Below are 72,089 nucleotides of genomic sequence, written 5' to 3' on the forward strand. Positions count from 1 at the left end.
ATGGCAAAATATTATCACAGTATATAGATATGATTAAACCGGAGTTTTCAACGAAGAGACCAAAACACGGCATTCTTCACAACATTGAGACAACTGGACCACCTCTTTATGTTAAGGCTTGTCGGCTTTCCCCAGAAAAACTGAAAATCGCCAAACGAAAAATTGATTGAAATGGAAAGACTAGGTAGCATTCGACGTTGCAATAGTACTTGGGCTTCCCCATTACACATGGTGCCGAAAGCTAATGGCAAGTGGAGACCCTGTGATGATTTTCGAAGACTCAATAACTTCCCAGTTCCAAATCAATATTCTCTTCCGAACATAAAGAATTTTACCACCCACTTGGGGAATTGCTCCATATTTTCTATAGTTGATCTAGCCAAAGGTGATCATCACATTCCAGTAAACTTTGATAATATACTCAAAAACAGACATCATTACTGTCGTGTATTTTAATTAAATGACTGGTAAATCTAAAGCCGTGTTTACCTAATGTACTAATGCAATACTTTTAGTAGTCTACCTTTTATTCTTTTACCTTTTTGCGTATGTACCCGTTTGTGAAATTAATTGTAATACACCAGAATTACCTTTTTGGACTTTTTGAATTCTTAAGAATGCTTTTTGGTCTAAATAATTCGGCACAGGCATTCCAAAGACTCAAGAATTGTGTTTTAAATATTCTGGATTTTGTGTTTGTTTATCTGGACGACAATTTAATTTCAAGTTCGTCTAAGGAGCAACATTTAAAACATTTGACAAAAAATTTTGAAAGACTACATGACTACGAATTGGCCGTTTATCTGACAGAAACGCGACTACATGTGCACGAACATTGTGTTTACACTGAATATCACGATTCGGCGCTCCAGTAGAAATAACTTCTGACAGAATCCCACAATTCACTTCTCATCTCTTGCAACAAGTATTTCTATCTCTAGGCTATAAAATAACCACACTACGCCATATAATCCACATTTTATAATTATTTCGCTAAATTATAATTTGAATCGTAATACTTAATTTTTATATACAGCACGGAAATGTTATATTTTATATTTTAATGTTATAAATTTTAAGGTCATATACATTACCCATAAAATTAAGTAATAGTTGGATTCACATTTTATAGGTAGTAAGGTTTATGTCCTTTCATTTGTAAGACAGATTTTGACATTCAATATTTCACTAGTTTCCATAATATTAATGAAAAAAGGTGTTTCTTTTTTATATGTTCTGTAATTAATGAAATTGAGTTGCAATTATTAAGTATAAGTAAACATTACATTATTACATTTACTCCATCTGACCTAGGAATTCTCTTTGAAGTCCATATACATAAATTATATTTCCTTCATAGAGGAACGACCAAGGAGCCATTCTGAGCAAATTGAGCTAAGAGATTAATTTCTCTCAAGCGGGTTGTCCATTAAGTTATGGCGTTCCGTATATATATATATATGTATAAAAATTGGTTGTTTAGGGCCCCAACTAGGCAATGTCAGCAATGATGACGCTATGTGAGAAATCTCCGTTTTTTCTAGGTCTTTATTTTTAGCATTCATTTAATTACATGAAAATAAACAAAAAATAATTTAAAACATAATCATTCAAAAATGACATTGGTAGACAGCCATATAAAAACAAAACAAGCTCCAAAGTTAGAGCAGGAAAAATTTATTACAAAAATACACTATAAAATAATCTCAAGGAAAACACCTCTAAATACTTATTAAAACACAAATATAATGTCTTGAAATAGATGCTATTCCATAAGTGTGAATTTTCCCTTGCATTCTCATAGTACATATATAACACATACTTGATTATTACTTAAAAAACATTGATTTTCCCATGGCCTGTGCCATAAGAAAGGTTATAAAAGAACCCTTATGGAGTTTACATTCAAAAGTATTCTCTAGCAAAATCTTACCTCTCAAATATACGTCATTTAAAATAAAAAATTCCTCGAAAAAATGGTCTATGGTTTTTATTTTTCTGCATAAAAGACAGTCCATCTCTTGTCTCTGTTTTCTATATATGCACCATTTCTCTGCAGAGGTCAACAAAGAATTTCTAAAAGTATTACCACGTCTAAAAATGTCCTTTTTGATTCTCCACCTCTTTAAATATTCCTTAAAAGGATCCTAAGTTGGAATTTGGGAGAAATTTTTATGTAATGGCACTGACATCATTGAAATCCTCTTTCTTAAGGGGAATATTGGGGGATTTAAAAAAAAATTTCCATGGAAGATAGAGCAATAATAGCTTGGTGCAATTTGATTAGTAAGAGTTGGGGACATTGCAGCAATGCCCAACCCTTTACTCTTCACATCCAGCGGATGAATACATTCCATTACTGGCATTTTCCACTCCAAATATTTTTCAAAGTTTTTGATAACTTCTTTCTAACCTTCACAAAATGAATTTATTTTTGATGAATATATACTTAGTTTCTTCAAAAAAAATTGCCAGTACAGCACAAAGATCTGTAAAAGTACGAGCAAATGCTCTATATACTTTAATATAATAAATTAAAATCAATGAATAAGTCCAGAGCTTAACTTAAGAGAGTACTAGACTTTTAAGAAAGTTACAAAGAATGAATCGAAAAGTGAGAAAATTTGATGATAACCCAATAATTTGTTTACAAATTATAGTTATTTGAATTTAGCAACTATAATTGCAACTTCATATAACGGCAATCCACCATTTCAAAGAGAGGATCCTGTCCAAAGGAAATTTGAACCCACCTCTCCTTGAGTAACCAAGAACAACAAAACAAGATGACATATCCTGAAAATGATGTATTTAAAATACTCCTTTTTAGATTTTTGACAACTTAAACCCAAACGCAATTTATATAAAAGCTACTGATTTGTATAATCTCTAAATATATTAAATCAATCATTAACAGATGTAGGTTTGTTTTGCTTCATTTTGGCGTGTCTGACTCAAACCAACAGGTAAATTTAACAAATGTAAAAATATTGACATTGTCTTTTGTCTCCTATTTGAGAGAAAAAAAAACAAATAAAGTTGAAGAAGGTATTTTTATAACTAAAACCATGTCACAAATTGGTATCACATGCATGTTAAGATGTAAAGTGACAAAAATACATTAATTGTACTTTAAATTTGTTTTTGAAAAGTTACAACTCATCATATGTAGATCTAAAAAGCATACCATAAAGGATAGGTTATAAAACTTTTTTCATAATGCCCCAGATGACTTAAAGAATGACAAGCACAGGCCAGATAATTATTTGGTTTGAATTTATGTGTATCTGAAGTCTAATAAAAAAACCTTTATTTTCTAATTCCGAATTCAATTTTCATTCGATTACCGAATTTTATTTGACTATCTTGCTACACATGTCTACCACGTATACATTGTTAGTTTATTTTTTTTACAAATAACAAGGTTAGACACCTTTTGGTGGGCTTTACAATTTTCTACAATTGAAAAAAAATGGAAAGAAAAATAAATTTAAGGGAAATTCTGTAAAAGCTCTTGAAAGATTTTTCAAAAAAAATAACTATTTTATCAAAATGCAAACTTTTATTTTTTAACATGAGCTCGAACACCGTCAATAGAGTGGATAAAAGGGTAACTGTAGGTCATAGTTGGGTAACTCCTGTTTTATGGAAAGGATGTAGATCCAAATATATTGAAAGCTGTTGAATTTTTTACCACAGGTGTATATTTCAATTGTATGAAGAACCACGAAAACATATATACCACACACTAAAAAAACGAATAACAGATCGATCAAAAAAACAAGGGAATAAATTGTAACAGGCGGCGTTTGAATCCTACAAGAATTATACTTTAATATTGTTGACGAAATTACAACTTTATTCCTTCATTCTTATGTCCTGGATATATTGAGCCACACTTATATCTTTTAAATTCACTTTGGAGTTTAAATTTATTCAAATGTATTCGCATATTTCAAGAAATCATATAAATTTTTGTTGCTTTCATCAAGTATGAAGTAACTCTTCAAAGAAATATGAGAAAGTGATTTAAAATCATGGAACACAAATGTATACAAAATAATTATTTATATTCAAAGTAACTTTCCTACGGATTCTGTATCATTATTATAAGCTTATGTATCAGCATCAATCCCCTTAGTAACTAATAGATTTGTAGGAGCCATACATATATAGGAGTAGTAGGGAGTAGTAACTGTCCGTTTATCTGTTATAATATGCATGTATTCATATAAAAAAAAGTTATTAGTAACGAAACATGAAAAACTGTTGAAAGAAACGAAGTTATTTTATTGCGTGCTTAGAAATAACACGTAGAGTAAGTATCATAGAAATAGTAAGAGAGGGAGAGAAGAGAGAAGATATTCTACAGAAAGAGAAGGTTCGCTATTTTTCTTGCTATTTTTCTGAAGCAATTGAAGGTCACTCACTGTATATGTATATACTTTTTTTTTATCTTCCTATTCTTATAGTTATATAGATATAACATATATAATAATATTACCAAGGCCGGCAGGATGAAGCTGGTAAAAAAAGACGTCGTCTTTATTTTCTACCGTTGCGCCCTCTGTACCTATCATTCATATTGTATAAATATGTTGTGTACAAGTTGCAATTTCCTCGTTTTCAAATGCATTATTGAATTACAACATGAGGAACTCTAATGCCCACGTATTAATTGATACTATCATATCATTATAATATAATAATATTACGCATTTATTATTTATTTATGAATAATATAACTATTGATGAAAATCGTGTGTATTTTGGGCATCTAAAAAAATCAACATGGTAACCCTGACAATTAGAGAATATTATGAAGGAGAGCAGATTAGCTACTATGACGTTTCATAGTGACAAGGGAGACGGAGGGAACGAAATATATAAAGACATTGTCAAAAATTACTCCAGTATCTATCCTCAATTCTACTCCAAGTCCAACAAGGCCTTGCAATTATAACTCTACAACAAATCCTCAAGGTATCTTTCCTTTGTTTAAGTGCACACACGAATGTTCACTCAGTTTTTAAATTTAATTAAATGGTATAGAAAAGGAAGTTTACTTCAGCAGAGGAAAGAAAATGCATTCTTCAGATTACCAATTCCAAAAAAACAGTGGAGAACAAACCAGATTTTCATCACTAAAAATATAGCTCTGGGCATTTAAACTTTATAATGAGCAAAAAAATACTAATATTTTAATAATTTGTAATAAAATAGTCTAAAATTAGACAACTAATATATTGATAATCAATGGAATATTTAATTATAGCATTATCCTCAACCCAGATACTGTCAATCCTTCCTATAAAATTATTTATCTTATTTTTTGTTTGCAAATTGTACAATTCGGTTTTACAAGTTGCAACTTGTACTCAAGATATGTATATATATAATATGTAAAAGAATATATATATTATACAGGGTCTGCAGAAAGTTCTGTCAGATGTTTATCAAAGTACTAATGATATAATTAATAACATAATTTGCTTATAATTATGTGATTTAACTTCTATTCGAAATCGTCACCCTTAGCCTTGACCACAATCCAAATTCTCTCTGGAAAGCACTTGCGTGCCGCAAGCACAATATCCACGGAGATGGAGTCCCAGGCAGCCACCAGTTCGGCCTTCAAGTCGTCCAAATTTTTGCTGAGGCTCTGCTCTCAAGAATAGACCACATGGAATTATCCATGACGTTTAGGTCGGGCCGGAGGGGGCCGACTGTCTTGTCTTTGAAGCCCCTCAAATTTACCTCGCACCATCGCTGCGTCCTCTGAATGTGTGGGAGCAGACACAATCCCGTCGCAAGGTCTATGGGTCATCCTGGAAGTGCTATTGCGTCCAGCGACTAAAATCTTACTCCAGGAGGGTGCTGATGTACCCCTTGGTGTTGATCTTCACCCTGGCCAGCCCAAAAACCAAGGAGGACTAACCTGTATTAGTCAAGGCCGCCCAAACCATCACAGACTGTGTCTTCCGTACTCTGTTGACTCCATGGTCAACCTGCTCACCATTTTTGGCTATTATATGATCATTTTGGAGGTTAAAAGCCTGTTCCACAGTGATAATCTTATCATCACTGTCCCAAAATGTTGGTAGTCGTGCCAGTTCTCGGTTTCTGAAGAATGACATTCGTTCTGTCAAGTCTTTTAGCCTTGACCTTGCTTGACAGGAGCTGTTGTCTTTTCCATTTGTAGGGATACATCTCAAGGTCTGTCATTGTTGTTGCACCCATAATAAAATCCTTGGCCATCTTGTTGAGGTTCCTCCAGGGATGTCTTACAATCCTTGCCTTGACGACTCTGTGAGTCCTATTTCACTTTGCTCTACCTGATCTGGGCCTGTCCTTGATAGAATGAGTCTCCTCGTTCGTCTCAATGATTCTCTTGATAAGCATGTGGTTGACCTTCAGGCTCTTCAAGTTTTTCAAAATGGCTGGTTGAGATTTACCTTCATGTACTCCTTGATTATAACCTCTCTTTTTGTTGCCATTACGGTTAACAGAACTCTTAGTTTTGATCTATTTTCAACCCAACTAGAATTTAAACAAAATATCCTGCAACCTTATTTATAATTATATTATATGAAGTTAATCTAAAGGAATTTCCATGGAGCCTGTATATATGTATACATATCAACTATATACATCAGGGGTAGGCCACCTTTGAGACATGGAGTGCCAACTTCAACATTTCTAATCAATGAGTGTGTCACTATCAACAATAAAGGTAAAAAAACACGTACAAACTGCGGGAATAGTTTTATTTTGTACGTGCCAATGAATATGCCTATACCTCCCATAAGTGGCACGCGTGCCATAGGTTGACGATCCCTGATATACATAATACAAATCAAATAATATTCATCCTTAAACACAGTATTACTTCGCTAACCCACGAATACCCTTATTTTGTTGTCAGCTGTCGATTCCCTCCTTTCGTCATGGCTATTTCATAATATATTCTTGTTGATAAATAAACCAAATAATAAGTTATAATTTACACTCATGCTCCGTTTCCAATAGAACAGGAATACATATCTTGGTGATCCTTCATCGTATATCTAATATTTATATAGCTTTTTGATTATATATTTGAAGAAGTTTTGGATTTCATATTGAAATACAAATTTCGAGTTTCACTTTTAATAGAACATACCAAAAAGCAATGCTATAATTCAGAGTAGAATAAAATACTATGTAGATTTTAATAGTACGAAATAGATATATATATATATGATTTATTTTAAAAATGGTGGAGAAATAACATGACGGGCGTAGTCTTGGAGGATATAAGAGATATATAGCGGTTGGTATTATTGACTCATTTGGCTAACTACGTTTTTTTCTGGCATTTTTCTGTTTGTTTTCGGATGAAAGGCTGCGTGATGCAATATAGGAAACGACATATACACTACTAAAAATGTCAACCTCTGGTATTTTAATTCTCAAAACAAAAACACCAATAAATATTGTATCGAATTCCCTTTTAAAAAATCCTAGGGGAAAAGCAATAACAATAGTCATTAAAAAATAATGTTTTATTATTATATATGTATATTATGAACAATTTTGGATTCCTTACATATTTGATGATGAAGGCTGTTCTATTATCCCTTCAGGAATAAGATAGTGCAACAACAATCCAAAAGGGTCTGTGTTGTCCAATGAATAATGATGATATAAAACAGTCTTATTTAAAAAATACAGTAATTGCACGAATGTCATTAAAAGTGAAAGTGAAATAAAATTGCATACTTGAAGGAAAAAGAAAAAAAATAAGGGAAGAGTGGAAAGAATAAGTTGTAGAAGGTTGTGTGACAAAAAATATATTTTTGTTGCGAAAATTAGATTTCTGTTTGTGTGTTAGTTTCAGTGTCCTTCCATCCTTTAGTAATCCCTGACGTTATTATTATTACGTAATATTTTCTAAAATTATTTATAAAACGTTAAATATTATATATTCTTTTGGAATAAATAAACTTGTAAAGTTCAGCCACCAATTTTTAATGAGAAGAAAATATGAAAACAATTCAGAAAATAATTATTTACCTATCATTTCTCTGAATCCCACTAAAAGTAACAAACTTGTTTAATAAATAATGTCACATAAAAACCTTTATAACAAATTAGTTATTAATAGTATAAGTTGATAAGATGAATCCCTAAAAAATCAATTTATACATATGAAATTTAAGTATTATAAAACCACTAAGTATATGAAAATATTGTAGTTATAATTCAAACCAATTGTAAATGTATGGTCTATCAAACTATTTCCTGTACGATATTTTGGAAGAAAAAAGAATCAGGTAGCTAAAATATGTAATAAAATTTGCAATTTGATTAATTTATTTGTCAAATAAATGAATGTATAAAAATTTAAATGATATATTAATCGTTTCTACAAATGGAAAAGAGCTATTCAGAAGTTTTCCTAAAAATAAATGGTATAGTGCAAGGTCAATATTAACCTTGGCATAGAGAAGATATTAACCCTACTCAAAACCTCTTGATTAATAGATTTAACCCATTTATGAAACCCTTGAGTTAACAAAAATGTTTGTGAAGGATTGATAATGACCTAATAATTGGGTGATACATATTTTTATGTGCAATTACTTGTCAATTTACAGGTTAATAATTTGAGTTATAATTAATAATTTAATTCAATATATATATATATCCAAATATGTGACAAACTATTTTGCCAGTTCAATAATTATTAAATACAATCTATTTGATTGGCAATACTGTCTAAATCAGGCTTGTGAACGGAACGCACAATTGAACAGCATTCCATGGAACTTGCGTTCAATGAACACAACGGTTTTTTTTTTTATGAGATTTTAGTTTTACCGTTCCGTTCCAATAAGTCATACTAATTTCAGAAGGGTGAAGTTGTGCACAGGATAACAATCCTAGAAATACAACTATGCAAATTCCGGGGAAATTTTTGAAATTGGAAAGGACCTCCTCCCTTCTCCGTTGCAGACGCCCCTGATATTAATATTCATGTAAACGTGAATTAGCCACTCTAAATCATTGCTGTGTTGTTTGCAAACGATTTGTTATTTTGAACGAATCTTTTCAGTGAATGTACTGAACCAAGGACTATTTCTTCTTCGTTAGTTTATAACGTAAGTTTCCCATATATATATTTCATAACTCAACCTCAATCAAATATTTATATACACTTTGACTTTTTTGTTGAGTTATTATGAAATATGAATGTTTTAAAAACAATTAATATGGAACGATATCTTCTTTTCGCGTGCGCTTTTTTTTACTAAAGTGCAAATGGATTTATCATTTATCATATTAATAAAGTAAATGCAGTAAATTGAAACTTTAACTGCTCATAAGTCATAACTTACCCTTTTAAACTACTAAAAATATAATTTTTTTATTGAAACCTTAACACATAATTTTAATTGAACTTAATTTTAATAAAGAAAAATATAATATGTACAATATACGAATGACATTGAAGAAAAAAAGGAACTAATTCACTAATTAATCTTTGAAACTTGTTTAATATTAGAAGAATTTTTGCAACCACTTTTCCCATTTTTATTTACTTCAGACAAAAAAAACATTGGACTTACCCTCCAGCTCTTGTATGTTTGGGTATCTCTTTGCAGTGACTGTCAAAATCGGTAGCAGTATGGACAATTCCCTGACAGCAGAATATAGCTGTGCTGACATCCCGCTTCACTGTACCTCCTAGACCGTCGACTTGTGAAAAAATCTTACAGAATGATCAACATTACACTTTCCCTTTGGTTGAGAAGCAATTATATTATGATTAAGCTTGTGAGCTAATTTCAATCCCTGGCCTAGCTCGATATAGTAAGTTTGGATCACATGCCCAAATTCGGCTTCAAGAATAACACCCTCTTTTTCAAAAGATGGACATGATAATTTTCGTCTGCTAGTAAAGTTCCTATAAATTTTTTTGAAGATATGTACCGAATGGAGTAAAATAAATACTCGTTCTGAATTGGAAAAATAATTCAGTATATATCTAGAAAACATTCAATTTCTTAGTTCATCTACATATAATATACTGTTTGTGGCATGCGCATCTGTAATGGTTGCAACGGGTTCTAGGCCAAATTTCGCAACTATTTCAAGAACGTTCATTTAATATTGTTTTCTATTGGAAGGTTTAATATTTGTGATGTATACCATAGCTACCATATCACTGTCTTTCCCGAAAAATTCAGTAGAGTATCTTCGTCCTTTCGCACTTACAGAGTAAAGGGGAAGTTGTTCTATAATAAAGCTGATATGATTTTTTGAATTAAAGTCTTGAAGATTTACTGCTCCATATAATATCTCAAGGGTATAAATTATGCTTGAAACTAGTTTGAGTGCAATATGTTTATTTTTTAAATATACTAAAATGTGATTAATATCAGAAGAACGGCTCATAATCTTTGAGCAACATATATGATTCACTTCATCAATAGGTATAGCAAGTCCTTTTGAAAAAATTGAGAAAGAGAAGCCATTATTCAGTTCTAAGCCAAACAAAATGTAAGGAACAAGATCCGGTGATAATAAGTCGAAAAACATGACGAAGTTTCCATTATTTACTAAATTAATGCCTAATTTTCTCCAGTTTTTTTTTTTTTTTTTTATAACAGTAAAAATTTTTATATCATCTTCTTGAAATAAAAATTCAATTTGAGAGTTAAGAATAAGTCTATCTGGCTCAAATCTAGAAGAATAACAATGCACTTTAAACTACTTAAAAATGTTAATACGCCTTTTCTAAATTAAAACCTTTTAGTAGCAATTGATAAAGTTGGTATCTTTTCAGAGAAAGTTTGTTTTCTCATGTTTTTTTCATGCTGTTTGGGATGGGGACAGTGACCCATTTCGAAGTGGTGTGTTTCTCCATTCGAGTAGCCACTCCTGAAAGGCTTCAGATTCTGTGTTCCCAGTTTTGAGGACCAGAGCCTTAATTGACTTAACGGCGAATTCTGCTAGTCCGTTAGATTGAGGGAAGTCTGGTGATGAAAGTCTATGTATGATGCCCCAGCGAGTAAGAAGTTTTGTGTTTCTGCTGCTCTGAATTGAAGTCTTTCGTTTGAGAAAATTCCTAATGGTCTACCGAAGGTGGTGATGTGGTGGAGGATGCTGCTGATGAGGGACTAAGTTGTTGGTGTTACAGAAATTTGTGGACGAGAAGGAAGTTGGAGTATCGATCTACTATTGCCAAATAGTGCTTCCCTCTGACTTAAAAAAAATCGGCTGCAATCTCCCGGAAAATATCTCTAGGGGTAAGGTCCGATTTCAGAAGTTTCTTGGGTAGACTTGATCGACGACTTTGGCTTCTTCACAAGCTTTGATGAGGTTGCATATATCTGCTGTAATTCCAGGCCAAAAAATAGGCTTGGCGGTATTGTTTTAGTGTCTTCTCTGTCCGTTGATGACTGGAGTGAAGTCGTTGGAGGATTTGACCTCGTTTCAATCGTGGTATGACGATTCTATCACCGAAGAAGATGCGATCGTTATCAATGATGAGATAGGTAAGAATCTTTGCGTATAGCTTTAGCACAGGATTGACATTTTGTTTATCAATTTTTTCTAAAATGTTGTCTTTTAAAAGGCAGAAGATGGGATCGTTCCGAAATGCTTGAGCAATTTCTTCCAAGATCGAATCATGTGCAATGCCCTCGAGGATGATAGGATCACACTCGATTTGAGTTATATCTGAGTTGTTAAGAGTGTCTAGGAGATTTGCTTTCATTGTGTGGATTGATCCATTCTTATTCTGGGTGAAGTCATTGTCCCCTTTTGTTGGGTTGTTATGGGCAATACGATTGTTCTTGCCTCTTTTCCAAACTGTTTTGAAGTCGTAAGGGGTCAAATAACACTTGAGCCTCTGAATTCTTGTATTGCCTACGGCGTCAAGTATTTTTTTGTTGATGATTGTGACGACAGGCTGGTGGTCTGTGATGAGCATAAATTCCGGTAGCCCAAAAAGTACACTATGGTATTTATGTAGTGCTCAGACAGCAGCGAGCAACTCTAGCTCAGCCTTGGATAGCGTGCCTCTGTCTCCGTGACGAAGCAGCTACCACACTCAATAAGTTTCCAGCCATCTTGTTCGTCTTTTATACCCTAGGCCGTTGAGCCTGCTTCCGTCTGTTTGAATCATGGTGTGCCGTTTAGGATCAAACGCCGTTATTATGAGTGGTGAAACTAATCACTTTCTCACCTCTTTGCAGGCACTGAGATTATCCTCTGTCTAGATGCATGGATTCTTGGGCTGAGGCGTGGGCGGAGGGCCATGAGTTTTGCTGAGACAAACAAAGGATTTGAAATAATTGAATTATGTCTCCTAAGAAAAGGCAAATACATGAAAGTGATATTCGAAAGACAGGAATCGCTAAAACATTTATTTGTCAACATTTTAACTCATTTTCAGAGTCGAGCGAGTTTTCAGAAATGGACACGTTCTTTAAGTCTTTGTAACATCCAGAAACTATAATGTAATGAAATCTTCAGAAAAGTTGAAAGAAATATGCGAATCAAGATATGAAATATCAAAATATTTTTTGATTTACTTTGTTGTTAAACGGATTTTCTTATGGATGTATAAAAAATTCAATACACTTTTGGATAAAAATATGATGTCAAGATCCTCAGACACATGTAATAAAAAGTTCCTTTGTTGTCTAACACTTTTGAGACTATATGTCCTTCTCCGTATACCTCAAACCTTCCTTTATCAAAGTGCCTCCAAAAAAATTCAAAATACCTCCGAGTTAAATGAACCCCAAGCTTCTCTTTCCCAAAGAGCCCCTATAACATTCATTGAAATATTTGTCTCACTTTCTTCACTCGAAAAGAAAAACACAGACTTAGAAGTTTTAGTATCAAAATATAAGGCAAAGTCCGAAAGGCTGGAACATTCCATTTATAAAGATTTTAATAAACCTACTTGTTTAACCCAACTTCATGTTCTAGCTGTACTAGCAAAGTTCTGATGGGAAAATGGATGAACAAATTTTATAAACTCATATGATAATCAATTGTACTGTGTTGATGCGATTCAAATAGTTAAAGAAGTTGTCGAAAAATTAAAAGAGATTCATCTATTAGATCCTACATTGAAATAATGATTTCTTTGGAGAACTATTAGTCATGGAGAGCATCTTTCGTAAACTTCAAAGAATTCAAATTAATTCTTCCTTCAATGATATGATGAAAGATTTTTTCCACAATAGTTGTTTTAGAAAGGCAATATAAAAAGTATTTTGAATTTGACATTATAACTTATCAGAAAGATTGAAGGAAGAAATTACGTCGGCAAGATACCACAACATGGACGCTGAAGAACTTATTGGTATGTGTTCAGCAATAAAAAATAAATCTTTAAGTGGTACTATGGACTATGGAATGTATATAAATATTTAATAGTTCTACAATAACTTAGTATTTACTTCTTTGTAAATGTTGGAAATGATTTGGTGAAGGAATCTTTTAAGTGAACTGATTCAAGTGATTCAGTTCACTAATGGGAATTTCAATTCGTCGCACTACTCTAAATAGCATATAATTATTATTTATGTGCCTTTTACGAAGTAATAATTTAATTTCTTTTGTTCTCAATGAAATACATTCTCACGCTCTTAATTTTTTTTCGAGATTACTTAACAGCCCAAAAAATAAGAAACATATATGCACATAATATTTTTCCTATGAATTTAAAGTACTTTACATTGAGTGGATATTTCAGTTAGATATTGTGTTTAAAGTTACTGGCTGCGATCAAAGTTAATAGTACTTCTATTAATGTTGGCTACTTTAAGTACAATTTGCGGTGCCTCCAAAGTATTAATCAGAATTAAAAATTGAAATTAACTATAATTTTTAAGAAAATGTATTACATGTTCAATTTAGAAAAAAAATATTCGAGTTTCCTTTTGGGTTGACGTGCTACAAATATGCAATTTTAGTAGATTAACTCAATACTTGTAACTAACTAGAGTTGATTATTAGTTATAAATAATAGATTTTAATAATTAATTATGACTTAATTCATCTATATCAACATATGGGATTAAGATGAGATCCATATGAATCAAAACAGTGATAGCTATTCCACTTCTTTGAAAATAAAATAATGTTAATTTTAGTCGGTTACTTGGGTTTTAACTTTAGCTTGATTAATTTTTTTTTATGATTCAGATATAGACAAAGCTTTGGTGCCCAAGAATTGTATAAAAGTGTTATCTTTTTTCTACATTCATCCTAATTTAGCAATTTCATTTGGAGTATCCCAAGGTTAATAAATAAAAGGTTAGACCGTCATGTAATCAGGCTTGATAGAATGTTTAATCTGATGTATTGTTCCAAAGACTCCTGTAAGCAGGACCGAAGCAGTAAGAATTCAAATACGCGTGCAACATGGGTTCATTGAAAAAACAACAACAATGCAACGTGTATGGTAAGATAATAAGTAATAACTATTAGTTACATTGTGGACTCTTATTGTGTTTTGTAATTCCAATCATGCCCACTAAGTGTTGTGCTCTAGGGTGTAGAACGGGCTGTGGAAACAAGCCAAAACAGTCTGGTGTTACGATCCATCTGTGGCCAAACAAAGAGAGAACCCCCTGGGCTTGATACCGCCTGGCTGGGTTTCATTCCAAAAGAAACAGATCTGAAGAAGACAGACTAGACACCATCCAAAAGTACAAAGCTGTGGTCCCTGCATTTCAACGTCTTCTGATTTCATCTCTGAGTCTAAAAGAAGTCATACCCTTGGCAAGACTCTAAAGAAGAGATAAGACAGCTGCTCACTATTGATGCGTATGCTTATAACTGTCCTTCTTTTACAGGTACTTCAAACCAGATGTAGTACCATCCCAATGGCCAAACTGCCCCAACTACCTCTCAACTCCTAAAGCGTCATCAATGTCAACTCAAGGTGCGACCACGTCACGTAGGGCTCAACAGTTCAACAAACTACAACAGCATGCTGCGTTTTACAAATCATCAATTGGAGCGCTTAAGTACTACTCTAAAGAAGACAACAGACTGGAGTTTAAAGACACATCCGAATTATCAGAGTTTGTCAGAACTATGTAGAATATCCTAAAAGACACCTGGAGTTGGCTACGAAAAGAGAGATGAGCTTCGTAAACCAATCTCTGAGAAGAACAAACTTGGCCTCTCTTTCTTGAGAGATTTTGTCGTCTTTCTCATCGAGTGGCAAAACAGTAAAGTACCTGGCCTCACTGTAGAAACCTTCCTAGCAACAAAGCAGACGTGCCTTGCCGTATCAGATCTGCCAGAGTATAATAAGTATCTTCTGCTATGTACTCCTCAGCATGTTCCAGTCTGATCCCATCGAAAGAAGGTTCGGCTGGTACAGCCAACTAAGTACAGGTATCTACTACATCAGCGTGAGACATATCCTGGAAGCAGAGAAAAAGATTCGTATTTTGAGTCTTGTCAAATTCTCAGGTAAATAAGATATTTGTTAATAGTAAGCTTCTTTATTTAGGTATTACTTATTTTACAGTATAATAATATCATTACAATATTTTACTTTGATAAATTTTCAGGTATGACTACTTCAGAAATTAAAGCTCTGCTGGATGAAGATCTGGTAAAAGTTGAGCTTATTTTGACTAACTGGCAACCAGATGACCTCCAGGAACTAACTTCCGAGGGAGAGAGTAATGCATTCTACTTTGTTGCCGGGTATATTGGTTTTCCTTTGAAGAAGACGATCAGCTGTACGGCATGCCAAGAGTTAATGGTCATCAGAGACAAACCTCCGGACTCAATAACCATCGATATCCCAAGCAATCAGCATGTAGTCCTGAAAGAGTTCATCAACATAATGAGCAGAAGGGGTTTGTCCACTCCATCCGACCTTCTCTACCTCTCCTGTCTTTATGCTCACTCCATGTTCTCTTACATCACAGCTACTCCTGAAGAGAAAGACAGTTTACTTGGCACCCCAAATCCTAAAGCTTTATTTGCTCCCACATTCATTGACAAGATGCAAGACAGTTTAAACTCTGACATTATCGCCGTTGTGGAAGTTAATTGCGAGGAAGTAAGCTTTTATTCAAAGAATTTCATTTGCTTTGTTTAATGTCATCGGTAAAAATTTAAGTGCTAAACTGAATGATGACATCCGATTTTTAATAGAAAAGAATATGGTAGCTAAGAATTCAGAAGCTAATAGAAAAAAAGCTAAATTTCAAACAAAATCTTCTGACTTGTAGACTTGGACCAACTTTGTAGTTTTTGATATTGCCTTTTCTTTTTTATTTGTTTTGAATGTTTATTTTGATTAAAGTACTAATAAAGTACCACTTCTATTAGAAATATATAGCCTCATTTTTATTATTTAGATGATTTTCCCTAGCAAAATACTTCTAGATACTCTTTATTTTGTAGCAAACCACTTTAAGAGAGACATTCCATATATGATAATTGATATACAATAAACAAAGACCCATATTGGAAATGTGTGAGTACAGTGTCCTGTCCTGCTAACAGGAGTCCTTGATTGTACCGACTGCTGAGCAAGACAAGCAGATTTTGACAAAACACACAACCTCTCATAGTTTACGACGTCACTATTCCTATTATTTTCAATTTTATGTATCGTAACGACACGCAACTACTCATCTACTATGACTAATGACTTCTATTAAAAAAAAAAAATCATCCACTGAAAGCCCAAGTGAGGAAAAAAAAAAGATTTTTCATCGTCCATCCCCTGCTCCTTCCTTGAAATTCTGAAGTTCTGAAGTTAACTCTGCTTCGTTTCCTACTCTAAGAAAAATATTTCATTAATAAGAGTCTTTCAGTTTCCTTGATGTATACGATGCAGAAATAAATTTTCTCATCCACAATTCCATTTATAAGATGGAGTTTGTGATGTATTATCTATATAACCTGCACCCTTGATTTCCTTATTAAATGTGTGCCTCTCTTGTCATTGCAAAACGAGTAGAAGATAATTCTAGACTCCTAAAGATAATGTGCCTCTCTTTTCTCGATAGTTTTTGCCTGTATTGCCAATGCATATTCTATTCTGCTAATAAGTATATTTATTTCTGTATAAAGATGTCTCATTTCATCTTTTATATGTATAGTGTTTCTCTTTGATTTTCATATTTTTGGGAGAAACTGCTCATTTAATACTTTTTTTTTTTTTTTTTTTTGAAAATTGCTTATTTTTCTAAGGCGATATGAAATTTATAAATAAAATTAGGGTTCTAGTTTTATTAGACAGCAGCTTTTGATGATATATTTTGAGTAAAAATTACATGATCAGGTAGGTCAGGGAGCCAGATTCCGACAATAGCTTATTAGAGTATGGAGAAATTTGGCACAAAATTGACTGTTCCTTTTGAATCTTGCCACAAAAAAAGGAATTATTTTGTGCCAAATAGGAGTCCTGATTCATGATGCATCCATTTATGCAAAAGGTTGGATGTCAGGATAATCTGTGATGGTTACCATGAAATTACTCTATTTAACAAGACTCCTGAACATCAAGCCAACTCTAAATTAGCTCCAACCACTAATGTCGACGTTGAAGTGTCTTTTTGTATTTTTAAAACTTGCAATAGGGATCAAAGGCAAAAATTAACAGAGGAAATTGTTTATTAAATCTTGATTTGTCGATATTATTTTTCATAATTTATCAATAAATTATGATAGATGTAAAAAACACTAATTACTTTAACCCGTATCCCTATAAAACTGTATTTTCTTTAAATAAAAATTAATCAATTTTTTTATATTTTGAGTGCTTATTTTTCAAAAATTAAGCGATCTTTATTTGCTCATTTCGGCAAAAATATTCGCTCAAAAATCCTAAGTCTAATTATTAGTTATTATACAAACTTGTAATTAAAAAGGTTGCTAGATATATATTATTTAATTTCCCATTAATTCAAACTTAAACAGTATTGAAATGGCCTGTTTAAAAATCAAGCAAATATAGAATTTAGATTAAATTTTAAAATTATTTTAATTTGATCGAATGATTTTTTTTAAGAAAAGAAATCCTCCCAAAAAAAATCCCCTCCTTTTTCCTTAATTTTTTTTCTTTAAGAGCGATAATTTATCCTAGTCCAAAGCAATTATAGTTTTATTTGAAGGGGGTTGCAGCTCCTCCATCCCACCTCTTGTGTATATACCTGCAAGCATACTAAAAAAAAGTCAAAAGTGAACATTGAAAAATATACAACACAGATATTTCTTGTTCCCAAAAACGGCGTTTACTAAGGATCCCCTGTAATTGATAAAATATATTTATATATTGTTTTTGTATAATTTGATTTAAGCACTGAATGACAATTCCTTAAGCAAAAAAGTATGGCATATTGTTAAAATTTCCATAAAGATGATCGTTACTCGAATTTAGTTTGCAATTTCTTTTCATTTAATTTTTCTATTTTAAAGTTTTTCTTGATATAATTCCAATGAAAGAAAAAATATATTTTACTAAATATGTGTGAAGTAAAATAGTATCACAAATCAAATAATGTAGCAAAAGATCTTAATATACTATAATAAATTAAGTATTTAATAATGAGTTATTTACTCATTGATATATTCAATTTTAATAGATTCATCATTCTGAAGTTGGATATGGTTAAATGCGTGTAATGCCCAGCAATTGCTTCTATGATAAGTTTTAAACTACATTTTTTACTTATTATGTATTTCATTTACCTCTCTAACTCAAAAATACCCTGTGTTTTTTTTATATTTTATTGGCTGTCTATTCCCTCTTCTCCCTTGATACGTCATGGTTGAAGGACCTAGGCAAAGAGTGGACACTCACGGCAAGGAAAGTAGGATTTAGTAGTTGTCAATTCTGTTTGGCTTAAAATTAGAAGCTGCTACATATTCCTCCAGGCACTCAGCCAGTTTGAACAGGCCGTCTCCCCCTAGTGAAAAGAGAAGATTAAGGGTAACTAACACGATATTTTAAAGGTCGGCGTTAGGAACATAGTCTTCCTTATTTTTAGATTGAATTGTTTAATTTTTCCTGAACCGTTTGTTTCCTAGAGTCTTTTAGTCAAGGCTACTTCATTATGTATAAAATAAACAAATTAATTAGTTATTATATACATATGCTCCGTTTCACAAATAATAGTAATACAATTTCTTGTTGATCCTTCATAGTATATATAATATACATATATAATGGCCTTTTGATTATTTATATGAAGAAATTTTGGCTATCATATAGAAATACAAATTTTTAATGCACTTTTGATAGAATATTACTAAGTAATATTACAATTCACAATAAAATAAAATACTATGTAGAATTCAATATTACGAAATATATATATATATATATATATATATGTAATTCATTTTAAAAATAACAAAGAAAAAATATGACACTGATAGTCTGGGATGACATAAGATATATATAGCAGTTGGTATTATTGACTTATTTGGTTAATTACCAAATGATTTCGGACCTTTTTTCTTTTCCTTTCGGAGTAAAGGTTGCGTGATACAATTAAGGTAACGAATGTTAATAAATATACTCTGTTTCCCTTACAATTTTATTGTTGCCTAATCTTGTTCTAATAAGGTTAAAAGAAATCCAGCTTCATCTGATATAAATAGAAGCATTTGATTGGAACTCTACAAAACCTCTTAAAGCGTCGTGATATAGATAGTTAAAGACTTTTTGAACGTCATGTATATATACATGTATTGAGAAAAATGAATGACGTTAGCAAAAAAGAATAATGAAAAATGCAAACTACTTTGAAATGCATTATCTCATTTAAGAGGCCGATTCATACCCACCAAGAATTCATAAATATTCGTACAAAACACTAGAACAACGAAATAATATTTTTATACTTTTCTAAGTTGCACAACTAAAAAATTAAATCAATTGCAACAAACTTGCATTTGTATATGCTTAATAATGCGTAAAATAATTACCCTAATTCAATGCAAGGAGTTGCATATTTTCTTTGCTATATAATTTTATTTCTCCCTTGAAATTATTATGTATTTGACAAAATATAAGTAGACGTTCTATGAAAATTAATTATATGTAGTTTATATTACCTCTCCAATTTCAAATTAACTCATTATGTTGCTGTAGTAAGATAATTCTCTCAAGAGAAGATAAAATTGTCCACTGAAATGATATTCGAATGGGTATGTAAATTCTATAGTGTTGCTGAAAGAAGTAAGTAGTTTTAACGATGGTATACCTTTGGTTTGAAACATTTAAATCTAAGTTATATAGTCATAGATTTGTATTAAATTTTTGACACTCAAAAATTTCCTTTTTCGAAGAGACTGTTCATATGCTAATCGATTGAATATATTTATATATATATATATATATAAAATCAATTAGGATCTTATTTATGTGCTTAATCACCTTTTAGTCACTCAGAGAGTACTAGAGTATTTCTTGAATTACTCAATATATAGATTTTTATAGTTTATAAAATTTCCTCGAGGATCTCCATTTTTTTTTTTTTATAAAAAAGTAAAACACGATTTAAAAAAAAATGAAATAGTTTAAAAAACACGATGTAATTGTCATAACAGTGAAAAAGATTGATTTAATTGATTGAAAATGCAACTTTTCATCTGTAGAAAAACACAGATTTATTTAATTATTTTGTATCAATTTTTAGATATATATAATTCTTTTGATTTACCCTTTTTGAAATCTACATATTCAATTATACAAACTTTGATGTTTGACTGTCTGTGGATAATTCATTTTCAATGACAGCTAGTGTAGCTAAGCCTTGGAGAACACCTTGATTTTTAAACTTCGACAAGATATAATTTATTAATTAACAAGGATGCCCTGCAAATGGTCAGAGTTGCAACAATTGCAACAAGAAGGGGCATTATGCTTCTATGTGCCGTAGCTCCAAAGTATATTTGTATACGAAACAAAGATAGTCAAACAGTCCTCAGAGTTTAGATGAACCAAGTTATGTGAGCTCAAGTCTATCACCCCCAACCTCTTCCCCATTAATTTAATTTCACAAGGATCTCTCAGAAACGTACTTCCAGACAGCAGTGCTTCAGCTAATCTCATCAGTGCACAGAATGCTGAACGTCTGGGATTCAATATGAAAACGGGCAAAAAGCCTGAAGGCCAACTCACAGCCGCAAATAATATCAGTATCGGCATCATCGGTGAGACGAAAGTCAAAATAAAGTATCATGACATAATGAACCCCAATAACTTTTCAAATATCCAGTGAATTCCGATGTATAATTAATTCTCAGTCTAGACACATGCATTAAACTGAAAATCATCCATGAATTTCCATGTCAAATAGAATCTGCAATAAAAACCAAATGCACCCCGTGCTAGAAGTCCTTCACATTAACGGAGACTCGTTCGAGTCTACCACTGCTACAACCACTTTGCATCACTCGGTAGTACCTGTTCACACGAATCAAAACCGGAAGTCGGAGAGGAAAGTATCTTCACCACTAAAGAATCCCTCTCATGGAATATTCCAACATCTTTGACGGAGACAAACATCTGAAGATCATGAATGGACCTCCAATGGTCATCCCCTTCAAACCCAGCGACACTCCTTTCAATGTTAAAGGTCCCAGTCCTATCCCTCTATCTCTTTGTGAACGGTTCAAGAAGATGTTGGATGAACTAGAATCCCAAGGCGTCATCTAGAACATTTATAATCCCAACGAATGGGTCGATAGAATCATCATCCAACGATTGAAATATGACCAAATCTTCCAATAACTACACTCCAGTCATCAGGGACAAAGAGACACTGAAATGACCTGCCAGACCACTTTTTGGTCTGAAATTAAAACAGATATACGCAATCTCATCTAAGTTTGTGAAGAATATCAAAGTCGTCGATCAAGCCTGCCCAAAAACAACTCTGAAATCGGACCCTGCCCATATAGTTGTTTCCAGGAGATTGCAACTGATTTTTTTAAAGTCAGAGGCAAGCACTATTTGGCAGTACTCGATCGATACTCCGACTTCCTTCTCGTCCACATATTCCCGTGAGCACCAACATCTTAGTCCCTTATCAGCATCCTCCTCCACCATATCACCACCATCGGTAGACCATTAAGAATTTTCTCAGACGAAAGACTTCAATTCAAAGCAGCAGAAACACAAAGTCTCTTTACTCGCTGGGGCATCACATATAGACATTCATCACCACACTTCCCTCAATCGAACGAAATAGCAGAATCCGCCATTAAGTCAATTAAGGCTCTGCTCCTTAAAACTAGGAACACAGTATCTGCAGTCTTTCAGGAGGGCGACTCGAATGGAGAAACACACCACTTCACCCATCCCAAATTGTCTTCGAAGACCAATGCAATGTACCACTGCATCGCCAAGTAGCATGAGGTTGCAATGAACCACTACGACAAGACAGCCAATCAGCTCAAACCCATCTCCACGAGCTGCTGGATCCTGGATCAAAATCTGAGATCAGACAGCCACAAGATAGATAATATCTTCTCCCCCTTCTATCGGCCTGAACGCAATGTAGAAACCGACGCTTCATCCGGATCCTCAAAAATCGCGAGGACATAATTGCAACCCCTCGCTGCGAGAGTACCCTCAAGCATAACAGTCAAGCTGAATAGCCTTCGAACCTACGACTACCAAAAAGATTAAGATTCGATCTAAACAAATTTACCCCTTCAGATTGACTCAGGGGTGGATAGGGTGTGTGAGGATTGACGTTAAGAGCTAAGGTCGTGAGTTATCAGCTCATCCCTAATCTTAAAACACTCTGATGTCAGAGAGCATCTCTGAGTATTATTATTATATTGTATTATGTCATAAAGAGCACGTATGAGAAATTGAAAAAAAATAAAAATTATAGATTACATGATTATATTTTACATTGTTTAATTGATCTTATGGTAATTCCATAAGCACATTTTTTAATAGGTCTCTATAATCTTGTATGTACAGCTGAATGGGATTTTTTTTGTCATTATAATAGAATTTTTTATTTTCAAAACTACGGTAATAAATTTAAAATAAATGTCTTCCATACATCTCGATATATTTTGTCATTGTATCATTGAATTTTTACCCCCAATATCTAACAGTTTTTTTGTTTGTTTTTTAAATTTGATAGAAAATATAGAAATTTTACATTTAATTCATTGAAAAGATTTATGAATGTGGTTAGCGTACCTCACAATAACCCGATTCGAATGAGTAAAAAACTTACTATAGCAATTTAGAGGGTCTTCTTCTATCATCTGTAAGACAGGCCTACTTTTGAAGCAGTCATAAAATGCGTGGACATAATTATCAATATTATCTCACACACAGATCCTAAGCATTCTTCTGGAGTCATTTTTGACTTATTGGTTAAGATCAAAGACCTTGCAAAGTTTGTATAATCAGTGATATAATTCCTAAAAATGGACTGGGAATCTACAGTGTGGGGTTCCAATCCTCGGAGTAGCAAGATTTCCACACAGTCATCAAAAGACAGAACAAAATCAATTTGTGGTATAATTAAATACTATATTTAGCTTTATGTTCAATTCAATATGTCCTCATTTACCACAAATAACATTATGGGATACATTTAAGTATTTAATAAATTTTTTTATAATATTTGAGACTCTAGAGTACACCAAGTTTTCTTTCTCAAGAATGAGATAATAATGATGACAGGGAAATATCAAAAAATCCTATTTAAATTGCAGGAGCGTTCGCAAGGGGAAGGCTAAAGGGGCTGTAGTTCCTCACCGAAATTAAAAAATATTGATTTGCTTCCTACGGAAATTTAATACTTTTTTTTTTTAATATGAAATTAATTTAATCTTTCAAAAAAAATTCAAAACTATTTGACTTTCAAATTTTTTTTCAAAAAAATTAATATAGCGATGTGATAAGCTAGAAATCATTTTTTTATGGTTCTAAATATGTCTTATACCCTGTTTCATGATCAGCCTTAAAGATTTTTTTGAATGTCCATTTTTATGATTTTGTGTAGTTTTTGGACAAAAAGTATAGATGAAACAAAAGTCAAAAAGACATTAAACTAAAATATTTTTATCTTTCAATAATATATTTTATTATCCAAGTATTAAAATTGCCTGGTATAATGAAGGCAGAGAGAAAAAGTTAGCTGTGTGATCGGCGGTACTAAAAATGCTTACTCCAATCTTTCAATGTTGGTTTCTTTTATTTTCACCAATTTTTGTGAAAAAAGTATCATTTTTTTCAAAAAATTCCATTATTTATTCAATTTCTAATTTTTGGATAATTTTTCAATGCTACCCTGAAAATCAAAATAATACACATTTTAAAAAAAACGCATATGATATCTCATTGACAGGCGTTGTTTGTGCCACTTTAAAGTTCGGCAGATAACTTCATTGTACCTTTATCAACAACAAGTCTAAACAGGACGATCTTAAGATCTAAAATTATGAAACGTAGACGTCATCAATCATTGGCGATCCTCTTGCAATGCAACTTTTAGAACTCTTTAATAGATTTTCATGAATCCAATATTTCAATTTATCAAAATTTATAAAGTATATTAAATGAATAAAAAAGTACATTCTTGAATATATCTATACTGTACTTATAAATATTTTTAGGCAAGGAAAAAAATGTAAAATAGTAAAAGACTGTTGGTGTATCAATGCATCATCAACAAAGTTCCGATCATGAATATTTTTTCTTCGTTTTGTGCGGATCCAGCATTGTCATTGTACTGGTTCTGCTTTTATACTTTTAATTTACATTTCCTGGATAGATGGAGTCCCAAGGAATAAATTATACCTTCCTTCAAGACAGTGCACCGGCCCATAAGGACAAAAAAGTCCTGGATGTCTTGTCCACAAAATTTCCTCAATTTAAAATACCGGACTTTGGCGTGCAAACTCAGGAAACTGAACCCATGCAATTTCTATCTGCAAGGGAGTGTCAAGAATTAGGCCTGCGTCAAATATCATTCGTATGTGGAGGCCCTGACGAAAACAATGAAGCTAATACAGCGCTGAAAAATCCCCCCCAAACTCCTCTCTTAAATAGAAAAAAATGCATATATATCTGAATTAAGTGAAAAATGGCTCATGAATAGAAGGTTTAAAGTCTTACAATAGACAAAAAAAATGATCGAGAGTGTGCATCCTTTTTTAAAGATCCTACTCCAAGAAGACCCATCGATCGGAGTGTTGGAATGACATCCCAATCAATATGTTTGTAAATTCATCCCTACATGCTTATAGAGTTGAGTCGAAACCTGAAATGAACCTCAATTGCTTCTACCCGACAATTCTCATTTAATTTCAAACATCACTCTGGAAGGTGATAATGTTAAATAATTATGTAATTTATCTTACAATGTCTACCATATGAAAAAGTCACTAAAATTGATGATGCTGAAAAAAAAGCTCGACCACATAAATATCTGCTTAAATAAATGTTACTAAGATGATACTCGCAAAATAAATTTTGCTCAAATGAATGCACGCGTATATCATATATCAATACACAGTATAAAGAATATCATTTAGTTAATATTTGTCACCGAGTTCAAGATGCTCAATTATTAATCATTCTATGTCAAAACTACCCACTCACCTACACAAGATGCCGGTTTACTGATATAAAGGGATGTGTCCTCCTGACAAGGAGATCAGTAAGAGAGTGGGTAGGGATGTCCCACGATACTCCAAAAGAGTTTTTCCATGCTCGGGTGGTCGATGGAGGGTTAGGCTAAAAGAGCTTCTCATCTCTGGCTGTACCCTAACAAATCGTAGATATCGGGTGCTATGGGACAGCAAAGAGGAAATCATCTTAGAGGTCTGCAGATATAACATACCTATGTTTGAGTTAAAGAAAGTCCAGATAGGGGGGTTATCATGCTCCTCCAGTGAGCAGACCCCCGAGTTGTACCGAAAGGCACTTTATTCAAAAGTAAATACGCAGGGGCAAGTCAAGTCACCAAGGATATCAAAACTTCTCTTCCTTGCTGACACGGCATATGAATGTTTCAGACAAAGAATTCACCCCTGCTGTAGAAATAATGGTCGCGTCCGTCAGCACTAAAGCAAAGCAGTCCAGATTCAGGGCACTGGAAGGGTGCAATAAATACAGTTTATGTCTGGAAAAAGTAAAAAATCTAGCTCATATCCTCCAGACATGTCCGAATTAAAAAAATGCGCGGACAGAAAGGCACAATATTATTATTCAAAGAAAGATTGTGAACTCCCTGAGCCAGAGGGGAATAAAAGCCAGGAAAGTAACGTTGTGCCGTATGAGGAATCGTGCCTAAAGCCGGATATTATACTTGGTCTACGTGGCGGATCTGAGCATTGTGTTGGAAGCATGTGAACTTGCAGATTGAGAAAAGACATATGTTTAAAACATCAATAATTGTGCATCTTGAACTCGGTGACAAGTTTGAACTAAGTGATATAATTGTAATACCTGTAGTAATAAATTGGACGGGGTAATGTCTAAACAATCCTATACTGATCTAAATAAGGATCTAGATATTCCTCCAATGTTCATACAATGGATACCACTAAAAGTTCTAACAAACTTGCATGCTCTATACAGAATGGTTGCAGAGGCCAGTGTTTTAGAATAACTGATTTACATAGATTTAGTTCCCTTCACTTTTTGCCCAATTCACAAGCGGGTAAAGAAGGGAGTTAGGTGAACAAGTAACTAAGATTTCAAATTAGTTATATTAAAGTTAAAAAATATTCATTCTTTTTTATTTTATTTCTATATTTTCTGTTTTAAAGTGAATTTATGTATTCCCAAGAGTGGGGTTTATTCATTTTAGCTCTCACTCAGCCCACTAAGGTAGATGTGTTGGGGGGGATACAAAAACACAATAAAATCCCACGATTGGGTGATGTCGAAGTGATTTAAAAACTGATTTCGTGTACATATATAAAATAGAAGAAGAAAAGGAGAAAAACTGAGTTTGGCAACCCGCATACCATAGGTGAAAGGGTTTATATGGTTTTTAGGGTTTAGCTCCCTTCTTTACCCACGTTATGAATTGGGCGAAAAGGGAGAGGAACAGGAAAATGTCAATACCGTTTATATTTCAAAGCGGACCTAGTGGTCTAAGCTCTCCTGTCCGGTCTCTCACGCTCCAACCGATACAACGAATGAGATGTCAACAAATTCTAGCACAATTTTTGTAGATAACATTTTAGTCTAAAAACCTTTAATGTTATATTCTTTATCAGCCAGTAGCCCAACTCTCCAGTTCATAACCCAAGTACAGTGGGTGAATGGTTAAGTTTAATTAATTCGTTAAAAAAAAATACTTGTTTTAAATTATATATTTACTAACCCAGTATCTTTAGCCTCTAATTAAATACTGGCTGGCAATTGATTTATGGAAGTGCAATATGGACAAGTTTCTGAAATTTTTAAACAATGGAGAAATTATAATTTTTCAAACATTCTCCAGGGGTTATCCCAGATGGCCATCTGACGCTTAATAACAATCGGGACAATGCCTTTTTAAATTATTTTTAATGATAAACTATTCTAAAATTCTTTCTGATTATCCCTTTGATATATTTTACTTTAATGTACATTATTTTTTATTTATTTTACATATACATATTTGTCTCAACTTTTTTAAATTTTCATATATAAATGTAAATATTTGTACTAAAACAGAATATAAAAAGGGAGGCAGAGATCAAATAACTATAGGAAACATGGTCAACAAGGGATCCCTGTTTATGGAGCAAAAAATGATTAATTGACCACTAAATAAGTTCCCCTCCCGAAAAGGACAAAAAATTCCAATACCGAAACTCCCCTAGCAGGTGAGGTGTGGCCCATTTTCAACAGATTAGACGGCTGTGTTTCTGCAAGTTTTAAGTCTCTGCCTTCTTTATTTAATATAAAGCCAAAAAAACCCCAAAAAAAAACAACAATTGATTATAACATAGAAGGAGCACTGAGTAAAATGAATTAAATCTCGTAGGCGTTTAGTTCAACTCATATTAAAAAAGAAAATAAGAGAAGTACTATGTGTTCACTTTAATTTAATGAATGCGACTTTAGATGAAGATAAGTAACGAGCGAAAGTACTCCTTGGCTCATCAAATCATATTAGAAGCTTATCAAGCTGTTATTGTTATTTTTTATTCTTGAGGAGAGAACGTCTAAGTATTGAATAACAACGTGTGACTAGCCTTAAGTAATTCCAAGTATTTCTGAGGGAGGTATCTGTATATATATAAAAGAGAATGTGGGGTGTGTGTGTAGATGTCCTTTCTTCGTTCCCACACTATCGAACCTAGGATGCTGAAATTTTGCATGGGTACCCTTTTTCATCATTTAAGGGAATCTTATTTTATGCCCAAAACACAAATACCGTTTTTTTGCAGCTCAAGAAGACTCGATAAAAAATAAAAGAAAAATAAAAATAAAGAAGTGATTGGCGTCTCAAAAAACAACTATACGAGTAACTACGATTTCTAAATTTATTCAAAATCAAAAAGTTCTGGGCAAGAAAGGAAATCGGTAAAAATTGCAATTTCGTTTATTTTAGGCGTAATAAAATGAACTTTCAATGAAATGCGGGATTAGTAAATAGAATAAAGTTAGTAAAAATTTCTCTGGAGATTGTTTTGCATATAAATTTTCCAAATAAAAAGAATGTTTAACTGAAATATCTGTAGTTTTCTGAATAATTTTTCTTTCCTTTTTCTCGTTTTTTCCCATTTTTTCATCAACCCTCAATTTGATACATTTTGGACATAAAACTTTAAAACTCTTAATCACTAAATTAGTATTTTCAATTTCGCAAACATTTTATTATCTAATTTTGGCAATATTTGCAAAAATGAACCAGTTATGGGGTTTATTTTTTTGACGACATTATTCTTCATAACTTGTTGATTTTTGCATGTACAAAAAAAATATTGGAGATTTGTGTTTCTTTTACTTGGACCAATCTAGACCGAATTTTTATATGAGACCGGTCCAGACCAAGCTTTTTTGTTGGACTGAACTAATTCAGTCCAACAAAAAATATAACGGTCTCAGACCGGTGTAGGATTTCCAGACCGAAGCCCAACATAATCATTCATTTTACTTAACCAAATGGATATATTTTGAAAAAAAGTAGTAAAGGAGACACTAGGCAAGGGATAAATATATAAGGTATATAATATATATTTTCTTGAGCTCTACAAGACACTAGTTTTAACACCAACGGGTACATACGCAACACACCGAGCAACGCCGGTTAATCCTTAGCTAAGCTTCTAATTTTTTAAAGCAACATTGTATTTTCATCGAGGTATAATAACTCCGGCCATTGCCGAATACTACTGCTATTTGATAATAAGTCTAAAGTAATTAAACTGGCACATCTTTTTTTTATCACTACTATTATTCTCTCTACAAGGATAAAATACTGATGATGACAGATTTAAAAAATAAAAATTGCAACTACAAAAATTTAAATAAAAATTGCAACTAAAAAAATTTAAATAAAACTTCCATTATCATATTTTTCATACCAATTTATATCTTTTGGGATTAGGGTATGAGCAAGCCAATAAAAAATTGTAAGCCGCATGATGGCACAACCGTTTCAGGTCAAATTCAAATAATTAAACTGAATATAAACTACAGTGAGTAGGATTTGTAACTACTAACACTGTTCAACAACCAAAATGTAACAGGATTTAATAGTAGAGGTTTATCCCTTGATCCCAAATAGGTTTATATTTTTTCTCTATCGCCCTCAGGGCGTCAAGAAAAATGACATGATTTTTTTGTATTTTAAGATTCACAACTTCTTTCAGAGCTTGTTGTTGAAGATATATTGATAAATGATTTGAATATATTTCAAATTCTGATGTTTATAGATTCCAAACAATTTTTAAAATATATTTATCATGTTTAGAGCTCGAGCTATCTATACATAAATTTCAAATCAATAAGAAAGTTTATGATTTCAATTGATTGTAGAACTACCAAATATTGTTCAATACCCTTACAACTTGCAAAACATGTTTTTACGCCTAGCAACAACATTTGACATGTAGCAACCATTCACAAATTTAAAAAAAACAAATTCAAACCAGTCTCTTGTATAGAAGTTATTTACAAAATAGTTTTTACTTTCTTGATGAATATTAATGATGTGCCACGAGCAAAACTCGTCAATTGATACTCAAGTTTTATAAAGTAAATTAAAAAAGCACAAAAAACTCGGCTTGTGGGCATAAAAAGCAGACCATTACTCGGAACCCGTCAAAACTTGAGATTCTTTTTTTATTTTTTTGAGCCCATTATAACACGTAAATCTTCGTAGACTAACTTCCTTTCTTTGCAAAATTTAGAATTCCACTTGAAGAAATGTGATGACTTTTTCCAATATGCACTCATAATCCCAGTTCCTTTTAAAAATAATATTTGTTTGATTTTTTTAATCCAAGCGGGATTACATTGCTTGGAATTAATTAGCCGTCTATTTTATATATATATTATCATTAATTTGCATTCATATTAATAAGCATCAATAATACCACTAAAACATATTTGTTACAAGTTATCACCAGACTATGATAAAACATTAATTTATTGACTAAATAAACTGTTTAATTACGCTTATTACCAAGATTCAAATAAGTTAAACTAATTTATATGTGGAATATAAATTACGATAACAATTTTGTGTGGTTATCAGTACCCTATATTAAATATATTACAGTTATTCTGGTATACTAGTATTACTGTTAGTATAAGATTATTTTATGTAACAATATATTATATTACAAATATAATATATATAATAGATTCTAATACAGAGTCCTCTAGAGAACTACACAATTTTTTCCATACTTCATCAAAATAGTATTTTTTTGACTGACGAGTTTTTTAGGGACCAAAAAGTGTTAGCGTGAATATCGACTGTTCAGGCAAGTAACGAGTATTCAAGCAAGTAACGAGTAAAGTACGTAATTCCCCGAGTATTTTTTTTAGAAACTCAAAAATACTCATGTATTAAAATTCAGCTCACGGCACATCACTAATGAATATATTACATAACCGATATTGTCAGGAGTTATTATGCATCAACGAACAGACAAACTTTGCTTCAATAGTATGGCTTTGCTTTATAAAGCAAATTTCCCAAGAAATTCATTACATTTTTATCTTTGAATATTTATTAATTCCGTTCAAGAGAATACATTATTCCGAATGTGTTGCTCATTGAGCTACGTCATTCCATCTAATTACTTTTTTCAGAGACAAGAGGAACTCCAATTGCTAATAGTTTTTTTCAACTATTTGTAAAATATTTGTTTCGAATTTATCAATCCATTCTTTGTTCCTGAGAGTTTATTGAAATTGAAATCTTTTAATAACCTTGTGCTGTTTTTGTTTTTTTTGTTTTTTAAATAACTCCAGACTAATTTCTAATTTACATTTAAAAATGTAGGCAAATGATAATTTGCTTTCATACCTATTACCATTTCCAATGATTATATATTTACATTAATATGATCTATTTAAGTCCACATAGGTTGATTTATTCTAGTTGGCGTCTTTATAATATTAACAAATTCATAGGAGCTTATTTTTTTAACATGAATTTATACTGAGGAGCTCATCTTGATTTAATTTAAATCACCATTGAAGTCTAGACATAATACCACGTCATTATTTTATTGTTTTTCCTAGTGCTCAGTGTAGTAAATTCTTATTTATAATATTCTTCTTAACAACTGTATGGGAGCTATCCAGAATATAATAAGACTATGAACCTTGAAATCTATTAAAGTGATATCCTTATTTGGAGATATCTCTATTGACTCATTGCCCAATGGATAAACATTCAAAGATAAAATGTAAAGTTTTTTGTTTTAGAATAGTCTAAAATTCTTGTGTTATTTAAAAAGCAATAAAGATATTTTTTTTTTTAAATTATACTGCTCCAACTCCGAATAAAAATATACAAAAATAATGATTACTCAAATGAAGTAATATAAATAAACGTTAAAAAATACAATAATAGTTCGACTTTAGTAAGAATAACTCGATTTACATTCTAGATTTAATATGAGTAACAATTATCTATAGATTATTTCTTATGTTTTTCGGCTGACTTTCATAATACAACAGTTCAAAATCCAAACAATACAAAAACAGAAGATTAGGATTTGGCTATAGTAAAATATTTTATTGAATTTACTCACATTGTACTAAAAATTGCGTACATATTATAATTAATTCATCATAATTAATTTTAAAACGTGAGAAGATTTGGTAATTCTTTGTTATTACCCCAAAAATCTCTTAACTACTTTAAAAATGAATATTTTGATGAACCTTTCTTAATGTATTGCCAAGATAATAAATAAAATTTTGCATTAAATATCTCAAAGATCATTGTGGTATATGTTTAACAAACTTACATGTATTATTATAAAATTATACATAGTTTGACACAAAAAATACAGACTTTACTTTATGAATCAAGATCATAAAAGTATATATTGGAAGCAAAATATATTCAAGCAAAAAAAAACAATCAATTGTAAAAATGAAACTTATATTATTAAGTGTTATGAGGATGAATATGGTTTTTAATGTTTACCGTTTAGCTATTTACAACTAAATATGGTTGTAGTTATAATATTTCTGTAGTAAACTTTTTTTTGACTTAATAATATGAACGAGGATAAAACATAAGGCATTATTTTGTCAAAACCCTTTTTAAATATGTATAAAAACGACTAGATTACTTTATAAGTATATATTTAATTTTTTATTTCATCGTTTATAACATAAGTTAAAACAAAAAATTAAATTATTCCATCATTATAATATTTACAATAATATGATTTTATCTTAAGAAATAAATAACTTAAAATCTAAAAAGAAAACAAAAAACAAAATTGTAATAATAATATTAGATACATTTTTTTGAAAAGAATTAATTTACGTAGAATGAGATTCAACAGCTGTAACTTTATATTTCACACCAAGGGTTTAGATAATCATCATTATGTAATTTATAGACATGAACATATATAAAAATATAATATGTGTAGTTAGTGAACGTCTTTAAAAGGTTTAGAAAAAAAAAAGTATTTTTTAGTATTTTATAAGATAGAAAGCTTAACAACTTAAGTAGTAAATATAGATCAACATAGGTAGATGATGTATATATTTGTAAGGTTTTGAACACTTTATTGAAGAGTAATATATGTATTTATGAATGTATTTAATTAATTTGAAGAGGAAAAACCATTGATATGCGTGCAAATCTTCAAAATATATATATGTACATATGAAATTTACGTATTTTTGAATACACTGACAAATTAAGGAAATATATAATGAAAAATTGCACAAATGGAAACTTGCAAAACAAAGAAAAGCCAAATTATGAATAAAAATGCACAATCTTAATTTGGAATGAAATCATGTCAAACCAAAAAAAAAAAAAAAAAAAAAAAAAACTATCCATAAAAATAACAAAGTTTGTGCAGGAAATTTAAAAAAATTGTATTTTTTTTTTCGTGTATACAAAAGCTGAAGCCAAAAACAAACAAAATAATCATCAAATAAAGGGACTACATATTTCATCAAGAAAATAACTTTTGACTAGAAAAAAAAATTAAGGTTGTATATATGTATAACTTTAATTTTTGTAATTAACGGCAGTTGTTTTTTCTTTTTATGAAGTAATAAGAAAGGGGCAAGCATTGCCTCTTTAAATGATTCTTCAGAATGTTTTTTTTTTTTTTTTTTTTGAAGAAATGATGATAATTAATATACTGACAATGGGATTGTTTTTCTGTCAATTTCATAAATTGATTCGTTTTTTAATAGAAAAAAATATAAGTAAATATACATAGAAATATAATTGCAAGGCAAATTGTTCCAAGGAAAGGAAAAAAATTATAAGAAACAAATGGTAGTGTAAGAATGTATGTATGTATATAAAACATTGTAACATATTTTTAGAAAAAAAAAGAAGCATAATTTTGGCCATCTCTCTGTTGCTGTTATTCATATGTAGAAAAGTATATATTATATATACATCAATATTATTGCACAAATTGTTATCCATAAAGAAATTCTAAGGCAAAAAGCATAATTTAATCTCTTAAAAGTTGTTGTTTGTGTTAATATCCATAAAAAAGCTCGAAAGATTTTAATTAAATTGTTTTTTTTTTGTTTTTTTTACGGAATGCTTAGTAATAGTAAATTAGCCAATAAAGGTATTTGAAAAATTGCGAAAAAGACAACGTTATCCACACTCAAGTGTGACCTTTTATAAGTATATAATAATAGTGATCATAATTATGTACTAAATATTACTCTGAATATGATTTTACATTTAGTAACTAAATAAGATGGCAGATTTTGTTGTTAATGACAGAAATGTGCATATCATAGTAGTTATGCCTTAATCTCAAAAGACAGAAGGTTGTAGTATGTATTTTCTCCAAAAGAGGGCAGGGAGGGAGTGTTAAGAGTAGTACGTATGTAATGTTTATTTCATTTGTATGAAAAGGAAAATATATCTCCGGTTTCTTATGAAAAATCACAGATCTTGAAACTATTCACATATTTACTAAATATCTATATATAAACATATTATATATATTAGAAGGTGCGATCTTTTAGATCAGACTTCAAGAGAAAAAAAATAGATCTTTGGTATGTGATATATGCATTAATTACAAATATGTTTATGCATTTTTTTTACTACAAATAAATTAGATAATTATTTTTATTTGTTCTTATATATATGTTTATGTATATATAACTATCATTATAAAAATAAAACTTTAAAAAAAATTACGTTATTATAAACAAAAAAACTAAATTAAAAAAAAAAAAGAAGAGAAAAATATATATGTATATGCATCAACAAACCTTAAAATTATATAAATTTTTTGTATCGTTTTAATTATATGTAATTGAATTTAAATGTATTTTTTTAAAATATTTTGTTGTCTCTCCAAGTTGCTTAGCACACTACGGAAGTTACAATTCTCTCCATTTATTTGTTTTTATTTAAATATGGTATACCTATAAGTATATGTAATGAAAGTTTGGGTGAGCCTGGGGTTGGCACATGATTTGAGAAAGGTGAAATTTCATTAGTAGTATGTATGTATATTATTTGTATGTAATTAATAAATGATTTATTTCTATATGTTCATATAGTAGGGTCGAACATATAAAAGCAGGAACACTTAATAACCAATTGCAATTCCATCAGGTCACAGTTCATGGATATGAGAGGAAGTTGAGTCAAGGGAGGGGGGAAGGGTGCTGCTGCTGCTGTTGCTGCTGCTGCTACCAGAGGGGATATTCTTTTTGAATCCATTATTTAAATCTTCTGCTGCTACTGTGGGTGGTGCAGGACGTCGTGAAGTACTTCTAGAGACACATCTATTCATGCTACTAGAACTACTACTTGCTGAGGAGCTACTACTGCTACTTCCACTTCCGCCTGAGGCATTCCCCATGTCTCCTCTCAGGACCATCCATGGATGATGAATGATCTCTTCTAGTTTGATACGAGATGAGGGATGAATTTGAAGACAAGATCGGATGAGATCCCGACATTCGGCCGAGAGTCTAGAGGTGAAGTTAATTTCTGCAGAGCAAATTTGCTCATCGTGTAGGAATGGAATGTCTCCGCAGACCATGTCATAAAGAAGGATTCCCAGGGACCAAACAGCGCCAGATAAACCTTGATAGCGATTAAAACGGATCCATTCAGGAGGTGCATAGACTCGAGTACCTGAAAATAAAATAAAATATTACTATTATGTGCAGGCAACCTAGGTGTCCTCCTAGGAGGATGCTCATGGAATTATTGTAAAAAACAAACATATATGCAGCAACTAATATCAAGTAAAAGCAGTAGACGCAAACAATAGATTTGAGAAAATGAAGTCAGTGGGTCAACGCGAAGGTATGGGATGTACAATGTACTTATACATAATTATTAAGCATATTTATTTCCTCTCTCATCATTTAGTAACAAAAAATGGGGTTTTTAGTTCATCGAAATTAATGTGTAATATGTATGTATGTATGTACAGTCCTCTGTAGAGAGCGACATAAACGAAACGAAATGAATCCCACTCACTCAGAGAAGATCAAAAAACCTATTTCTGATAAATAAAATAAATGCATAGATAATGATTAATATTACAAGCTTCCCCTCCGTGAAAAAGGTTGCGTGTCTATTTCAATATACATGTATGTATGTACACAACTGTAAAATTAGGGTAGAGGATTATTGTTCTTCTTATTATTATTTAGGGCAAGAAGGGGGAAAATCGAAGGAAGGGGGTTAGAAGAAAGCTCCATTCCTTCCCCTCCTCTTCTTTTATGTAACTATGTCTGTCTGTCTGTATGTATGTATTTCTCTAGACGCCATAAAAGGGTTTATATAAATATATGTTCATACACCACACATATGAACGTGTATTTTCTATGTATTTTAAAGAGTTGCACAAAGATAAGCAGACAATTTTTATGGATTTTCTGTCTTTTGCAATATCCCTTAGCAACACAATTGGATGACTTTTTACAACATAATATATGTATGTATATAGCAGGGGGACAAAGGGGATCATTAACACAAAAGTCACTTTTAGATAGATTCATCAGCTTTTAGAAGTGGTATTGAAATGTGTTTTTTTAAGCTCAATACAATATGCAGCTTTTCGAAGCAGTTCCAGAACATGGTAAAGGGTACTTTAGCTGTAATATCAATTCTAAAATTGCCATTTTTTTGTATCAATATGAAGAAAATTATATTTTTATGACTTATTGGTAAAGTCAAGTTACCCCAACTAGTGTGAATCAATTTGCACTTCAGCTACTCTATGACGTCAAACACTAATATATAACTCAATACTCCACTGATCCACTCAATTTCACTCTTAAAATAACCACAAAAAAATAATGAAAATAGAAAGGAATTAAGAATGTAAGTTGGAAGAAAAAAAGAACTCCCAGACTGTAAATTCAGAAAACGCATTGCAGCTCAGAATTTGGTGTACTCCCCAGCTATTTAAAGAAAAAAATTACTCCGAACGAATTGTAGCTCAGGTGTGTTTCCAGGAGGCGGCAGAAGGCCTAGCACTTGCTACGGATGTATTGGTGTCCCAGTGCTGTCTGACAGTGGTTTTGAGGGCCCCAGTGTTTAGATGACGGACACTTCAGGCCTTCTCCTCGACATGCACACAAAATGTATCGTCGAAGGGGGTCAAAAGTGTAAAAAGGAAAAAAAAGTTAAAAAGAGTCTCGTCTTACAACAGAGAAGAAGTGTTTATTTCATTGCTAGTATGAAAAGTGGCATCTCCACTCTCACTAGGCTTTTTCCACCCCCTCTTTTGATAGCTATCTGGACAGTCTGGTATGAAACCCCGAGATCTCTTGCATGGACGCTCATGGACTTGAGAGGATTGGCTTGGGCTGTTTTCTTTAACTCCTACGGGCCCATTTTTGCCTTTTTGAGAGAGCCCTTCTTCCTCTCCAACGTTTCAGAATTGTTGACGGCGTAGACGCTGTTCCTGGAAACTCCCAACTGCTTGAAGTGCGCTAATGGAAATTCGTTGATCCCGTTTATGTATCATTTTCTCGACTTGTGCGTAAGCTACAGAGCTCAAGTTTGTATTGTTTCGTAACTAATTGTTTATGTTATAATATATTGAAATATTAATTAGTTTTATTCGCTCAACCTCCATTCATTATTGAATTAGTAAGTGTTCAAATTCAATGGACCACCCAGTAGTTATTTATGTTCATTTTATCCCAAAGAAAAAAAATAAAATGCAATGGACAAGATAAGCATCCACTATTTCTATCTTCATATTATTACCTAAAATGCGTCAGATAATATATATAATATATGTTGGCACATATATTATATATATTATGTATTGTCAAGTTGCTTACTTAAAGTTATGCTATGAAGAGTCCAACATCCGGGCAACGCCTGAACTCTTCTTTTCTTTTTATTAGTATGTACTTTTATAATAGATGGCATAATTCACACGAAGTTACCTCTACTAAGCCATTTTGATAATAAGTATTTGATACTGAGATAACTATTCCACGTTTAGAATTAATATAATGATAATTTATAAATATACAATTTCCACTACTTGATTCTGACTGAATTTTCTCATTAAATAATTCCTTTAATTGAAACAAAAATGAAAGTTAATTTGTGGTTGCCTATCTAATATATATTCATCTATCTATCAATACATGTAAATCAGTATTAAGAAGAAGATTCATCCTCCGTTCATCAATTGCCAATTACATATCTAAAAATGTATTTTATGTACATACATAAAATGAATTATTTATATACATTTTTTATTTTTTCTTATTGATTTTGGATGGATTTGAAGAGACAAGCATGCATGACCGAATTAACTTTTTACAAATCATAATTATTTGCAAATGCATATATTGTACATAGTATAGAGGTATTTGAACGAAGAAGTCCAGCTATTAATATATCTAGATATCATACCTATTGAGCTGCCCTCTCCATCAAGTGCATAAATCCCGATCTTTCATACAGTTATACAACCAACAACAAAGTCTACACCACAACTAAATGACAAGACTTCCTACTTCAATCAACTTACTTGCACCAAACTACATAATTATACAATACCGGGCCAATCGTTTTTATTTACTCATCTCTATTATACAAATTTTAAGAGGTTAAGAGTGATTTTTTTTTTTACAATTTTCCAATCAACAATATGGGAGAACACATAATTAGCTGTCCTTTCCTAATAAAAACATTCATTGTCCTAGTCACCACCATGATCACACAGCACGAGAAGAGGTTTGAGATCGCAGCACTTCTCCGCAAAGGATTGTCCAAGAAGGCTACCGGGGAGCAAACTTGTGCCACGAGGAAGACAATTTGTATATCTTCATGCGGTTGAAGGTAGGGGAGTACCTCGGACACTCTCTTGGAGCAGACAGGGAACCCTCTGTGTCCGTCAACCACCTGAAACGGGATTGAAGAAAAAAACCAAATTCCTTAATTGCTGACATGGCTAGGAAGATGAATAAGTGTCCATGAGCAGTGCCCAGGGCTTTAAAAAAGAAGATGAAAGTATATGCGGGGCATTCCGTGGGCTCTGAGTCTGAACCACCTCAAGGGAACATGTGTACTCATTATAATGTTTTCTGATGAAAATACCTTTAATGTTGACCCTGTCTTCAACAGGCAGAATGATCGAGTAGTGATATTTGGGGAGGTAGCAGAGGAGTACCGATATGTTTCCACCAACAGACAGACACCCTACCTTATTGATGATGTTAGACCTGGTTACATCGAACGGGATGGCCATAAATCCTGTGTGGTTCCCTTCAGGATACAGGCTGTGGGCTGATGAGTAGGTCAAAATTCTGGATACTAAAGTTCTCCAATTGATCAAACCCAACGTTTGCAAATGCCCTGGGTGTTCCATAAGATTGAGTACTACAAAGAAACCCCAAGAGTTGATCCATGCCAACATACACTTCTGACCACCGCAGATCCCAGACGTCAATCCCATGGACTATTCCATCTAGGTGCACGTGGAGTCCAAGGCCTGCACAGTACGTACCAACAGCCATTAATTCTGAGGGCGGATACATTGACTAAAACATTTTGTTTGGGCTTCAATTAATAATTAATAGTCAATAAACTTGTTTCCTAATTCACACAGGATCCTGCAATGGACTTCAATACTTTGTGCATTAAAAGCTGTAAATAATAACTATTGTCCCAGTATACAAACATTATTCAAATAATAATGCAATTATTGTGTATTTTCTCTGTCTCCGGCTATGCAAAAAGCCCATAAAAAAGAAAAAAATCTAATGTAATTTAAAGGTTTCACATAGAGTGTAACCTTTAAATTGCATTAGATTTTTAAATATGAACTCGTATATTTGACTTTTTTTTTCAAAAACCAAGCCCTCTAAAATATAATCCTGTGGGCGCCCTGATAGCTAAATTGTATATTTTAATTATTAATTAAAATATTAAAGGTTCGACATTGCTAATTTTTACTAAAATCGCATCAGAATCGGAATGAGGATTTTTTTTTGGAATCCTCCCATCACTAATATTATGTTAAAGTACTGCAATTAACCAACTGAATTAGTGAAGTAAAACATTAAGTTTCATTCATGCACGAGAATAGATTCCCATTATTCTTAATTAAGGCCTAATTAAAATACTTATTATTTCTAAAAGCATTGATGTATAATTATACCTTCAAAAAATTGTATAAATAGATGGATGATGAAGTCACTACTATGTCATTATTCATTTAGCACAAATGTTTTCATGAACAGGGTTTGCTTTCAGTTCAGACGGTTCCTTCAGAGTTAGGAAATGACCTATACAATCACAGTATTTTGCATAATGTATGTACTCTTTAATATGATATGTAGATATTAATAACTAATTCAACATGCAAGGACGTGCGCAGGAGGGAGGAGGGGCTTGGTTTTTTGATTTTTTTTGGAAAAAAATCAAAAAATTACATTTCAGAAATTAAAAAAATCAAATATCCACAGCTGTTTAAAAAAAAAGAATTTAAAAATGAAATTTTTTGTAAAAAAAATTTCAAAAATCTAATACTCTTCACAAAAAAATTGAAAAATGAAAAGACCCAAAAAAAATTATAGTAAAAAGCAAAATTTCCTTGATTTGGGGAAGGGTGACTACAGCCCCTTCATTCCTTTCCCTGCGGACGCCCCTGACATGATGGATGAAAAAAAGGAATACTAAAGGATAATTGTGTCTCAGTTTCTCTTTAATTAGATAATACTCTGATCAATGTATATAGTTATTTTAGTACGTACCTAAGTAAAACAAAAAAAGTATTGGAGAAAAAGAGAGAGAGAGAATTGCAGTTCTCGCTCCTTGGAAATATTTACGAGTACATATTGGTCGTATTTACTGCATAAATGTATAAATTACATATATGTAATATTGAAAAGTGAAATCTTTTCTTCTCTGTGTAAATAAATGTACATAACTGTAATTATTAATAAGTGCAAATGCATAACCACCTAACAGTAATTTCCTTTGCATTTCATTCCCTTTGTAAATAAATAGTATCCTTTTTGCTCTTCGATCATTGACAAAACTTATTTGTCTAATATGTAAAGGAACATGAAGTTAGGTTCGCTAAGTTGAACGCAACAGAAGAAAAATAATATACAAAAACTACCCAATGTCAATTACTTTCTCCTATTATGAATAGTTGGTTTGTAAGAGAGAAAGACATGAAAGAAGAAGTAGAACCTCCTTCTCTCCCTCAAACACTTCATCTTACAAGCAGCAACCATCTTAATGCCTCTCGTTTTTTCTCTCCCTGTTCCCTTCGTTCCTTTTCTCTCTTTCTCTTTCCCTCTCATGCACATGTACATTATAGACATACATATTACGTAGATATGGAGTGGAAAAATGCCTTGTTTCCAAGGACATCCAAGTCTTATTTAACAAAATTGAAAGTTATTCTAATCATGCATATATATATATATTTATATACAAGAGTGTCCTAGGGTGGTGCGGCTGTAGGGGATAAAGCCCCCCCCCACCTAAATCAAAACAGCTGTCATAATTGATTATTTTTTTTGTGAGTAGCTGTGGATTTTTGATTTTTTTTGTAAACAGCTGTGGATTTTTGAAATTTTTTGTGAATTACAAAAACCAAGCTCTCAAAATATAATTATGCGTTCATATACGTCCAAGTGAAGTTTCGTGACTAAGTTACATAGGATTAACAAGCAATTCTTCCGAATATTTTTTTTTAACAGCTGCAAGTATGTAATTCAAAAAAAATTCAGAGAAAAGAGATTGGAAGAGACACAAAAAAATATGATGAAAGCAAAAAAAAAAAAAAAAATACATTGTAAGTTATAATATTTAATATGAAAAATGAATAGGAAGATATATTATATTTTCTTCCTCAAGGTCAGTGCAGTAGATGATGCTTCTTTAATATAAAGATATATAGCAAAAATAGAAAGCTTTTGATAATTTCGTCGTGAAAAATATTATACATATATATTTTTCCCAACAGAGAGGAGTATTATATTTATATCTATGTATATTAATAAAGTAAAGTTTATCTGTATATATTTGTCTATGTTATACGTATAATCATTTTTGGTTGTATCTTAGGGCGTAGATACTAGATCTAACAAATAACAATACAATCGATTGTGCGTTAGGGTGGTGCATCAGACCCCCAAGTAAAAAATATTGCCTTGGCCGTATGATAAAAATGTTTTATCCATAATAAAAACACACCAAGGCAATCTTTTTACTGGGGGGGGGAGTCTGATGCACCCTAATGTTCGCGTCTTATTAAAAAAAAAGAGAAAAGAGAATATATGTATGGAGTTGTATAAAAACGGTATGTAAAAATGAATAAAATCTTGCGGGCGTTTGGGTCAACTCAATTTTTTTATTCCATACTGAATAAAATATGAGTTGACGACTCATTTTTAAGAACAAATGTGTGTAGCTAAGCTCATTTAAAAAGAAAAGAAGTTACATCATATGAAAAAAAAAAAGAGAAAAAAAGAATGATACTTTAGATGAGGTGTGTAGCTATTTTTTTACCCTCAAGCTGTTATTATTATTATTTCATTCTGGGATAGGTAACATAAATGTATTGAAAAACTAAATGTTTGTGAGCGCATAAAAAAGTGGGAGTAAGACTGATGATTTGTTGGTGAGTTATCTTTTATGTTAATAAAGTAAGGTCTGTCTGTTTGTCAAAGCCTAATAACTCCGGGTAATACTGTTTATATATATATATATAACTCTATGCCAGATAGCTAATGTTAACTATGGTCTTAATTAAGTATTAACACAAGTCTGACTCCCGCCTCCTCCTCAATCCCTCCAAAAATCAAATTCCTATATTATAGCTAGATACAGAGTGGGATTGGTGCTCATTTATTCCCTTCCACTCACGGCTGCTTGCAGCTTATCTAACAAAAAGTAATGACAGTTAAACATTCCTCAAATAGTTAGGGTGACCAAGGTCAAAAGAAATACAAGGTTAGTAATCGGGCTTGCTATAATTTTCAATTTGATGTATTGTACTGACTTCTGGGCAAGGCAGACAGATTTTGACAAAACACGCAACCAATCATATTCTATGACGTCAGTATTAAAAAGCGTAGCGGAAGTCGTACACACGTTATGGTATAACCTTGTATTTCTAATAGCCTTGAGGATGATTACGATAATTTTTGGGGTCAACATCCCCACAGGTCATATTTTTTAACAACTATAGAAAAAAGGGTAGTCGAGCATAGCGAAAATAAAAGTTGTTTTTATTTGGGAAAAGGAAGAAAGAAGGACGGAGAAACTAAGAAAAATGGATTTCATAAACCATATGGTCATACCTTTATTACTACAAGAATACATGTTATTCTATATAGATATAGTTACATAATTAATTATTTCTCTAATATTTTTTCCCCCTTTAGACAAACCAATAGTAGATATAATCATACATTTAAAGACAATATATGTATACATATATTTAGAATGCATTTAAACACAAGTACTATAAATTAACTTACATATGTCTACGAGTACGAGTATGTATGTATGTATAACTAGAAATAAAAGGAAAAGTGTTTATTGGACAAGAGGACTACCAATCTACCATACTACACAATGTTACCAAGTGCGTCTGCAGGTAGGCTGAAGGCTATAGCCCCCACATTAAAAAAAAAAATTCTTAAATTTTTTATTAAAAAAATAAATATTCTGATAATAAATATGGATTTTGGAATTTATATTCCAAAAAATGTAATATTTATAATTTAATTTTTGAAACTTTTTTGAGAACACCTGACAATTTTTGAGGTTTTTTCTGCGAATTTTTTTTTTATTATTATGATAAGCTTTGAATTTTTGAAATTTAAAAAAAATTTATTTATCCTTGAATAGCTACTTATGAGATTTTTTTCCAAAAAATTTATTTTTGGAAGAAAATGCGGTTTTTTGAATTTTTTTTAGAAATAATTCAATTTTTTCTGAATAGCTATAAATTTATGATATTTTTTGTGAATAACTAAATATTTTTGATTTTCTTTTTTCAAACAATTTGAATTTTTGGATTTTTTTTCCAAAAAAACTTCGACCCCCCAAAAAAAAAAAAAAAAATATATATATATGTAATCCTGCAGACGCCCCTAGTTACATGGTATGCAAAAGGCTTGAAAACAATACTGCGATAATGATGCACAGCAAATGAGCAAACAAATGTCTGTATGTAGTTTGTACATACATACCGGATATAAATGATTAGAAATATCATTTCAATGTAGTCAAATATGCGGCGGGAAAACACTAGTTATCATGAATGCCACTTCTTCCGTTAACTTATATTAATACAATATACACAAATTAAGTGGTACATAAACATATGCATTGTTTAGTTAAGACCTAATACATACAAACAAATCAATATGACTCTGTTTTAATTACAAACACTCTCATGAATGAACAAAGTACATTGTTATTAGTGATGGGAAGATTAATCGGGTGCTTTTTAAGGAATCGGAATAAGCATCGGGAAAATAATGTTTGCAACTCCAATTCTTATTTCTTATTTTTAAGTTAGTAAAAAAATACCCCCCTCCCATTAAGGAATTTTTGTTTCTTAATAGAAAATGTAATAATTTAATTTTAAGATCAAATTATATATTTGAATTTTTTTTTTCCAAAAATTTAATATTTAAAATTTTTTTCAAGAGAATTATTATTTTTTTAATTTTAAATTCCAAGACGCCCCCTCCCCCAATTTGATTTTGTGGACACTTTTGTTAGCAAATAGGTATTTTTTAACTGTAATTTATAATATTAAAGAATCGACATCGCGAATTTTTACAAGAATCGCATCGGAATCGGCATTGGATTTTCACATTACTAATTCTTATATATTTATCTATTAGTATTGGGGTTCCTGGACCGACCAGAAACTCTAATAATTTTTCTCAATTAAATTAATTTCGTCAGGACTCTTCTTGTGAAATTCGATATAAAGAATCGAGTTTGATTTATCCCACAAAAAAAAAAAAATGAAAAAAAAGATGAATAATTCTTTATAGATTTAAGACGAAAAAACATTATTTCTGGCCTTTTTTTGCAAAAAAAAAAATGGCCTGATCATTACAGAAAAAATCACTTTAGATCGAACCAGGAAAACAATGTGGTCCCACCCAGAGTATCAACAGTAATATTTCTCTATCAATAATTAAAAATTTGCAAATATAAGCAAAAGTTTGAGTCAAGTGCAGGCCCAATGTTAGGATTTTTCTTTAGGGGAGCGGTATTTAATTTTTTTTTAATTCCCAGAGTGATCTAATTTTTACCGAGTCTAATCTGAGATAATTATTTTTTAGGAAATCAAAATATGGCCACTTTATATTTTCCAAAAATAATAATAAGACCTTCTCAATTATTACTTTAGTTCATATTTATCGAATAACTTCTGAATAAATGCTTTGTTCAATATTTTTTCCAACTACCTTTAGATCAAAAAGGTCAACCTTTTTTAGGACCCCTTCCTAGACCTGAAAATATTTAATTTTATAACTTTTTTATATATATTTCTAAGAAGTCCCCTTCCCCAAAAATTTATATTTCTTATTCTTTAAAAAGGCCCTTCAAATTTGTTTGCCCTCATGTTTATCAAATTTATATATAATAAAAACTTTTCTACTCAATTAGTCCATGAGGTATGTGACGCCCTCCGCCCCCACCCCCTCTAGGCACCAGCCCTACTCAGATCTTGATACCTACCTTCATTGATACTATGTACATAAATAAATATTAAATAGGTAATGACAAAAAAATCCTCATCCACAAGCCATCTTGAATTATAATTTATACAGCTTCAATAACATAATATTTTGAAAATAAAATAAAATAAATTGTTGTACTATAATATCATAAACTAAGTCTCGCCATTTATCTTTTGCATTCGTCTAATAAAAAACTCTTAGTATTAGCAACTACGACAGAATAACAAGAGACGCGGCCTCTATTGATGCAGCAAAACAAACATGCACAAAAAGAGGAAATAAAAAATTGAAAACTCAAGTAGCTTCAACACAACTACATACACAGACTTAACACATATTCTAAGTATGTAATTCACACCAATTTGTATTTGTAATAAAAGAATCAACTCGTTTTTGACAATTCCAATCAAATGATTTTAACTACATACTAACTCACGTAGCCACCAGAATATATAAATATAGGGTATTTGGTATTCATTTAAATTCAAGAGCCAATACATTTTTATGTATAAAATTTTAAGTTGGACTATGTAGACATATGTAAGATTATATTAACATGAATCTCATTATATATATGCAGACATGTCTTGACATTATTTTCTCGATTCATAAAAATACAGCTTCGAGTTTATTTTATTTTGCAAGTGCCTACAATCCACATACACATTTACAAATAAAAAGTGTTTATTTAGAAAAATCATTTCTACTCATACATACCATCAAAATCCGAATATGCACCTTCTCTAAAGAAAGCTCCAGAACCAAAATCTATCAATTTCAAATCCAGAGTTTTCAAGTCAACCAAAAGATTTTCATCCTTGATGTCCCTGTGAATAACTCCTTTGCGATGACAAGCAATGACAGTCTCAACAACTTGTCGAAAGAAATTTCGTGCAAGCTGTTCCTCCAAAACGCCCTTCTCTGTGATGAAATCAAATAGATCCTTGCATGGCTCAGGCCGATCCATTATAATGAGAAAGGAGTCTTCTCTTTGGAAGCAGTCTAGGATACCCACAACGCGTGGACAATCATGTAACTGCATTAGGAGGCAGACCTCAAGAGGAACTCGAGTACCGTTCACCTATAAGTAAAAGATACAGAAAAACATTAGTCTATATAAATTAATTTCTAATACTAATGTTAGAGAAAGAGAGAAAAAGATAAATAAAATACTTTCTAAATATCTATATATGAATGTACAATGTGTGTGTGTGTGTATGTACATATATTGTATCATGAATAAGCAAAAAGTAATAATAACACGCGCAAGAATCTTCATAGCAATAAGAATGTGAATAAGAACAATAATAGGAGGTTCATTGCACTTGAAGAGATCCCGTTTGTGCAAATGCAATGACAAAGAAAATATGCGCCTTAGTTACGAGATAGGAGGACTAAGAAGGAGGAGATTTGAGAATGGAGAGTCTGTCTCTACATAGACACACTTTCAATTAGTTCACAATTATTTTTGAATAAGTTATTCTAAAACATATATACATATACCTACTGCAGTATGTATATATGTTAAACCAGACATGCAAATGATTGTATGTCAATACCATATGTAAACGTAACGGCACCTGCACAGATGGCGCATCTGCATAAATTTAACCAAAAATAATCATTAGAAGGACTAGCACAAAACTTGAGATATATGTAGTCAGGGGCGTCCGCAGCTTGGTTTTTGGAATGAAAAAAAAAATCAAAAATTCAAATTTCTTGGGAGAAATTAAAAAAAAAAAAATTGAAAAATTAATTTCCAAATATTAAATTGTTGGAAAAAAATAATTGAAACATTAAATTTTTTGGAAAAAAATCAAAAATCCAGAAAATTAAATTTTCCAAAATCCAAAGGTGTTGACTAAAAAAAAAATTTTTGGGAAAAAAATTTCAAATGTTAAATTTATTTTTTAAATCAATAGGTAAAAAATTTATTTTTTTGAAATCAAAATTGATAAATTAAATTTAGTCGGAAAAAATCTTTAATGGGGGGGGGGGATATAGCCCCTCCATCCCACCCCTACAGACGCCTGGTAGTTCATCATTAGTGACTTTACATACATATATAAATAGGTAGATTCGTAATGTATACGAATTACAAAACCTCTTTGTCATAGATATGAATAAATATGTGTGTATTTATGTAGGTACATCTATGACATTAAATGCATCAACCATCATAATTACAACATTATTATTACAATTAGTATGATAAAGGTCATTATAGATAGATTCCAATCCTATAAGAACTGCATTCGGCCTTTAAGAAAATAATGCATAAAAAGAGAGAAGGAAGGAATTTAAATATACCTTATATTCTCATAATTATAAGAGATTTCTGAAAACGCCTCTAACCTCAATAAGTCCTAAATCAACGATGGCTTTTATATTAGTTTTTAATTTTGTAAACTTTTCTAAATTATACTCTACTCACGGGCGTCCGCAGGGAGTGGGCTAAGGAATTTTTGCATTTTTATAGAAAAAAAAATAAAATATAATTGTTTTTTCAAAAACTTTAATATTAGTAGTTTAATTTAATTTTTTCAAGTGTTTTTTACCAAAAAATTTAATTTTCATTGAATAGCTGTGAATTTGCGAATTTTTTCTCCAAAATATTTAATATTAGAATTTTTTTTTTTGAATAGTGTGGATTTTGGTTGTTTTTTTTCCAAAGAATTTAATATTTGAAATTTAATTTTTTTATGAACAGCAGTTGATTTTTGAACATTCTTTTCCAAAAAAATTTAATATTTGAAATTTAGTTTTGAATTTTTTTCTTCAAAAATATTATTATTTTGTAAACATCTGTGGATTATTTAGAAAATTTCAAACTAAACTTAACATTTCAATTTTTTTGTAAACAAGAGTGGATTTTAGAATTTTTCTTTTTTTTTTAATTTGAGTTTTTGGATTAAAAAAATCTAATAATCAAGCCCTCTCCAAAAAAATAAAATCTTGCAGACCCTCCTGATACATGTAAATGATTATACAGAGAATACTTCCAATAGATGACGATGAACTGACTGACTTTAATGTAAATTTTCTTCTTACAGATGAATACTCTGCAACTACTATTTAGGTGGTATAAACAATCAAGCTAATTCTTAATTTTATGTATATAAGGGTAAATCTATGCAGTATCCAAAAGATATTTAAGAACCCTTGGGGAATTTATCAATTCTACTGCAAAGATTTGCAATAAAATTACTCATATCTTTCATTTTAAACACTTTCACAGGTTTATTTCTTAATACTACTACTATCAACCTATACATGTATGTATGAGAGTGTGTGAATAGTAAAATCTGTACAATGCAATTTTGCAATTTGCAAGAAGAAAAAAAAAACTTTCCCTTTAGAACTAGTCAATAAGAATGCACATTTCTTAAATGATGAATTTTCAAGTTTTTATCTTTCGTTCTTTCTCCTTATGTGTACTGATTAATACAAATAATATCTAATGATAAATATGATTCGTCTCCTCCTCTTATGCTCCAGACAATGTATTTAATGTAAAATATTATGAAGGCACCTACTACAACATAATAATATTATGTATATAGAAAGAGCAAAGTTATGCACATAGAAATGTATTACCAGGTGGACCATAGAAATCTGAACACTTGCTAATTCAATAATTAATGAAAGTTGATGATTGAAATTAATTCATATTTCAATATATTAAAGCATAAACAATTTGTTACAAAACAAGACATATCTGAGCTCTCTAGCTTACCTACAAGTCAAGAGAAAATTACACTAACGTGGTCGACGAATTTCTTTTCAAGCGATACAAGCAGTTAAGGGTCTCTAGTACAACCGTTCACGACTTCAACCATTCCAAAACGTTGGAGAGTAATAAAGACTCTGCCAAAAAGGCCAAACTGGACTCAGAGAAGTTAAAGAATACAACCCAGGTAAATCCCCTCAAGTCCATGAGGGCCCATGCAGGAGATTTCGGAATTTCGCACCAGACTGCCAGGAGAACAGCCAACAAAGTGAGTGAAAAGAGGCTTGTGAGTGTAATGTATTAGCATATGTGTAAAGTAAATAAGAGAAGAAAACTAGGGGGAAGAAAACACTAATACATTACAGTGAGGGTGGAAAGGTCACTTTTGACACCAGCAATCAAAGAACCCCAACCCCTCCGTTGCAAAACTCTTTTGAATGAGTCTTTCGCCACTTCTGGCCCTCCTACAGCCCTGATGCCAACACCCTAAACTACACATTTTGGATGCATGTCGAGGGGACCACCGGCAGTGTCCTTCATCCAAACACCTAGATCGACAAAGCCACTATCAGCCAGCACTGGTACGCCATGACAGAGGAAAACATTCACAGTGGGTGCCAGGCCTCCTGGAAGGCATCATTGACGCTATGGGGAACTACATTTATGATTAAGAGAGCTCAGACACATATATACATATATATTCATATCCCGGCCAAGCCAATGCTTATTGTACGACGTAGATACAATATGGAAAGACTTTACTGTTGTATACATGTGTTATTATGCAAGTTAGATTGCTGGAGATTTGGAAGACTAATGGCGATTTGAAATTAGATATGAATGTTCAATGTTAGAACATTATTTATATATATATATATATATATAAGTGGTGCGTTTGTGTGAGTGTGTAAGTATTTATTATTATTATCATTATCTTTGGACCTTGCTACAATGTAAATAGAAAACATCCGTTCATTTATTCAAGGTCTTACATGCCTACATTCATTTATTATATGTAAATTAAATTAAACAAAAAGAAATCAACATAAAAGCAGCAAAGCCAGCACGAAAAGAAAAAAAGTGAGACTCAAGTATATACATTATACATACATCAAACTTACTTGACTCAGCAATTTTTCCACATGTATTATGTATTCCTAGCGTTACTTTTTTTCTTTTCTTTTAACACAATAATAAATAATGTTCGGTTTTGTTATTTTTAAAAAAATAGATATTTAGCGGCACATCAGTTATTGTCTATTGAGTTACATTTACTGCAGAACTAAGATTAAATTACTCATAACTTATAATGTATATTCAAGGGCGTCCGCAGGATTACATTTTGTTCTGAAGATATGTCTCACTCAAGCTGAGGCATTGTCTGAATGTTCGGTTGTGATGTAGCGGTTGTTCTGCTTATTCACAGTGGCATCAACGGTGAAAATATTTTCATTAGAAAAGAGAAAAACTTACGTGATTTGCACCAATGTCATTCTGGATTGAAAATAATAAAATATGCACCACAAAATAAGAGCATCCCAGTACATATCAATGTAACTATGTTTGTAATCGATCATTTTGTGATGAAACAATGTTCAGATGAAGGCTTTTATGTACAGAGACACAATAAACCACTTGTATATTATTTGTTAATGGGCATTTAAGAATGAGAAGAGAAATCATTTTGAAGAAAGATAAGAGTCAGTATTATGTGAGAGAGATGGGAGAATTACAAAAAAAAAAAAACATGTACATTTATGGTGTATACATATATATATATATATAACTTACATACATTTAAAATAACGAAGGAGAATATTGTAATGAAAAATGATTATAATAATATTTAAAAAAAATGCAAGATAAGATATTTAATAAAAACTTAATAACTCCCTTAGTCTCGTCTCTCCTTCTCCTCTCTTACCAGTTTTTAAATGCATTTCTGTTAAGTATGTATGTTATGTATATGTACAATGTACATACTCCACGTCGTCAAAAGAAAAAAATGTAATTTATATATGTATGAATGTATGTATAAGAAGATACCAGAGTTCAAGAATGTAACTATGTATGTAAATGAAACAAGGGTTCAAAAAGTGCGAGAAAAAAATCAGATTGAGGAAATAGTTAATGTCTAGTAAAGCAGAATAAACGGATACCAATTCAACATAAAAGTGCATTTCTCTCCAGGGATCCCGTTTCCCCTAGTGTTTAGTACCTACAATTTTTTTGGGAAAAAAACTTATTTCCCCGGAAATTTTGCAGTAGATTATTTCATTTGATGACAATATATTGAAAATTTAATTGAGATAAAGTTTTAAACGATTTATGCTACAATGAAAATGATAAAAAGGATCTCAAATACCTAAGACCTATAATAGACATACAAATGAATATATATGTAACAATACCTTCGTCATCTAATTTAGAAAGTATACATACATGGATCAATTTTGTATTTTCCTTAAATGTATGGGTAAAACTAGTGTAAAATTAATGTTTTAATCTTTAAATAGTAATTATTACATTATTTAAAATTCACAGTATTCATTTTATCGGTACTGCCTCAGCCCGAAATGTAGTAATTGATTTCCCAGTTTTCTCGCTCAAGAACAATTTCCAGGTAAATGAGAAACCTTATAACATGTTACGTAAAACGTAGTTACATATGCACTTCTAAAACGAATACATTCGATTAAAGCCCTTTAAACGAGAAAGAAACTTTAAATGCATTGAAAAACATAATACGTATATTTAAATTGCATATTATTATATATACTATATAACATACTTTATGAATATATAGATATAGATATGAATGCAGTTTCAAAAAGGCAAGGGGAAAAGAAAGCAGAGCCTCAGCAGGCATACACCATAATAATACTTGTACTGTTTATTCTTCCCTCGTAGATTAATGTCTGATAAAGGAATTTAAACACATAATGCATACATTATATACATAGTCAAGTCAATTGTCTCTTTCTCTCTCTGAGTCTCTTAAGTAATCAATATGATGACACATTGGTATACATATTTTTGTAGTAAGTGGCAAAGTGATCATCCCTGGATAAATCATAAAAAGGAAGGATGGAGGTCCATATTTTTTATGTAGTTTAATATAGAAGAGATCGAAGAAAAGAGAAATGACGTCAGTGGAAGAAAGTTTTCACCTCAGATCTTTAAATAAAGGATTAATGCATGTCGTCGGCTATGCCTGTATGTACATCATTATATGACGTCATTTTGAGGATGATGTATTTATCCTGGACAACTACAACTACTTTATATGAGATTCTAACATAAACAAATAAAAATAAGCAACTTCAAACTATCACATACATATATAATATGTAGATAGGTACATTTGTTTGTTTTTATTGCTTAATAAATTGACGTCAAAATGAAGTCATATTCGTAATATAATTGTTCTCGTAGCACACTTTAATAGCAGTGAGTAGTTAGTAAAACAGTACAATTACAGGGGCGTCCGCAGGATTAAATATATATATACTGAAGTATACGCAGGGGTTGGGCTAAAAGGGCCGTATTCGAAATTAAGGAATTTTTGCTTGTTACTAGAAAATTTAATATTTGAAAATTAATTTTTCAATTTTTTTCCAAAAAATTTAATTTTGTGTGAACACCTATAGCAATTTTTGTTGGCGGCAACTGTAGGAGCTACAGCCCCTACAGTTCATTCCCTCGGGATGCCGTTGAATTATATGTATATTAATATACCTAATATCGTAAACATACATATAAGTACAGCAAACTATTGGATAGAGATTTTTTTGGAAAAAATACATATTTTCAATTCATTTTGACAATGGGGAATTTAAACCTAAGCTTTCTTGAACTCACTGAAAAAGGATAATTCATCAAATACAATAATAATTATGTTTGTTGCGTTTTTGTGCCAAGGCAATGGAACAGTTGTTTGAAACCAGTTAGCTCTGGGATTTGTTTGGAAGGTCCAATGTATGTATATATTTGATAGAATGATTTTTTTAAATCTCAAGGATGATTTTTCATTCATGATAAGATTTAATTACGAATAGAGAGAACAGCAGGAATGAATTTCACGAATACCTTACCAAATAACTATATATTTAATGAAGCACTAAGGTGTCTGTACAAACATAGGTATGCGTAATTTAGTCAAGGAATTATCAAATCCATTTGAACCAAAAGAACAAATATACATAGGTCTATACTTGTGTGGTCAAAAGTTACTAATAATATATATTACATAGTCCTTTTCTACTCGTAGTTATTATTATTAAATCCTTCAATGTAAATATATTCATTAATAAATACAGAGTCCTCTTAAGAACTATATATGGCGCAGAGTGCCTTTGAATTTTGTTATAAAAAAATTAAGTAAACCATGACTTTAGCCATATAAAGATAGAACAGTTTAACATATTTTTTTTTAAAGTGTAAAAGTTATGGAATTAGGAGTAATGGTATGATTTATAAAAATCATAACTTTTTTTATATATTAAAATAGAATAAATGTACAAAAAATATATCATAAATAAAGTTATAATTTTTATAACCCAATTTAGCTCACTAATAGCTTTTCAAATATAAAACATACTTGCCTATCTTTGTTTTCCTCCATGACATGTCACTAATCAAAAATTCATAAGAAAGGCTAATTTCTTCATCTTTAAGACGTCATAACTCAAAGCTGGATTGAGTTACGCATCCAATATTTCAATTCTGAGTAGGAATACTATCAATAATACCACATACCAAATTTGAGTTAAATCCGTTTCCTTGTGGAATGACCCATATATGTATATATGTAATATGAAAATTTTAGCAAAGTTAGCAATCTTTGAAATAAATTGTAGATCAAATACCTTAATAACTCATTATATAAACACTTCAAGGTAGGAATAGCTAAATTCAAGAATGAAAAGTGCCGTTTAATTAATAAATATTCGAAGACATCATCGGTCAGAACTCAAGAGCCAAATTAAGGACAAATAAATAAAGGAAGAACGGCTTTTATGAATATCGAAATCATTAAAAACGTATTAAAAAACCACACCGCGGAAAAAAATAATAATATCACATTTCATGCGTGCGCCCTTAATTATTTAGTTTCAATATGAATGAGAGGAAAATTAAATGAATTATTTAATTTGCTCACAAGTAACATCAAATAATAATAAGTACAAAAATAATTATAAATCTATTTTAAAAGGCAATAAACAATGAAAATTAAAAGAAAAGGGGAGGTGAAAAAATCGAAGAAAAACTTTGGACATTAAATGTAGAGACATTGATAAATGAGGACAAAGAAAAATTTCACATATATAGTATCTATGTATAAAAGCCATGTCATATTTGAAATAAATGCAAAAAATGAAAGATGAGACGAAGAAGAAGACCTCTTAAAAAGGACAATATATATATATATATATATAACCCAAAAAGTCCCTCATAATAATCAATCAGTCACTCAATAAAAAAAATGTATTCAGAGAACCCCACCAACTCCCCCTGTAACGAGAGAGAGAGAGAGATCAAACATTGAGGGAAAAAATGAATTTGAAGAAATTGTAAGGTGCACTCCCACCATTTTAAGTAGGAACTGCAGAACTATAGAAATACATAATATATATATCTATGTAGGTTTCGTACCTATATTGTATAATACATACATAATATTATGAATAGTGATTGTAAAAAAGGGAAATACAACTGTGCATTTATGCATTGCCTTGGTAACATACTACTCTTTTTTTTCTTTTTCTCTTCTTCTTCAAGAAATTATTATTAATAAGAATAATCGACTAAAACTAAAAGTATACAATATTAAATCATTAAAAATATTATTATTTTCGAACAACTTTCTTAATTCTGCCTCCCCCTCCTCCTCCTTAAATAAAAGAGTGCCTTTTTGTATTAGTGTAGCTAGTAACAGTTTCATGGTTGTATTTACATATAGGGAGGACATAGGTACATACAATGACCATAAATTACAAAGTCTTCTACTAACAAAAATATAATTTACATAATGGCTTTGAGTGACTTTTTAGATCATTGCAAGACCTGATGATGGATGTACAAACTTCAGTAGAGCAGTTGGTTTTTTGAATATACGACAAATATGTTGTATTTTGATTTATGTTACTTCAGGAATAACAAACAGTGATTGTACTCGCATATTAATAAGAAAATTGCAAACAAAATTGAAATATGTCGAATAAATGTCTATTCTTTTCTACAAAATAATAAGAATGCATTAACAGATAAATTAAGTAAAATTTCTTTTAAAAGAGTGGTCAAGTAACGAAGTAATAATGATAACAATAAGTCATTAATTAATGAATAAATATCGTATACTTGCATAGAAACTATTCGTCATTGCCGTAGGATCGCATATTTAGTGGGTATAAATGCACAAATTTTTGCAAACGACTAACTTATGAAGCAACAACACTTCACACACAATCTCATATACTATTTAAGACTTTACTAATCCGTGAATGCATTACTTTCATAATTATATATTAAGATCCTTGAGACTTATCGTACTATGTACATACACACGTTATGCAAAAAGCAATTGAAACAAGCAAAAAAATAATGATAACACTAATAAAAGAGTAGCATCAACTTACAAGTCCCCATTCCGTGATTTTAGCTTTTGTAATATGCTTGATAGCCACAGAGTGCCCATCACTGATGCGTACACCCGCATATACAGTTCCAAAGCCGCCTTTACCAAGGACACTCCCTACTCTATAATCTCTTTCGAAGGGATCCAAGGGGAAATAACTTGTTGCCCTATGTGAAAGCGGGGGTTGATTGTTAGTGTGATTAGAGGATGTGGTTGTTGTAGTAGTAGTGGTAGAGGCCGTAGGAGGGGGAGCAAGGTTGGATGATGGCGAAGATGTATTGTTAATGACTGGATAGAGATGATCCTGCTGCTGCGAGTTTTGGAAATAGGTGTGATGAAGTGGATTCGACGTGGGACAATAATAATCTCTCCTTTGGAGATGGGGTAAAGGATGCTGTTGAGCGGATGTCAATGGTCGGTTCAGGTGTTGCTGAATCGTGGGATAAGGGTGTGTAGAAATGGAATGAGTGCCACTTGGAGGAGTACGAGTCGGCATGGAAGAGTCTCTTCCATATGTTTGTCCAAAGCCAACTGAAAATATATTTATTATTAATGATATTCCATGGTTCATAAAAGCTAGCCAAAAGTTTATCAAATTAATTACCCATTTCATTATTGTTGTCATGAGTGGTGTCCTCGAAGCGGCCCGGATAGGTTGGGGTCGTTGTTGAGCCTGAGGATGTAGAGGAAGTCACCAAAGTCGGTTGTTGATATGAGGCATTTAATCCATTATTGACAGAGTCTACTCCTAAAATGTTGTTGTTGAAGGCGCGAGGTTCCTCGTTATTTTTCCGAGCGTGTCCCCCGGTAAAAGGATGTATGTGATTCATCCAGGGATTAGTGTGGGGGTGATGGAGATGCTGAGCATGATGAGTATGGAGTGGATGATAGACACTATTATATGCACCAGGGCTAAGGCCTCCGGGTGCTAAATCCCAAAGCACATGATTAGGCTCCATTTTGGGGCTCTTAAAACATGAACTATTTAAACTCTGAGGGTAAACACACGTCTTCTTCTATCTATTGGACTCATTCGCTCTTTCTACAACACACTCTTATAATAATATCGACGATCCGCATAAATTAAATAACATTAACAGCATGCACTTTTTGATAGAAAAAAAATAAAATAATGAAATATATATATATGAATAAAAAAAAGTGAATGCGTCCACCGCACGTCTTACTTCACTACTGATGAATTTAGTGAGATTTTTTTTTGTATTTAAATTGACGCGCACACGCACTCGCACGCTCTTTATTTAAACATTTATATATATATTTAGTTATTTGAATGCGCTTCTCCACTTCTTTGCGTAGAAGAAGCAAAGCTGTTATCACAGCAGAAGAATAACGACGAAGACCTTTTTTTTCTTCTCTCCGTTCACTAACCTCATGCAAAAAAAGTATTAAATGCACGCAACGACAGCTGACCCCTTTTTCTGTCTGCGTTACTAGGTGGGAATTATAATTTATAGATACTACTATTAGAACTAACATACATTTATTTAAACAATTTTAATTTAATATTCAATGACATTTTATCATCTATTCCATCTCTATACTCGCTCTCTCTCTCTTATTGGAGCAGTATTACTTATAAGTTATGGTTATGAGGAAAGATTGATTCTTTTATAGGATTTTCATGGATACGTTTCAATCTCGCATATACTCCTTTTATCCGTTGCATTCCCTCAGTAACACAGGGGCGTCCGATGGGAAATTATGGAATTTTTTCCCAATAACTATAGATTTTTCAAATTTTTTCTCCGAAAAGTTCAAACTTTGAATGTAATTTTTGAAATTTTGTTTCAAAATGTAATATTTGAAATGATTTTCTAAAAAATTTATATTAGAAATTTAATTTACTAAGTTTTCTTCTGAAAAATTAACAACATAATCCTGTGGACACCCCTGTAACAGGAGGGCTAAAGAGGGAGAGAGGGTTAGTCCAGCGACCATGATAATAATATGTAACAATGATAAATCAGTAACTTGTTTTTCTTTTGCACACTTCTCTCTTAAAGAAGTAGAATGTATATATGCGATGCATTTTCGTTTCTTTTTTTTTTTTTCATTTTTTGTCCTTCTTCCCTTGCATTTATTCCTCCTATTAAAAGAATAAAAAGAAAGAGAGAGAGAAGCAGGAGGAGGGAATCTTTTTTAAAGGCCTCATTTTTTTATTTTTTGGATCCTAAAGAAACGATTTGCACTTACAGTTGAAAAAGTTCGTCATGCATTTAGAAATAATATAATAATAATTAATACTCATTCAATAAAAGTTAGAAAAACACGAGAGGGCGCGCTGTTCTCCTTCCTTTATTAGGTCGTTGTAAGTGAATAAAGATAGCAGCAGCATTTCCAGACATGCGTGTGTGTGTGTCTGAGCAAGGACTACTACAAGAGCAGTCCTTGGGAGTGAAAAGATGAACGCTCTTGTTTTTTTGTTGAAAGGTTTCTTACAACATAAATGTACCACTGCATTAATATTAAAATTTTATTTCCAGGGAGGATAATCTACATATTATATACATACAATACAGTAAATATTGGTGTTCTCACTATTTATTATATATTTCTACCTTAACGGTGAATTGACAAGAAATATTACATATATTTTTCTATGAAGAGGGATTTGAATTAGGGTGACCAGTAGGGTTGTGTCGGTCCTTATTAGGGACTGTGGTCGAGTCGAGTCCGATCCAATACAGTCCAGGTCCATTTTTCCGTCCTTAAAGAAGTTAAATTCGATACCTAGTGACGACAATGAGTGTGTTTTTCCTTTTTTAATTATTCTGTTATATAATATAATAAGTTATGTAACCATGTAATAATATGTTATGTTCGTATTATATTGTAATATAATGAAGGAGCAACATTTTTTGACAGATATGTGCAATAAACCTTAATATATATTTCATATATCTTATTTGGCTTAATAAACCATCAAATTTTTATGAAAAATTCCAAGGAACGACAGTTTAGGACTTGTCCCAAGGACCAACGGTCTTAAGGATCGTTCCCAAGGACTGATGTCCCTATACCCATAGGGCCGCTCTGAGACTAGACTGAACCGAATAAATATGTTTCGATCAGGTGACCAATCTTAAGAAATTCATTGAGTGAAGTAAGAGCGATGAATAATTCAATTATCTTCAAGCACACTAGAGGAGAACCAAATTCTTGGAATAAACAGAGAGAGCTGCTCATGATTGTTTTTTCCCCACTACTTGCTCACAGTGCAAATGGCGAGTGATTTTTTCCTCTAAAGCAAGCTATATGGATCAAGGAGAGGAATTGTTTGTGCGTTGTATCACTGAAGGGGGATTCTGTGCACCCAGTAAAATTTCAAAAGCATGACCTACAATGACTTTCATACCTACTTGATAGGCAATCGCCCAATTTTGGATAAGTCTTCAGAGAAAGATGGCCAACCACATGAGGAGAACTGAAAAGAATTTTATTTTTCATATTTATATATGAGACCACATAAAGAATTTACATAGTCATGGTGCAGCATGCTATCCACTACACCTCCCCTCGTGACGAAGTGTCCTCTTCCTCAAAAACTTAAATATGGTCACTCTATTTGAATACACAAAGAGAAGTAAATAATTACGATATGTAAGATCTTGCTATACGTTCTCTTCACTGTAATCCTTTATTTACTCAGCATTTATATGTAGGTAATATTTGAAACCCCCTTATCAATATCATTGGCATTTTTTTTCTACACATTCATTACCTGATTCAATCATGTGTCATCCTATCCATACTATCTTTGTTACTAGGGATGATTATGTTGATATGGAATTAAGTTCCGTTTACATTCACATCATACATAGTATATTATCAAGGTAACTTATTTGCTTAACCCAGTTATAACTGACTCAACTACCTATATACATATTACTTACAGGAAAAGGGACTAGTTGATATTTCATCACTTTCTCGGAATAATCAACTACATTAGTGGTTCCTAAAGTGGGGATCGTGGGACACATCAGAGGGGTCGCAAGATGATTTCCAAAAAAAGAAGAATATAATATAAATTTGGTGTCAAAACTTAAATGGTCATGAATGTTCATATTTTTTATAAGTCTCCTCTGGATCATCTTCAAAGTATTTCCTAGAAGATGGTGCTCCACAAAAGCATAATTCCATTCACCCCTTTTACTGCCACAGCTAATTATCGGTCGTCTGATATGGAAGATGCGCTTATCGAACCAAACACTAAAAACAGAATTTTGATTTTAAGAAACTGGACAAACTCTGGATTTTTTGGATCAACTTATTTATGTGAGAAAACCTTTTCTGTATTGATTTGTATCCAAAATAATTTTTTAATACTTCTTTTATAATCCTATTTGCACATCCACAGCCTGTTATGTTATTTATTTGTGAGTCTCAATTGTAACTTTATTTACTGAAAAAATAAGAATAGAAATGATTCAATGTAGTACCTTTCATTTATTTTAAATATAATATATATTCGATTATTTCTTGAGTGTATTTCCTATATTTATTTTCAATATATATGAATGTCGAATTAAAATCTATATTTTCCTATGGGTTGAACTTTATGTGGATTATACGGCCATTAAGTAGTTTATATGCATTCAATGCACTCCAAATTCGATGAGGGTTGAACTCGAAAAAGTTTGTGAACCACTGGTTTAGAACACCCAATTTTATGAGCCCAAAATATCTGTGTAATTTTGTACATGATTATTAATTTTTCTTTCCAAGTCCAAGGTTAAAACTGTACATTTGTAGGGTTTTTATTTGGCTGATGCAGGTGGGATTCGGGGGATCCATCCTTTAATAGAAGAAGACTTAAATATGCCCTACTTTTTTAACTTGAGAATCCGTTTTTCAAATTTGCTTGGACTCTCTTTCAATAACGTTCCACGCACCAGACAAGTGTAAGATAATTGCTTCATTAATTTTTTTAAATTAAGGCATATATTTTCAATAATAACTGATGTTTATTATAGCATCAAATTAACAGTATATTGATGATGACGTCAATGACTGATGATATTATTAATAAACATAATTGGGGGAAACATTGATCCAGGGGACACAAAATTTTTTGTCCCATCCAAACACGTTCCAAATATTTAAAACAGGGCTTCAAAATTTAGGGATCGTTGCATCTTTATTCCATTATCAGGCTCTGAGTACATTTTTTGATAGTGGAGTAATGCATGTAATTTTTCACAAAAAAAAAAGAACTACATTTTTTTTTGCTGTTTTATGACCAACTGTTTTCATTTGACAGGATATGTCCTCATTTTACATCCAGTGTAAAGCATTCTGGGAACTTTTTTTCATTAATGAATGAAATGTCTGGTTTTTTAAGTTAAGTCGATTTTCTGGATATAAAAAGAGTACATGCTACGTGCAAAGATAGACTCCCTCATTTAATGTATTATGGCAATAACCTCTCTTGTTGCATGGTCCTTGATTCTCTTAACTTATTTTCTTTTGGGTTATGTTTTTTAATATGTTGAATACAAGTTGCAACTAAAAAATGAAATGGAATAATTTAAAATGAAGGATTTATAGTGTTTAGGATGAGGATAAATGCAATAATTTAATATTCCATAGATGATCAATAAATTAAAATTATCATTTTTGACTATATTAATACTAAATTATAAGTATTCTGTGTCACATTATAAAGTTCAAATGCCCACAGTTATATTACCCATAAATACATAATAACTTTGTAATTTGTCAAAATGAAATGATAGTATAAATTAATTTATAGTAATTTGAACGACCAATATTGTAATTAAATAATGGATTTTGAGAAAAAGGATTTGCATCTTGTTTATACAAATTCCATCTTGTACAGACATCAACATATATATATATATATATAAATACTAAAAACATTTATTTAGATTATGGACAAACCCATGAAAACGAAAGTTTTAAACACACATTTCCCCCTTATTTTCTGCCATAGAATCCGCAATGTAAAAAAAAGAAAATAAGTGTATGCGGGGAAAAAAGTGCACAGAGTAACTTTTTTACTTTTGTTGTTAGGTGCTGGGAAGCACAGCACTATTTGGTTGTGTCTTAGTTTATTGGTTACTTATACCTACTCATTTAAAAAAAGAGACTAAAAACATTTCTTCTTTCTTATTTATAAAATAATACCAGGCTAACCTTATTTACTCATCTCTACTATGTAAATTTTGAGAGGTTAAGGGACATTTTTTTACAATTTTCCTATGAACAATGTTGTAGAACACATAATTAGCTCTCGATTGCTAAGAAAAACATTGTCTTTGTGCCTACCAAGAGCACAACACACTACAAGAAGAGCGATCAGCCGCGCAGGATTGTACAGGAAGGCTACGAGGAGTAGACTGGGCCTCGAGAAAGACGATTTACAATGTCTTCCATGCATAGATGATCTTTTGGGACAGTTCCGGTTGGAGGAGGCAGGTATCTCAATCACTTTCCCGTACTGTGTGCTCATAATGGCGAATAGAACAACGTTTTTCTTAGTAAGGAAATTGTAAAAAATGATTCGTAACCTCTCAAAATTTGCATACAAGAGATAACAAAATAACAAAAACGATTGGTCTGGTATATGTCGATAGTCCTTTTTTGACTTTGTTAAATGAGTTGCACCAACTTACAAATTAACTCCCAGAACATTTCATGACTCTCTTCAAAAAACATCGATAAAAAACCGTTAAAATGCCATTTACTACTTATTTATGAAACTACTAATTTTTTTTTTTTTTGGTTTGTTAAATAGATTTATATACATAACATGAATGTATGATTATACTTTTATTTATTTTTACCACTCTGAGATCTTGCAATTATTATTATTCCTCTTTCCTAACTTTGCAAATAAAATATTGTTCATATATGAAATAATAATAATTTACAGGTTTCAAACTCGGACAATGACCTCTTCTAACCAAAGATTTTTTTTTTTTGCAAAATGTCTATACAGGGCTATTCAGAATAGTTTTTTTAGGGTTTGATTTTTTAAAACATCCATTCATTTGATATTCGATTGACTTAAATTTTCTGGATTCAATCCTACCAAAGAAGTATAAAAATACTAAATAAGCCATATATGCTACATACTTAGTATGGGATTAGTCTTTCAGTCTGTAATAGTTTAAAAACCGTCTAAATTGGATAAATCAACTGAATATCCATCAACCTGTGGAAAACGTGAAATACGGGGAGACATTATGGGACTTATAACATGTAAGACGTTGTGTGTCGGTCCTTAGTTATTTTGTCCAAGTCTTAGAACCAGCCCTATCTATCAGAAAATTAAATTTTTGAAAAAAAAATTGTAAAATTATTTTCAAATTCAAATTTCTGTAAAAAAAAAATCAAGTATTTTTTTTCCATAACTTATTAAAGTTATAAATTTTGTTAAATACCAGTCATAAATAAGTATCGGAATTACAAACTAAACATTCTTTTACCTGAGTCCATTCTGATTCAAGAAAAAACACCCAATTATCCAATTCCTGATTCTGATTAATCGTCCCTTCACCACTACAAATTATTCATCAATATCATTTTTGATTCTTATTCATCTAAGTTTTTAAGAGCAATGGAGAACCATTGCTCTTAAAAACTTCTTTATTTTTTTAAATAAACATCTTTGAAGCATAAAAAATAGGTCTTTATTTCTTCCATTTATGTACAAATAATTGCAAAATAGGTTCAAATTTTTATGTATTCTCAAACAAAATTGATTGATCACCTTGTGCCAGACAAAATGCACACTCTGCAGTTATATGTAAATCCCTGTTATTTTTTAAATTTCTCTTGACTACAACTAGGAGAGGATAGAGAAGCATATTTGATCATATTACATCATTTACAAGTATGCAGTAAACTTGTTACGTAAGTATTTATAAAATAAAATACACAAACATCAGTTTGTGTCTCCATAAAAATATGTAAAAGGATACAAGGTCATCCCCGACGAATATTTGATTACTGTATGTCAATTAATGTTAAGAGATGTTTTTCAAATAACTCTGGACAGCTGTTAAAATGTATCCTTGATCAAAACTCCTTTATAATTGTTCGCTGCTGATTGCAAATATGTTTCCTAGCTTTTGTTTTAACAAAACGATACATACAAATTAGTTGGGAATAATTGAAGGTTTTACCATTGGGTATATTTCGAAATAAGAATAAATTCCTCTTGTCCTACATACGATGTCTGATAAAAAAACTGTTACAAGGGCGTTCACCAGGATTATATTTTGGCGAGGGATGGTTTTGGATTCTTTTGAAAAAAAAATTCAAAATCCATAACAAATGACAAAAAAGTTTATTTTTTGGAAAAAAAATTCTAAAATTTATAACTATTCACAAAAAATTATTCTTTTGGGGATTTTTTTCTTTTAAATATGAAATTTTTAATAAAATAATTTCAAAAATCTTAAGCTATTCAAAAAAAATATTTAATTTTTGGAAAAATAATTTAAATATTTTATTATTCTGGAAAAATCTAAAAAATCTATACCTTTTACAAAAGAAATCAAATGTTCAGGAAAAAAACTTCAAAAAATTATAGTTTTTCAGAAAAAAATTCAAATATTAATTTTGTTTCTCTGCTGCATAATTTGTCCGAATGACAAAAAAATGTGCTAGTAAAAAGGAAAAATTCCTTTATTTTTTTTTTTTGAGGGTGGGGGGGGAGGAGGCTACAGCCACACTAAACACACTTGTGTTAATTGTAATGTTTAGATTCTTTAGCAAATAAAAAAATAGACCTCCTTGGTCTTCTCTGTAATTTTCTTATGTTGAAAAAAATTGAAAGAATAAGTATATTTTGGAGAAAATGTTCAACAACTTTTCAAAGATTGTTTATTTTTCAAAATTTAGCATTTTCTAAAATATAACTATTTTAGAAAAACAAACAACTTTTCAAAACAATTTGAAGAGTTTTCCTGAAACTAATCTTTTCTTCTCATGTTTTGTTCAATAGTACAAAATCATGAAGCAATCCAAAGTACGTCCAACCTATTTTTCTGTCCAAAGAAAACTGCTTATGAAGAATGTCTAATATTGCTAACTCACATTATGAAAAGGTGTATTCACATAATTAAAAAAAGTTGAGAATATAATTTCAAATTAAAAATTACATTTTCTTTTTGATCAGAGTAGCACATAACCCTTAAAATATATACGCACGAAACTATTTTTTTTTACATTGAAAGTTTATTGAAGTGCTCGAAAATGAATCTAAGAGAAGATGTCCATACTAATTAATTATTCTTTAGATGGGTAAAAGGAACTTGAACCTATGATATTCTAAAATTGGGATCTTACAATAACTTGCACTAGAAATACATATGTTAAGTTTTAAAATGAATTCGGTTTTCACAGCGTTGCTGTATATTTGACTTTTTTTGTAGAGATGCAAATTATTATAGCAGAATTCCCTAACAATTAACCACCAATTTGTAAAATTTGAGTTAAGGGATAAAGTTAAATTTATTTTTAAAAGTTTCGACTTCAATACGGCAACAACATAAATTATTTGACAAAACTACATAGACAAAAGTTATTACAGTAGATAGATACACTTCCTGCATAAGAGTTTCAATGAAGGCTTTCCCTTATCCCTATCGAAAATAAAGATTCTATGATGGAGTTGCATTCTTGCATGAAACTCCTACTCAAATAATGTACCACGAGCTTCAGCGGGGGAAATTAGAAGGATGTTAAGACACTCACATTTTCGTTTATTTTAATTGAATAGGTATTATGTCTAATTCAATTGATGAGTAAGAAAGTCATTATAACTGATTTTACATTCATATTTGTATCGGTTAACTCCATTTGTGATGTTAAGGGTTTAAAAGTTATAATAAAAGTATAGCTCTATATTTTAAATATATCATGAACGCATTTTTTATCAAGATAATAATATACTTTTATTAAAATATTATTAAGCTAAGAACTTTTGTCATGCTCATTTTTTTTGCCTATTTAGATAAAAATCGATTTAAAAATCAAAATTTTCGTTTAAAAAATAAGTTGACGAGTTAAATATTCTTTTCTTATTTCAAACATACGAAATATATTAAACAAAATATCTTTGAAATTATTGAAAAAGTTAATTAGTTTACCTATTTCAACCATGAATACATCTCAACAATCTAAAAATAGAAATTTTTAACAAAAATTACTAACTTTTATGTAGTTTAACAGATTAAAGTCATTTAATGTGAAGAATCAAAGTAATATTCTTTTTAAAATAAATTAATAATTTTCAATAATTTTCTAAATTTAACTTTAGTTTTTTTTTTTAATGTTATTAAAAAGGGTAATGAGAGTAAAATTAAGCCTAATATTTTAAGTTGAATCATGGAAAATTTGATTTGTTATTTTTACTCAAGTATTTATTTTATTCAAATTATAAGTATAGTAAAGGGAAATCAATCATTTTTCAAATAGATGGCTCTAGTAATGTGAATCTCAAGTGTGATCGATTCATGGTAGATGATGTTAGAAAGGTATGATTTCGTACTCAAAAAACTTAAAATACTGTTTAAGATTGTTTGAGCGTGCATCAAATATGGACATCAGCAAGAGAAAATACTATATATTTTACAGTTTTTCTATGATAAGGGTGAAACACAAGCCAGTTGATTGTGTATGTAAACAGTATTTATTGTTTTGATTGTTTTGATTCTTGGAAAATTTTGTCTTCGTCTATTCCGGTGAATTAACTTTGAAGTCAAAGATACACCACGCTCTGGAAGCCTAATTGATGAAAATTTGGATTAATTAATGGAAATCATCGAGTCTAACCGTATTGATTGCCAAGGAGAGAAACATTAATAATAATAATAAAATACAATAAAAATAATAAGTTTTTTCTTATACTCTTCTTAGATAAATATTTTATATGCAAAATAGTTAGATGTTAAAAATAGAAATTACCGTAAAATCTAGATGAAAGAAACTGCTATTTTTCGAAAGAAAAGTGGTATATATTCGTATTTTTCCTATATCCAAAGTACATAAAAACCACTATTTTTATATACTTATGTGAATAATCTAATACAACCAAATTTTTACTCCATTATTCTTTTTACTAAACCCATTACAATTTAATCTCATCTTACTGTGTTTCAAAGTGTTAAAAATGTCAGATATTTAATGAAGGAGTTATAGTACGTGGCTTATTTTTTAAGATAACATATAATTATACATTTATACGTGATATCTACGGGTATATTAATTATATCAATCAGATAGTATTCTTTCCTTGACTAATATATACTTAATTACTTTTAAACTACAATTTTTTTTGTTGATTAAGGCCTTTCATTCAAAAGAAATGATAAAAATAAATATGGTGTACAAATAAAACAGTTTCAATTAATTGATATCTACCAATCTTTTGTTAGAAATATTTTTTTTCATCATTAGAAAATAAAGTATGTATAAATTATTTCTAAATAGAAAAAGAAATAATCAAATATACGTAATTTTGTCCTTGTTTAATTAGACATTTGTATCCACAATATTTGTATCTTATTTTTTTTTGCATCCAAGACAATTGTATCCATGACATATGTATCCACGACATTTTTAATCATGACATCCCATATATCTTAGCTCATAGTTTACTATATGTATAAAAATTGAATATGAACACATTCCGACCTGATATACTATGTAATTAAAGTTAGTACTAATGATTTGACACCACATATTTTTTTAAATTAATTTTGTATTTTAAATATTATCAGCCAAAAGTGATAGATATTCTTTTTTGTCCGTAATGTCATTGTATTTTACACATATATTTGTCATTTTTCTTTGCATGTCCCTTATCCTTGCTCTTCTTGATGACCCCACAATCCCATCTTCATTTATTCGGACGCTAGATATTTCAACCCTCCACTTTTGTCGTGCTAGCCCATCTTGTGTGGGTTATGACAGACCACAATGACTCATTCCTACACGAAGTAGCATTCAATGCACTATTAAATACTTCCACTGCATTGTTTGTTATTTTTTCACCTTCTTGAATCCTTTCAAAGTGGTTCCAAAGAACATGTTCTATTCGTTGCCTTGAGTCCTGCCATGACGATTGGTTTTTACAATGTACGTAGCCTCGAAGTAGTCATAGAAATTGTCGAACTCCTCCTCTAAATCAACATTCCTTGAATACTCCCAGTTAACTATTTCTTTCCATACTTGAACAATTTCTTGGAGAGGCACAAAGACCATGGCCATCATAACTTTAAGCAGCCTGCCCAATTAAAAAATCTTGATTCACAAGCTTTTTTGCCCCCTTCTTGGCTATCTGATCAGTCACTGCTTTCTTAAAGTGAAGAGGCAGGTTGATACGTCAGTATTTGGTAATACTTACTGCACAGACTTAATGGCAGCAATCTACATGTCCAGCAACTTCTCTGATGGCCCATGCACAACATACTCCTTGATGACGGACCACATTTTTACATATGTCAATGTTTCCTTGTTGTGCAATAATGCAAACATATATTTACTTTAATGGATATGGGCACTTTCCATCAGCCATGCATAGACTCGACGATTTGATTAGCCTTTGTCCAAAACTTGACACAAGAATAAGCATTCTTGCACCTTTAACATCATCCTTGCTGATGTAATCTGCAAAATTGCAGCAATCTAGCTCCTGCCGATATCTCCTACAATAGAAAAAATATATGATGGAAAAATCTATAAATAAATATTTGCTGTAAAATAAGTTATCCTGAAGGATTGAGGCATTAACTGGATAACATCTTCAAATGAGAAAGGCAATGGGGGAAGACCTCCAGTTATTTGCCGTCTCATTTGAATCATTCTTCTGATGCTGCCGTCACTGGATGTCATGTTGCAATGAAGGTTTCGTAACTTATTTGAAATGTCAAGCATAACTCGTCTTGGAGGGACCGTTGGGTTTTTCGAAGCATTCTGCAATTGTTCTTCGACCACCTCCATTGACATTAACTCTTTTATCCCAGCAAGATGATTATGGGAAGACTTGTAAATAATCCTAGAGATTTTGTCCTTCTCTTCCATGGTCTTGGTCACACTTAAACAATTATATTCTCTGTACTTCCGACACCGCCACCCTTATCATCCCCCTCCTGCTCCCCATCTTATAGTATAAATAGTTTTCATCATCACGTAGATTTGATGTTTTTCCCATTTTTCAAATATCTAGGAACGACGTCCATATTTTATTATAAAAAAATGCAGGTTGACAAAATAAAATTAATAAAACATGTAGATACAAAAGTTGCCCTTATTTACTGTGGGTACAAATGTAATGGATAGAAATGTCTCACTTATTTAATGTGGATACAAATGTCACAGATACATATGTCTGGATGCAAATGTGGCAGAATATTTTTCTGTTAAAAATGTACGTAAGATCAGACATTTAAATTTTTTAACAAAATAGGATTAAAAAAGCAAAAAATGAAAATTGAGTTTCAAACACTAATGTGTATTACCCATGAATTGTAAGTTTGTAAATTGTTTTTCTTTTTCGATATTGTAATTTCTGTGTTTTCGATGTTTATTACTTGATTCGTTTTTGTACTACTTATGTACAATTATGATTATTTTGGAAAATAAAGAAATTAAGAATGCCATTTCAATATATTATAATTTTTTATTTTTATTTCTACTGGGCTATACTTTGACGTTTGCAGGCACATAGGACTCAAAAGGCTTTAGTCCCAATACATACAAAAAAAAGTGGGTGAATAATCTTAGGTTTTTGAGAAAAAGAAAAAAATTTCAATGGAGAAACAAAAATTTTAAATTGAAAAATTGAAAACAGGATGAAGAATTGAAACAGGGTGGAACTCTTTCTCTAAAAAAAAGTTATTTCAATAAATTTTGGTGTCGAAAAAAAAAATTTCTTTTCAAAATAGAAAAAATAATTGCAGACGCCTTGTTATACTATTCATTTTATAAGCCTGATCTGAGATGAATAAATAAATATTTTTTGCTCTTTTGAAGGGATTTATTCACAGACCTTATTGAATAAAAAGTAATAATTCAAAAGAATGATAAATTTATTCTTCAATAAATTTCAAAAAATGACTCATGTAATATACATGTAAAAAATTGTTGAATAAAATGAAAATAGAATCTCCTTCTCTTTAAAAACTAACGATTACTTTTATGACGTCATTGATGTTTTTTAAAGATAAACAAATGATTAATGATGTGTGCATGTAATGTAGATAATCAGTGGGGTCACTAGCCTCTCCATTCCAAATAATAAAAGCTATTAACGCTCCTGTAAATAAATAATCCCTAAAAAAATTATAATTTTTCTTTTATGAAATATACTATATCGGCTACACATATACGGTCAAAACAAATTTTGTTTTGAGACTCAATAGTTTTAAGCCCTTTAAGTTAAACTTTTAAAGAATGATACAATCAAGCCATATGATAAATGAATGTAGAAACATTTAATCAATGGAATTAAGTTTGATTTTTAGTATTACAAAAGAACATGGAAGGCTAATAAATATTTCATACATAGCTATGAAATATATTATTTGCCACTAAAATAAACGATTGAGTACAAAAAAACTGATAAAATTATAAACTTCCATTATTTAAAACATATTTAATTTATTTTTTTGACAAATTATTTTTAACTTTTGTCTGGTTTAACTTTACTTTTTGCTTCATATGTATTTTTACATTTAAAAAAAATATAGCATGTGCAATTTTATTGTTTTTGTCCTGTTTTTTTTTTTTTTTAATTTCCAAAACACAACTGCTGTGATACATGTTTCTATAAGGGTAAAACATGGTATCAAAAAAAAAAAAAATGCAATGCATTTACTAATGCAATGTAAGTTAATATTACTATTTTGCAATAAATATTTTATGGGCTTTCCAAATTTTTTTTTAAAGAAAACTATTTGAGGATTATTTTTTTCATTTAAGAATTTATTTAGATATGTTTGTTTCTTTGTAAAGCCTTGTTAATGTAACTAGGCATTTTGTTTTATTTTATATAAAGATGATTTTTTTTTTTGCAAAGTTTGATTCGAAGGTTACCAATTCATAATAGATCTTCTAATATAAAAAAATTGATTTTTTTATATTACCATGATTTTATATTTATAAATGAACAACAGCTTGTAATGCTAATTAAGGGACTGTTTTAAAATTTTCTTATTGTGGTTAATATTTGTAATTAGTAACCAAAAACCCGTTATTTTAATACTTATAAGTAAATACTTATATAATCATTTGGTGAAATTGTATGAAAATGTATTAAAATTTTTAAATAAATAAGTGTTATGTTACTTTTGATGAAGCTTAATAAATTTTAGCATAATTTTTTTGCATGCCCACCGAATTTCTATTGAAAGAAACCCTTCAAAACCTGTTCACTGTTCTGAAAAAAATAATATTACTTCATTATACTTTTACATATAGTATATGTTGTAACCCATGGTCTGATTAATTTCTGAATGAAATATAAATATTCGATATATTTCCATTTTTTAGACTGAAAACAGATATTTCAAAATGGAATCACTAAAAAATACAAAATGGAATTAAAATCCTTGGTGATGCATATTTTTAAAGAGATTGTTTATCAAATTATACGTTGAATATTTTTCTATAATATAAGCTATGCCTTTCTTTATCACTATATATTATGAATAAGTTAGAAGGGCCTGAAGAAGATTGTTCTTTTTCATTATTTTTCAGCCAAAAAAGGGAAATATATCGAGTTCAGAACAAGATATAGATACATAAAAATTCGTTTTGTTTTG

The 72,089-nt window shown here is 31.1% G+C and overlaps 2 protein-coding genes and 1 long non-coding RNA gene across 4 annotated transcripts; 2 read left to right on the top strand and 1 right to left on the bottom strand.

The window, feature by feature from the left end:
- Window positions 1–4,093: 4,093 nt before the first annotated feature.
- LOC139906995 (uncharacterized) lies at window positions 4,094–5,464 on the top strand. Its single transcript, XR_011783280.1, has 2 exons — window positions 4,094–4,983; window positions 5,053–5,464. It is a non-coding gene; the product is annotated as an uncharacterized lncRNA (long non-coding RNA).
- An 8,701-nt stretch (window positions 5,465–14,165) lies between these two features.
- Window positions 14,166–16,368, top strand: LOC121128660 (uncharacterized). Of its 2 annotated transcripts, XM_071892918.1 has the most exons (4): window positions 14,166–14,322; window positions 14,382–14,470; window positions 14,548–15,492; window positions 15,594–16,368. In XM_071892918.1, the coding sequence occupies exons 3-4, from the start codon at window positions 15,357–15,359 to the stop codon at window positions 16,130–16,132; spliced, it is 675 nt and encodes a 224-aa protein (XP_071749019.1). In that variant the 5' UTR covers window positions 14,166–14,322; window positions 14,382–14,470; window positions 14,548–15,356; the 3' UTR covers window positions 16,133–16,368. The 2 variants fall into 2 exon arrangements, with proteins under 2 accessions (XP_071749019.1, XP_040580184.1); XM_040724250.2 differs by lacking the exons at window positions 14,166–14,322; window positions 14,382–14,470 and having other exon boundaries at window positions 14,497–15,492.
- A 16,427-nt stretch (window positions 16,369–32,795) lies between these two features.
- Window positions 32,796–57,464, bottom strand: LOC121127699 (uncharacterized). The gene is made up of 4 exons (XM_040723131.2): window positions 56,873–57,464; window positions 56,270–56,799; window positions 46,619–46,982; window positions 32,796–35,822 (listed from the first exon to the last, which is right to left on the bottom strand). Exons 1-4 carry the CDS (start codon window positions 57,225–57,227, stop codon window positions 35,296–35,298), a joined length of 1,776 nt encoding a protein of 591 aa, XP_040579065.1. The 5' UTR covers window positions 57,228–57,464; the 3' UTR covers window positions 32,796–35,295.
- Between the last annotated feature and the right edge of the window lie 14,625 nt (window positions 57,465–72,089).

The sequence above is a fragment of the Lepeophtheirus salmonis genome, chromosome 13 (genome assembly GCF_016086655.4).
Source record: "Lepeophtheirus salmonis chromosome 13, UVic_Lsal_1.4, whole genome shotgun sequence".
Lineage (NCBI taxonomy): Eukaryota > Metazoa > Arthropoda > Copepoda > Siphonostomatoida > Caligidae > Lepeophtheirus > Lepeophtheirus salmonis.

Bases quoted from the DNA above. Each gene is read 5' to 3' on its own strand.
- LOC121128660 (XM_071892918.1), top strand. From the start codon at position 15,357: ATGTTCCAGTCTGATCCCATCGAAAGAAGGTTCGGCTGGTACAGCCAA. The intron at 15,493-15,593 runs GTAAATAAGATA...ATAAATTTTCAG, and splicing joins GAGTCTTGTCAAATTCTCAG to GTATGACTACTTCAGAAATT.
- LOC121127699 (XM_040723131.2), bottom strand. From the start codon at position 57,227: ATGGAGCCTAATCATGTGCTTTGGGATTTAGCACCCGGAGGCCTTAGC. The intron at 56,800-56,872 runs GTAATTAATTTG...ATATATTTTCAG, and splicing joins TGACAACAATAATGAAATGG to TTGGCTTTGGACAAACATAT. The intron at 46,983-56,269 runs GTAAGTTGATGC...TTTTACTTATAG, and splicing joins AAATCACGGAATGGGGACTT to GTGAACGGTACTCGAGTTCC.